The sequence below is a fragment of the Zingiber officinale genome, chromosome 2A (assembly GCF_018446385.1).
Source record: "Zingiber officinale cultivar Zhangliang chromosome 2A, Zo_v1.1, whole genome shotgun sequence".
NCBI lineage: Eukaryota > Viridiplantae > Streptophyta > Magnoliopsida > Zingiberales > Zingiberaceae > Zingiber > Zingiber officinale.
Window position 1 is genome coordinate 117,044,670 of NC_055988.1, and position 69,248 is coordinate 117,113,917.

Genomic DNA, 69,248 nt, shown 5'->3' on the forward strand with positions numbered 1-69,248 from the left:
CAACAAACATACCTTGAAACTCCTAATGTGGGACTAAAGTCTCATTCACAATAGAGTTTCATGCATCTTCCACCTCTTCTCTATTCACATATATCCAACAATCCCCCATATAAATGGAAATTGGGTGTGCGATAGCATTCACACTACAAGAAAATCTTCATTCAACAATACTCAAACGACAACAGTTTTATGCCAAATCGTTGTTGTTTTGCCTTTTGACAACGGTTTTAACAAAAACCGTTGTCTTTTAGCAGTTTTTTTGGCCTACGACAACGGTTTTTAAAAATCATTGTCAATTTATGCTTTTTTGAGACTACAACAACGGTTTTTAAAGGCTACGACAACAGTTTTTGAAAATTGTTGTCTATTTGCGCTTTTTTTGTGATTACGACAATGGTTTTTGAAAACCGTTATCTATTAAGTGATGTTGAATACTGGTGTTTTTTTTTCCTTCACCGTTTTCCCCCTTCGAGCCAATTTTTGCCGCCGCGTTTTTTCTTTCCCTCTCCCCAAAATTTTTTACCGCCGCATTCCCCCTTTACCTTCTCGATCCCTAAACATTTCCATCCCTCTTTCCTCACAATCTCTCGCTCACTGGAGCAATGCAGGAGCAGCAACAGCCAGGAAGAGCAATCGCAGGGCAACAGCGAGGGTCTAGATCATGGGAGCGTGTGCAACGGATCCGACCGCCGAGGATGACGTCGGGGAACAAGGCAACGACCTAGGATCGGCGCTAGACGAGACTCGCCAGAGATCGACCATGGCATCTTTCGCCCTGCTCCACTCCTCCCCGCCTCCTTTTTCTTCCCTCCGACGGTAGTCAGTCACTTACGGTTCTCTTACTTTCCACTACTGTCTCTTCGTGTTTTCGTTCCGACATCGTCTTCCTCTTCATCAATCAATCATGGCGTCTTCCACTGTCGTCGGATTCATGGGGCTCGACGAGCTCAGCTTAGAGATAGCTTCCTTGCTTGTCAAGTCCAGGTTTCGCCTCCAAGCATTCGAGGTTTTTCTCTCGGTTTTTATTGCTAAAATTCTATTTTGGCCTTTTCTGTTTTCTTCTTTGTGCCATGGCTCCGTTCTTTTTTTTTTAAATCTTTGTTTATTGATGTGATTTAGTTACTTCATGGTTTCAGATGGTCGAGTCGTCTCTGATGAGCAGGTTCGTGGAGTTGGGCGGAGTGAAGTGCGCAAGCGCTATGGAAGCTGCAATGGGTCAGTGAGTAATATTATTTTCTATTACTGGTTCCTCCGAGTTGTACTATGATCTAGTTGCTAGAAAATGGTTATTAGCCCTTTTCTAGTGAAGCGACTTGTGAAAAATATCAACATGCATTGCTGTTGAAGCAAGGAAAAACCTGGCCATCCAAAAATGTTTGTTAATTTGGGAGAGAGCACTTCCTCAATATAATCAGCACAATCCCACTATTCCATGTGAGATTATGGGTGTGGTGTACCTTAACTTCTATAGTTTCCCTTATGCTCATCAATGACTTAGAGTTTGGCTAACTGAGTTGGAGCAATTCCATACAAAATGGCTACTCACTTGAGATTGAAATGTAAGCGCTAAGGGGATTACTGCACTCTTCCACGTGGAACAATGGGCGAGGAGCATCAATCCCCTCATGCTCATTTAAAGGTGTATACAGGGGCACCTTCTTTTCAAGCATTCCATATTCGATACCATGCTACATAGATTTTCTTTAGTTCTATATTGCCAACTCTTAAATTTAATTGGTTCATGTTTTTTAGCTCTGAAGTTTATTATGCACTGAGATTTTTCTCTAAATGAAGCACTGATTTTGAAAACCATCATTATATGCGCTATTCTTTAACTTGTTGGACAATAGTTCACTTTTAAATCCATTGGTATAGCATTCTAACTAAATTGAAAATGGAAGATCTATTTTTTTATGAGGTGTTACAACATGGTAGCGATATAAGCTTCCACCTGTCTTCACTTGCATTCATTTGATTAAGTTTAACACAGAAAAGTGAGTTGAATCTGGTTTCATCTTGCCTCACATTGATAAGTCAGCTTCATGATCATGACTAAAAACCAACTTTTTTTATAGAAGCAAAGTTAGTTTTTAATCAATAACAACAAAAACTACATGTCTGAAAGATGGAAATCATACTTCATGTGGTTGGGTATGTGATCATGAATCAAGCGTATGATGATATATCTTGGATATCTCTAGCTAGAAAATTTAGACTGTTGTTTCTTTTATCAACTTTGTGTTAGTAGCTCAACGTGTAATATTGTCTAACTTATCTTCCCTAATAAAAAAGATTGCATGAGGCACTAAATATTAGGACACAAGGTGCAAGTTTCAATGATGGAAACCATGACCTATTGCAAAACTTGACCATGTCTCAAAACCCTAAACATAGTTGCCTAACCTACGTTCATGGGCACTTTTGTGCTGTCTTAGAACAAGGTCTCAATATAGATGTGTGCAACTTGCCCCCTAATGCATACCTAGAAGACTAGCAAGATCTTTGACCATCTGTCGAGGATTGTTAAATTGTGGTGTAGAGTCATCCCAGTATTTGCGGTTGTATACTATGTGGATCCAGGTTGGTAAGCACAGCCTTGTGTTGACTTTAGAGATTGAAAATTGATGTAATTAGCATGTTTTTCTGGTGCTATAATTCAATGATATAATTTATTCTTCCAATGCGAGTAAACATTGTCAGATTCCTTTATACTCCTTTATGTATTAGATTTCTTATGATTATTTCTGATTGCCTTCTCATTTTTCTAGTCGTAGAGATCGAGCGGATCGAATAAATACTTGCAATGCCGAATGGAAAGGTTAGTTTGCATCTAGTTTAGTTTTTTCCCTCTTAATGGAACATTCTTAAGATAGAAATGAGTGCAAAATAAGTATGTTAATATCTTAGTTGTCTCGGAAGAAGTCTATTGTGTCACTTGTGCTGGGTTACTGTATAATTTTAATACTTAATTCTATATTTTTCCCTCTGCTTGACGTTATAATTGTTCCTCTTTGAAAGTGCCCTTAATCTTAGTCCTTCATCTCCTATTGACTTTATTCACAGATTATTAGTCTTGATGAAACTCATACTTCTTGGGCGCTTGACAAATAAGTAGATTAGAAATCTTTGTTTTCTTAAACACACTAATGGTTTTATTTTGTTTCCAGAAACTTGATGGTGAAACAAGACCTATCAGAGCTTAGTTTATGCAATGCTACAACAGATTTATCCGAGAATCCCTTGATCCCTCCTTTGAGATAATAATTGTTGATTAAGAATCACCCACTAGTGGGAATTACATGAAGCCCTTGATCAAGTTGTATTCACTATTGCTTGAATAAGTTGATTAAAGTTGCAAGTTGAGCCTGCACTTTCACTAAGACTAGAAATTTTATCCTTTAATCAAGTAGTAGCTTCTTGATGGAGTTTATTTAGCATATGAAACTCATTTAAGATTTATGTCTGTTGTTCAATGCTTTTTTGACCTCATACTTGTTATAATTTTTGGTTTATAATGCATTAGACCTTATTTAACATTGTTTAAATTTTAAAGTGTGTATTTAAATAGATATATAACAAGTAGCTTTATTGAAGAAACTATAGTGCTAAAGAGGGACATTATTGCAGTCATTCAAAGGTTCAATATCCAAGTTAGCAATTTGACTCAAGTAAGTTTTACAATAGCTTCTTTATATAACTATACTTACATGTTAGATTTCCCCTTGAATTGTTGTCAATCAATAGAATAATGATGCAGTATTTTTGTCAATATAAACAAAAATACGTATTTTTGTTCGTACTGAGTTTTTAGGTTGAAACTATATATGCGATTGTCAAAAAGAATATTTTTTTTATTACATGTCAGAGATGATGATCTTTATTACTGATCTTTCGTTGTTCATTCCTTTTTACCATCTTGTGAAGAACTAACTTTTCCACCATTTTTAGAAGAAGTGTGTCAATTTCAACACTGCTCCATTTTTTTCAGGATTGCCTTGGAAAGTCTAGTTCAACTGTTTATGCCATTGCATTATTAGCCTCTGGACAGAGCTCTGCAATAACTGGTACATACGTTGGGCAATACATCATGCAGGTGGTAATTTGATAGGAAACACAAAGATTGAACTAATGTATGATATTCGTAATCTGTCTTTACCCAATTCCCAATTCCCTTGCAGGATTTTCTAAACATGAAGATGAAAAAATGGCTGAGGAATCTCATGACTCAATAAATCGCAATCACTCCAAGTCTCATCGTGTCCATCATCAGTGGTTCCTCAGGAGCCGGACGGCTCATCATAATCTCATCGGTACTATTGATATTCCTTTTCCAAATTTCATAATCTTAGTATTCAGAAGCAATATAAGTGCGAGAATAGGATTTTTGACACAACATTTCTCAAGTATCAAAATTCTCATTTATGTAATGCAGATGGTACTATCATTTGAGTTGCCATTTGCACTCTTACCTCTTCTCAAATTCAACAGCAGTCAAACAAAAATGGGACCTCATAAAAGCTCAATATATGTAAGTTTACTCAGATAATTTATATTTGCAAGTGATAATTAATAGAGTAAATGACTATATATATTTGCTGTGTAGATCATTGTGGTGTCATGGATTATTGGTTTGCTTCTGGTAACAATCAACATCTACTTCTTAAGCACCAGCTTTGTCAGTTGGCTCATTGATAGCAGCCTACCAACAGTTGATAACGTTCTCATCAGCATCATTGTTTTCCCTCTCATGGCAGTGTACATTCTTGCTGTGATCTACTCAACCTTCAAGGAGACTAAAGTAACATTTGTCGACCCATTCAATTCTTCACATGTTAACATAGAGAGTGGTGGTTCATTTCAAGTTGATGGAATGAGTAGATCTGAAGTTGCACCCGTCAGAGAGGATCGTGCAGATATTCCCCTCCCTGATTAGATAATTAAGGTTCCAGTTACTCAGATGTTGGTACTGATTCCTTCATAAGTTAGTTCTTCTTCGGCACCAACTTCATATTGTTCATTAGTTGTAAATAGAATTTATTTGTATTGGGATAAATTTTATTTGAACATGAGATATGTTTCCTCTTTTGTAATTGTAATTCTTGTATAACTAACATTTTGAATAATATTGATGTGGGGAATATTGTTTCTTGATTATGATTCTTTATTATATATTAAAATTGAAATATGATATATTGGTATTAAAAGATAATAATTTAAAAGACAACGGCTTAAAATCATTATTGTTGTCTATCATCCTCAAAGACGACGGTTAAAAACCATTGTCGTAGCCCTAAAAATAGTTGTAATTGGCATAAAAATGCTCTAAAAAACAGCGGTTTTAAACCGTTGTCTTTTCATTCAAGGACAACGGTTTAAAACCGTTGCAAAACCATTGTCTTTTCATTCAAAGAAAACGGTTTAAAACTGTTGTCGTAGCCCCCCACTTTTAACAACATTGCCAATTACAACAGTTTTAAAGGGCCTATGACAACGGTTTTTAACCGTTGTCTTTTAATGTTTTTGTTGTAGTGTCAGCAGTTGAGTCCAGTATAGGACAGGCATGTCTTACCGTTTAAACCTTCCCTTGTGAAGATCTATTTGCGTACTGGCTGACAATAGACAAGATATCCTTGAACTATTCTACCGTTTATGCAAGCATTGACATCTCTCACCCAAAACTCTCCCTAATACAACTCAGTTCTCAAGAGTGTGTTCATTCTTGGCCATGAACACTCTTGGTTCTATGAGAAGTTCTAAGAATTGTGTCTCAAATTCTCTTCGAAGCAGTCCCACTTCTTTCTCACATAGGTGATCTCTTAAGAGTATTTCTCATTACTCTACTTGGATTATTAAAAGTCGTATGCTTACTGATCCATTAGGTTTTTCTCCCACAGTGAGCAACTTTGTCGGTATAATTAGGTTGTCCCTTTGAACCTTGATCTTGGGATCTCTAGTCTATATAGGTTAGGTTTCCTTTACATCAACATTTCTCATCGGCATCAAATCTATCCCTCACGATGAACTTGCAACTAACTATTTGTTTAACCCCTTAGTTGATGGATCTGCTAGGTTATCCTTTGATTTCACATAGTTAACAACGATAACTCCTGTTGAGAGTAGTTAATAATGGTATTATGTCTATGACGTATATGTCTAGATTTACCATTATACAAATGGCTCTATTGCTGATCGATTGTTGATCAATGTATGTAAATTACCGACACTGATTTCGGCTATCACAAAATATCTTCTAGGAATTGTCGTAGTCATTTAGTCTCTTCAACACATTTATTAAGAGCCACAAACTCAGATTCCATTGTGGATCTGGTTATTACCGTTTGCTTAGAAGATTTTCAGGAAATAGCTGCACCTCCCAGAGTACATACATATCCACTCATAGACTTAAAGTCTTTTATGTCAGATATCCAACTCGCATCGTTGTATCCTTCGATGACAGTAGGATATCTCGTATAGTGTAATCTATATTCACAAGTATACCTCAAGTATCTCAATACTCTTATTATCCCTTTCCAGTGCTCAATACCGGGATTACTTGTGTATCTACTCAGTTTACTTATTGTGTAGGCCAAGTCTAGTTGTGTACAACTCATCAAGTACATTATACTTCTAATCACTTGAGAGTACTTTATCTGAGAGATATTTTCACCTTGATTTTTTAATAGATGTTGACTCGTATCTATCAATATTCGTGCTAACACAATATCACCCTTGGTGAATTTCTCAAGAATCTTGTCCACATAATGAGACCGACTAAGAACAAGTCCTTCTGTTGTTCTAAGAATTTTGATTCCTAGAATTATATCACCTAGGCCCATGTCTTTCATGTCAAATCTTAAGTTCAACATGTCCTTAGTGGATTTGATTATCTTATTATTACTTTCAATGATAAGTATGTCATATACATATAGACACAAGATGACATAGTCACTTTATGTGGCTTTCATGTAGACACATTTATCACACTCATTGATTTTGAATCCACATTCCTTCATGGCATTATCAAATTTTTCATGTCACTGCTTTAGTTCTTGTTTCAAGCTATATAATGACTTCACCAATCTACAAATCTTATTTTTCTGACCTGACACATAAAACCCCTTAGGTTGCTTCATGTAGACTTCTTCTTCTAAATCCTTGTTTAAAAAGGCTATCTTTACATCTATCTAATGTATTTTGAGATTCATTGTGATTTAGTATAGACAAATACATCAAGAGCAAGCCAAAACTAGGACTTTAGGTCAAGGTTCAATTGAATCATTTAGATAGTTTTGGGTTTTGTGTCAATCTTGGGATTTGTAATAAATATATTTTAAATATATTTTTCCCAAATAAACAATGGTAAAACAGACTTCTCCACAAAATTTAGAAAATTTTGGAGGTTTGTGAAATTTTTAGTGCATTTCTAAAATTAGATTTAGAAATATATTTTGGGTTGAAATAGGGTGTCAGTCTATTGCAACAGAGGTCAGTCGACTGGTAACACTGTTAATTGAATATAGAATAGTTCTATAAGATTGATTCGATGAGGGCAGTCAACTGGGTTTAGGGCAGTCGACTGATACAGTCTGATACTATTTTTCAACAACAAGTAGTGACCAAAAAGTTGATATACATGTATGATATACATACATGTAATCTTATGAGGTATTAATACATGATAACTATAGACATTAGAGGTTAAAGAGTCCAATAATTGGGATATTCTTTGAGCTCTTTTTGATGTGTGGCAAAGGGGAAGAAGTTTAGGCTTAAGTAGGAAATCTAAATACTTTTCCAAGAAATCATAACTCAAGGGGGAGCTTAGGTGAAGGGGGACCCTAGGATTATGTTCCATTGCTTATGCATAAGGTGAATGCATATTTTGTTTGCATGTTTATTGTATTATATGTTTCCCTAACTTAAATAGGTTGTCAAACATCAAAAAAGTAGAGATTATTGGAACAATCAGTGTGACCCTAGATTTTGATGTTTGGGCAAAGGTTTAAGTTAGATTTATTATTGTATTTGATATGCGCTTGTGAGTGTGCAGAATGGAGGTACAAAATGGTGAAGTTTAAATGTGTAGCTTTAGCGGTGTAAGTCCAAGTGTGTAGCCTTAGTGGTGTAAGTCTAATTGTGTAGTCTTGGTAACGTAAGTCTAAGTGTGACTTGGTATGGTGAAGATCCGACAACAAGGACAAAGCGTGAAGGATGGGAAAGCATCCGAGGGATACAAGGCTGATGGAGGAGGTTAGAAGACAAGATCAAGGTTGTGCTAGTAAAGGAAATCCGGATAACAAGGACAAGACCGAAGGAAGCATCTTAAAGGCAAAACATGAAGAATGGGGAAACATCCGAGGGACGCAAAGACTGATGGAAGATGGCTAGAAGGCAAGGTCGAGGTTGTGCGGACCAGAATGAGTGCATGAAAGATTGTACTCAGGGTAAAACCCTAGGCTTAGGATTTACCAGTCGCCAGTTGACTGGTGACTTTACTAGTCGACTGGTGGGAGCAAACAGAGGGCTCTATTCACTCAGCTGATGTGAACCAGTCGACTGGTCCAAGGATCAGTCGACTAATATTGAACCGTTGGATTGTAACAGTAGAATTTCCACAGAAGTTAGTCATCTAGTATACTTACCAATCGACTGGTAGGCGGAGTTTCCAAACTCATGGCCTATATAATGAAGCCTTTAGAGCTTGGTTATGGTTGACGAAACAGGAGTGAAAAATCTCTATTAGCAGTCTACCTTGAGCTACGATAGAAGTGTGGTGTCTTGATTAAGGTTATGCGAGGTTTACTCCACCAAGAAGGAGTTCGTACTAACCGGATGTTGCCGGGGCTTAATCCACTGAAGGATCACAGGGATCGTCTACCTTACAGATAGCCGTGGGACAAAAGTTTTATCTTCAAACCACGTTAAACGAACGTGTTATGATTTACTTGCTATTCTTATTTTTAGATTAGCTTTCTACTTGTTGTTTTGTTTTTTCATTGCATTAACATTGTAGGAAGGTAACAATTTAGAGTAATCGTCTATTCAACCCCCTTCGAGCTGGGCCACTATCTTCAACAATCTATCCTTCAGATTTAATGATCTCATTTCTTCAAATAGCTGGTTATAACCTCCATCTCCACTTTTGTACATGATTGAGTTGTTCTTGGAGGAAATATGATTACTTATTTACGTAAATTAAGCTTCCTAATGGTTTGTGCTTGCGGAACAAACGATCACCAATTATATAGTTAAATTGCATATCACAGAATAAAGGTTCAAGGAAAGTTTCTTGGTTTTCGTCACAGTTTTCATCAAATTCTAGAGTCGTTTTGCAATAAAAAATGTTTTCATCACACTGCTCTACAGATAGACATGACCGAAAGCCAAGTACTGAGTCTTGAATTCATCTTCACTATTAGATAGACTATCGGTTAACTGATCCAAATATGTTGATACTGAGATTCGAATCCAGATCTCTTAAATTAGAATTAGTATCTTAACCAACTAGACTATAATAATTAGTATTTTTATTTATTAATTAATTATTTAATAATCAATAATTTTTTTTATTATATTGTTATTCTTAATAACTGATAGAAGAGTATAAGAGATATTTATTTATTTATTTATTTATTTATAAATAATAAATTATTCCATATGTTACTTAATTATTTAATAACTAATTAATAGTTTTTTTACTATATATTTATTCTTAATACGTCCAATAACATATGATTCTAAATGATTTTGATTACCTATGTAAATATAATATTAGGATTATATGTGGAAAGAATTTAGGTTAATTTTAAGTCTTTACTTGATATTAGAGGCTAATAAATAAGACAAAAAAGTTAAAAGAAAAAAATAATAAAGTTAATATGTTTTAAAAATAATGATTCTCTAAAACTAATAATGATATTTATTAATATTATGATCATAAATAATCTAATATTTTTTTAGTTTAAAATAAATAATTTTTAATAGATATCATTCTAAAATATTTATAATAATATTTTTAAAAAATATTTATTAAAAATATCGACAACATATTCTAGTAGTGCGGAGTAGAGGATAAATAGAATCAAATAAAAAAACAGAAAAATAATATTTTTCTTAGTGAAATATAGGATTTTGGAGTTAAATAAAGGAAGAGAAAAAGTTTTGGTGTGAGATTTAAGTTCCGAATTGAATAGAAAAAAGGAAAGATTTCTAATGTGAGATTTAGGCTTTCGGTAATGGATAGAAGAAGACAAAGGTATGAAGGTTGTGTGCGAAGCCTAGAACGAAAGTTATATATTTAGAGGAAAACATTCAAGAAAAAAAAACTTTTAAAAATAAATATAAGAAAAGAATGAGAATTAATATAAATAAAATTAAGAATTTTTTTTAACAAAAATAAAAATGAGAAAAGAATAAAAATTTATATAAATAAAATTAAGACTTATAATTTATTTAAAGAATAATTTATTTGACTAATAAATATTTTAAATTAATTAAATAAAGATAAATTTGACCGGTATAAAATTAAATTAAGTAAACGGTATGTTTTAATTATTATTTTTTTAAAAAAATATTGATTAATTTTAACTTCGATAAGTTGTCGACTAAATTTATTGAGTCAAAATATTTAATTAATAATTAATTCTTTTTTAAGCATCAATTGAATGACAAAAAACATCATGTTAGTACAAAACTCACGTGGAATAACTGTTATATGATGAAAAGTAGCATCATGTCTCTGGTGGTGGAGATCTAGGTCCAGAAGTGCCGATGTAGCTGTTGTTTTGAAAATTATTATTAGAAGTTAGAGCAATAGAAATTGTTAGTAGTAATATTTGACACAAAATCACTGTTAAAAATATCTAATATCTATATTTTCAAAATTAGTTTTAATAGTTAATGTGTTAAAAGTATCTAATATCTACATTTTTAAGATTGGTTTTAGTAGTTTTATCATTAAAAGTATTCAATAGGAAATGTTTGGTAATTGTTCTTAGAAGAGTTTTGATATAGAACCGTTGCTAAAAGTATATAATATCAATAGTTTCAAATTTCTTTTAATAATGGAATCATTAAAAGTGATTTATAGTAGTGTTTTATTCAAATCGATGCTAAATCTATTTAACAAAGACGGTTACAAAATCGTTCGAAAAATATAAGACAATAGAAATAATTTAGTTTAAATCGCTCCTAATAAATTTATCCTATATGAATATTTTTTTTTCGTGCTTCTAAGATATTGATCTTGAGCCGTTGTCCAGTGGTGAACTCTATGGCTTCATGCAACACCATCTCTCCCTCAATTGCATAATAATCAAGAAGCCTCATGTAACTTCAGCATTCCTTCTGTATATATGGTTCTCACCACCATCACTAAACACGCCTTTCTTGTCTCTAAACTTTTTGAACATATCTAAACTCATTCGTAAACTAACAAAGTATTCAATTACTGATACATTAATTGCAGATATTAATTAATGCATTAGCTAATCACGAACCTTCAGAAATGGAGAAGCCATTTTCTCTGAGAAGCCTAAAGAGAAGGGCAGTGGCAATGTGGCATAAAGGTTTTCATTAAATTTCAAACTTAAATCTTCTAAAGATGCATGGAGACGAGTTAAGCAATCTTTAATGCTATTTTGAAATGATAAGCCATGCACTCCTAATTGTTGCAGGTGGTCGATTAGCTCGAGCTGCTCCGCCATTTCCTCCTCCTCAACTATCACATATCTAATTTTCTCCCAGAGTAACTCTATTCTAAGTCTGGTCCTTTAAGATCTCCTTGACCTTTGTTGATATTCGACTAGTAAATGACCAATACTAAAATGCAAAAAGAAGAGGTTGAGTTTAGAGTAAAATGTTACTGTTGTCTCCTGTTTAAATCTTAACTCGGTCAAGTATATTATAATAATTATAAAATCATAGCTATTAAAATATTGTATTTACTATACTACATATTTAATTTATTCAACATTAATAGGAATTTATATTTTAACATTTACAAAATTATAACTATTACAATAGACTTACTCATATAATAATTATTTATATTATAGCAGCTAAAATTTTATAATTATTACAATATACTCAACCAATAAGATAAGTGAATTAGATGGAAAATAATCCTACTAAAGGGCAATTGGATAATTATATATGGTAGACCCATAGGTAGGTAGGGCATCCTTTTCATTAAAAAAACATAGGTCTCATTTGATTATTCGGGGGAAAAAATGTGTTCTTGATTTTTGCCTAAAAGAAAAAAATAAAAAGCTCACGTGGTGCGACAAAAACTTTTTAAAAAAAATGGGCAAAAATGATAAACACACCTCTATGTTCAGAATTTTTTTATATAAAAAATTCTGTGTTTATTCAAATCTACGGCGGTTTTGAAATATCAGCTGGCATTTTCATTTATTTCACGCGTCTCAAAAACTATTATTAGTAAATATCTAGAGAAAAGGGAGTAGTACCATTTATATCGGTTTAGGGTTCAAATTTCAAATCCATTGGACGCTGAAATTCCGCTTTTCTTTCTCTCTCTCCGCCAACGTGCGATTGGAAGACTGAAGAGAGATCGAGAGAGGGAGAGCGGCGGCGATGAGCAGTCCAGCGACGGCGATGAGCAGTCCAGCGACGGCGTCGTCTGGGACACAGTCGGCGGTCTCCTCCACTCGATATCGCTGGGATGCCCGCAGCCTTGGCGACAGCAGCTATTTCCCCGGCTGCCGGAAGGACGCCAACTGCCACTGCGAGATCTGCCTCGCCAGCATCCACGCAACCCGCGATCTCCTCCCCTCCGCCGCTTCCTGCCTCCACCAGTCCTCCCTCACCAGACTGTCCGCCGTACGGCCTAAGAAGGCGGCTCCGGCGCCTGTGCCTTTCGGCGACGAAAGCCCTCCCGCCACTCCCGAGTCGCCCGATTCCACCGTGACCCCTCCTCCCACGCCGCCAATCCAATATCCGGTTAAATCAAGATCAGTGAAGGAGAAATCCGTCAAGAAGCAGCGATATTGGCCACTTTTCCTTTCCCTGGTTAGGATTCTTGTCTGGCTGCTCTTGCTGTTGGCGGCGGACTCAGGCTTTTCAGCAGTGCTGTCGAAAGTCTTCGGCCCTAAATTGACGCCGGAAGTGATTTCCAGACTCGGCGAGGAATCTCGACTACTCGGAGACGATCTGGAGGGGATGTTGAAGCTGTTGCAGCAAAGGCTGGGAGATTTGCTCGATAGAAAGGTTGCAAATTGCAGTTCAATTGATTCCAACTGGGAAATGAATCAGGTTTTCCTCTCCTTCCTGGACGAATTTCTTACATCTCACTCCAAAACTATACTCCACCGCGGATCATTTTTGTTGCAGGACGACCAATTCTTGTTCCAGTGGAGGTGCGTTCTGCACAAATCAATAGCAGAGAGAGTGGTCATTTGGGGAAGTCCCCTGAAGACGACAGGTCTGCTCGCCACTGGTTCTCCTCCCCCATGGATGATGCTTTTATCCGGCAAGATCAAAGAGGTCATACATCTCAACCTTCAAAATATCCTCTGTGTTTTCCCCCTCTTCAATAACTACTAATTCTCAATCTCTAATCTCAGTGGTCAGATGTGAATCTGCAATCCACAACCAGAACTAGCAATGGCAGTTCATGGACGTACGAGAGGTGGAGCTCCGCCGCGTTGCATCTTGACGGCGAGACTTGGGTGTTGGAGTACAAACAAAGTGCTCTGTTTCAAGGGCGAGGATTTATTCCGGTCGTGTGGGAGGCACTGAGGCTGAAGACAACACTGAAATGGCGTGTCTTCCTGAGGCGATGCTGCGTTCGCCAAGAACAACAAGTAGCATTTCCGACGTAATTGAGAAACCAAATGCTGCGATGCTGTCTGTCTTCATCAACTTCGTAGTTAGTGACTTTAATTGATATGTCAAATGTAGCTCTGACGGTAGCCTGATTAGCAAATATTTGAATTTTTATGGTGTGTTTCGAAGCAACTGCAACAATTTAAGGGGTCATTTTAAAAATATTCGGTAATTTACCAAATGACACGTATAAAAATTTGAATTTATCAAAAAGCGCACGTTACTTTAACATTTATCAAAATACACACTTTTTTAAGTACATTTCCTATTTTACCTTTATGATAATTTAACTTTTTCTATCGTTTTTCTCCACTATTTTTTTTCTCTCTCTTCTCTCTCTTCGCTTTTTTTTATCGACATGCAAAAAAAAAATATGAATAACAATAGTCCCGGAATATTTTAATAACATTTTAATATATTTGAAGAAGTCAAAAAAATAATGGACACCATATTTGAAATCCTTGAAACATCAGAAATCCGTAGAAATTAAAATGGATTCAATCGAAGCTCTCTAGGTCCATCAGTGAGTTACGGTCAAAACCCACTGATGGACCTAGAGAGCTCCGATTGGATCAATTTCAGTTCCTATGGATTTCTGATGTTGCAAGGATTTCAAATATGGTGTCCATTATTTTTTTTTGACTTTTCATAGATGTTAATATATAAAATCAAAGAATCGGTAAAAAAAGACCACTTTGGGCCTGATATGGACTCATATCAGTCTCACGTTGGGCTTGATATGGAATGAGCTAACTCTGCTCAATCCACACTAGGACCCCCAGGCACAGTCAACCTTGCAGAGTTCTGCACATACAAATGGATTCAACATCTCGACAATGCTCATGGCAATAGTTAGGAGAGTCCATAATTGAGTTTGTAGTACAATTCTATACCTGTGGAAAGAACTTTTCAAAGATAATTCTGTAGTAGTAGGCTTCTTTTGTGGTTGGTATGTTGTGTAGATATATGTTCTTTGCATTTTGCATCATTTTCTTAGACACCTGAAGTAATTTTCCAACAATTAGCTCATTCCATATCAGACCCACGTTGGGCCTAATATGGAATCATATCAGGCCCAACGTGGGCCTGATATGAGTCCATATCAGGCCTAAAGTGGCTTTTTTTGCTGATTCTTTGATTTTATATATTAACATATATGAAAAGTCAAAAAAAAAAATAATGGACACCATATTTGAAATCCTTGCAACATCAGAAATCCATAAGAACTGAAATGGGTCCAATCAGAGCCCATTTCAGTTCCTATGGATTTCTGATGTTGCAAGGATTTCAAATATGGTGTCTATTATTTTTGACTTTTCATAGATGTTAATATATAAAATCAAAGAATCGATAAAAAAAGACCACTTTGGGCCTGATATGGACTCATATCAGGCCCACGTTGGGCCTGATATGATTTCATATCAGGCCCAACATGGGCCTGATATGGAATGAGCTAACTCTGCTCAATCCACACTAGGAACCCCAGGCACAGTCAACCTTGCAGAGTTCTGCACATATAAATGGATTCAACATCTCGACAATGCTCATGACAATACTTAGGAGAGTCCATAATTGGATTTGTAGTACAATTCTATACCTGTGGGAAGAACCTTTCAAAGATAATTCTGTAATAGTAGACTTCTTTTGTGGTTGGTGTGTTATGTGGATATATATTCTTTGCATTTTACATTATTTTCTTAGACACCTGAAGTAATTTTCTAACAATTAGCTCATTCCATATCAGGTCCACGTTGGGCCTGATATGGAATCATATCAGGCCCAACGTGGACCTGATATGGACTCATATCAGGCCCAACGTGGGCTTGATATACTTCCATATCAGGCCCAAAGTGGTATTTTTTTGTCGATTTTTTGATTTTATATATTAACATATATGAAAAGTCAAAAAAAATAATGGACACCATATTTGAAATCCTTGCAACATCAGAAATCCATAGGAACTGAAATGGGTCCAATCGAAGCTCTCTAGGTCCATCAGTAGATGGTGTCCATTATTTTTTTTTTGACTTTCATAGATGTTAATATATAAAATCAAAGAATCGATAAAAAAGACCACTTTGGGCCTGATATGGACTCATATCAGGCCCACGTTGGGCCTGATATGATTCCATATCAGGCCCAACGTGGGCCTGATTTGGAATGAGCTAACTCTGCTCAATCCACACTAGGACCCCCAGGCACAGTCAACCTTGTAGAGTTCTGCACATACAAATGGATTTAACATCTCGACAATGCTCATGGCAATAGTTAGGAGAGTCCATAATTGGGTTTGCAGTGCAATTCTATACCTGTGGGAAGAACCTTTCAAAGATCATTCTGTAGTAGTAGGCTTCTTTTGTGGTTGGTGTGTTGTGTGGATATATGTTCTTTGCATTTTACATTATTTTTTTAGACACCTGAAGTAATTTTCCAACAATTAGCTCATTCCATATCAGGTCCACGTTGGGCCTGATATGGAATCATATCAGGCTCAACGTGGGGCTGATATGGACCAACGTGAACCTGATATGAGTCCATATTAGGCCCAAAGTGGTATTTTTTTGCCGATTCTTTGATTTTATATATTAACATATATGAAAAGTCAAAAAAAAAAATAATAGACACCATATTTGAAATTCTTGCAACATCATAAATCCATAAGAACTGAAATGGATCCAATCGGAGCTCTCTAGGTCCATTAGTGAGTTTCGACCGAAACCCACTGATGGACCTAGAGAGCTCCGATTGGATCCATTTCAGTTCCTACGGATTTTTGATGTTGTAAGGATTTCAAATATGGTGTCCATTATTTTTTTTTTGACTTTTCATAGATGTTAATATATAAAATCAAAGAATCGATAAAAAATGTCACTTTGGGCCTGATATGGACTCATATCAGGCCCACGTTGGGCCTGATATGATTCCATATCAGGCCTAACGTGGGCCTGATATGGAATGAGCTAACTCTGCTCAATCCACACTAGGACCCCCAGACACAGTCAACCTTGCAGAGTTCTGCACATACAAATGGATTCAACATCTTGACAATACTCATGGCAATAGTTAGGAGAGTCCATAATTGGGTTTGCAATGCAATTCTATACCTGTGGGAAAAACCTTTCAAAGATCATTCTGTAATAGTAGGCTTCTTTTGTGGTTGGTGTGTTGTGTGGATATATGTTCTTTGCATTTTGCATCATTTTCTTAGACAACTGAAGTAATTTTCCAACAATTAGCTCATTTCATATCAGGCTCAACGTGACATTTTTTTTTGTCGATTTTTTTATTTTATATATTAACATCTATGAAAAATCAAAAAAAAATAATGGACATCATATTTGAAATCCTTGCAACATCAGAAATCCATAGGAACTGAAATGGATCCAATCGAAACTCTCTAAGTCCATCAGTAAATTTTGATCGAAACCCACTAATTGACCTAGAAAGCTCTGATTGAACCTACTTCAGTTCTTATGAATTTTTGATGTTCCAAGAATTTCAAATATGATGTCTATTATTTTTTTGACTTCTTCAAATGTATTAAAATGTTATTAAAAGATTCAGGGACTATTATTATTCATATTTTTTTTCTGCATACCGATACAAAAAAGCAAAGAGAGAGAAGAGAAAAAAAAATAGTGAAAAAAAACGATAGAAAAAATTAAATTATCACGAGTATAAAATAAAAAATACACTTAAAAAGGTACATGTTTTGATAAATGTTAAAATAACATGCACTTTTTAGTAAATTCAAATCTCTATGCGCCCTTTGTTAAATTACCGAAAAAAATTTGAAGTTGACAGAATAGAAACCAGTAAATTACAGAACGATTGAAACGATTCATTCATCTCATACATTCAATACATCTTACTTGATCAAGCTATTCAACGTTGCACTGTTAGTAATATTCAAATTATACACTACGAGAACTGCAAATACAAGAGATGGCAATATTAACTAAGTTATATACAAGCATTTGTTTAAAATCCAAGTGCTTTCGAAAGTTAATTAAGCCAAGCTCAGAAGCATTATCCACAACAAACTATGGACTTCAAAAGCAAATACCATTAACAGAAACATTTCTTCATCCACTATCACCAATTACTGGGCTTCCGTGTCGATCTCCGACAGGCACAGCCCTGCAACGAAAATGTACCTAGAAGATTGCCTGGAATATGAAACAAAGACAGTACTTAAAACCAATATGCAATTAAAGCCTAGTTTACCTTGGCCTGGTTGAGGAATAAGCATACTGCCACAGCTTAATCATCTAGTGACCGGAAAACATAGCTTACTAAGATGTAGGAACTGAAGATGGCACACCCAAATGCGACGAACTAGAGAGAACAGGGAACAACTACAACCTATATGCACCAAGATAGACAAACAAAGAGAGATTTATGAAGTCCATTACACCTCACACTTCTTCCTACAAAAAATATACAGGAAGAAAGGGCAAGGTTAAATCTAATTGACTTCTAAAGATCAAACTTAGTTAAAGGACTGATAGCTATGAAGAAAGGAGGAACTATCACAAACAAACAGACAAAGCAAAAGGAAGAGATGGAGATGCTTATAAATTCATAGGACCAGTTGCCAAGAGATCTTGCTCTACAGCATTTGAACAAAAGTCACATACTTGACTAAGCTCAGCTGATGATGCAGCAGTTTATTCTAAGATGGCTTCTACTTATGCATCAGAAACATTGTTGGTAATCAACACATAAGGACTTTGAACAATGAACAACAACTAAACTATTGTCACTAACCAGCTTCCTCAAATTACACCATCCGATGTTATCATGAAAAGTAGGACCTTACTTCTTCTACCTGATTGCTTTTACTAAGACTTTACCTTTTAAACAAAACACACGTATTTTCAAGCAACTACCTACATAAGTACTCTAACGAACGTGCTTAAAGAGGAACTCCCTCAACCGTCTGCAATATCCAACTGGAGAATCCGTCTCAAATTCTCCGTAGCAATGGTAGTGTTAAATAGGAAGTTACCGGCAGATGAAGGGGACTCTCTAGTTGGAGAAGATGGTGCAGATTTCGAGAGAGAGTGAAGCACAACATCAGATTTCGGAATTTGAAGTTCCAGAGAAACACTACGCTTTTGGCGAAGGGAAAATGTAGGGATAGGTAAAGAACTGGGAGGAGGTGAATTTGAGTAGGCAGGACCTGCCCACCGTTCAGAGTAAAATGTCTTTTCACTAAAGGCGTCTCCTTTTGGAGAAGGCGGGGTGTTCAGTGAAATGGTTTTCCTCTTCCTTCTTTGTTTTTGCTGTTGGTCCGTGTAATAGCTGGGAGATTTTGGCTCAACGTGGTCATAGCAATAGCTCAATCGAGAGCAGGATGAGGGCATAACTCTAGCAGCAGACTCAAATGTGCGGCAGCTAAACCCTCCAAAGTCTCTCGAAGGCTGTGATTTGCCTCTGCTGTAATATTTACTCCGATGCGGTCCGACCACAAATACAGTTTCCATCCCCAAAGGTCGAATTTTATCGTCGAAACTGCGCACCTTCTGATTCATAGTAAAACATTCGAATATCAGAAGATTTGCAGAACTGCGAGGATATAGGTAAATCGTCCCAGAATGAAAAGGTCGAAAGCCCTGAATTTGATCCATACCTGAAAAAGATCGAGTCTTCTACGCCAAAAGTAACCACTTGCGCATTCGACAAACAAGTCGATTTGACTTCGGCAGATCCAAATGCAACTCAAATCGGAAACCAGGAACTCCAAAGGAAGTCTTTCCGCACCCTAATCAACCGACCACAGAAAAAGGCAAATCCCTAACCCCAGACGGAAGCACAGAAAAGACATCGAAGAAGCACGAGACACAGTACACAACTCACCGATTTATCCTGATAAGCAGACGGCCCTTCACATATCGAAATCCGTAGAAAGACACGAATCGGACAGGACCGCCGGAGGGGTATCGTATATCCAGCACAGATCTTAGCGGGAGCGTCCTAAGTGATCAAAAAACCCACTGGAACGAGCAGAACGGTGAGCCGAAGAGGTCCAGGAAGCACAAAGAGGAACTCACAATCACAGATCAGAGATCTGGATCAGCTGAGCTCGGAGTTCGAATTCGCTTCGCTTCCGTCGGAAAGCTTTCACGGACGTGAAACTAGACACAAAGCTGGATTTAAAATCTCAGCAAGTCCAGGCGAAGTCGCACGGATTCATGCATTTGGAACCCAGAAAGCAATAACAGATTGCGCGTCCAGAAGGCACGCATAGGAAGTTTTACGCGATCAACAATCGTGACAGTTCACGAGTTAGGCCCCCTCATCATCCACCGGACACGAGTAAAGCAGTTGCTTTATTCGGACATAAAGTAGAAAAATAAAAAGTACAGAAAAGTAAGTAAATCATTACACTCCAAATATTCCATATATATTGTGAAAAAGTGGCTTTTAAGCGGGGCCCATTCCATTGACGTGGAACCAACGCACCAGACCTTTGTCTGTGATTACTTGGGAGGAGAGAATTGAGACGAAGGAAAGAGGAGGAGGAGAGGGTGGAAAGATTGAACGGAAAGTCAAAGGATTATGAATCACCATTTTTGGATTCGGATTTTATACGTTTTTACGTGTTGATAGATTTACGATCCGAATTGTCACCGTTGCTTTAACGCCTTTTCCGCTTTGTATTCTTCCACAATTCTCATCTGAAACCCTAATCCTATCCTTCCCCTTCTCCCCGTCTACCGCCAACCGATTCCAGGCGACATATCCACCCGCCGCGTTCGGTTCTTTATCGGATTCGCCTCTCGAAGGATCAATTTAGAGCTTCGTTGCCGATCGATTTGGGGATTCGCGATCGATCTCTTTCTCGGGATTTTGGCTCGATCCGATCCAGGAAGCCTCCTGCTGTGCCGAGATTTTGGATTGTTGGTGCTGGGCAAGCGATGGGGCTACACCTTCGCGTAGCTTGTGGACTTGCTGCGACAAGTGGAAGTTGCATCTTCCAAGTAGTGGTCTAGGAGATTTTCTGCGGATAGTTGTTTTTTCTGTTTACTCCGTCCTGCTCATCCGATTGAAGAAAAAAAGAGATATTTGGGGGCATATTTCGCACCGTTGTCAGTTTAAGTTGATATTATTTCAAATACAGATCGTCGTCCGTAGAGAGTCGTTACAAAGGAAGCAAATCGACTGTCTTACTGTACACAAGTTTATGATTAGTTTGCGATTCTTTTTTCTGCAATTTTTTTTTTTTGTTTTTTTAGCCTTATTGAGATTCGACTAGAGAAAAGAACAGAGAGAGAGAGAGCAAAAAAATAATGGCTGTGTATTATAAGTTCAAAAGTGCGAAAGCTTTTGACTCAATTCCTATCGAAGGGCAATTTATATCTGTTGCCAATTTGAAAGAAAGAATTTTTGAAACCAAACTGTATGGAAAGGGCAACGATTTTGACCTCATGATCTCCAATGCGCAGAGTAATGAAGGTTGGTTTTTTTCCCTGGAGTAGATATCAAATCCAATTTCCTAATTAGAAGACAGTAGTTTAGAAATGGCCATCTTTCTTGGTTTTGGGAACAATGTAGTTTAGGCGATGAGGGTGACTGGTATCAGCCCAGTTATGCTCAACATGCATGATAAATTTCTTAGATTGTTTTTTATAGGTATGCTATGCGGAAGTTGAGATCTTTCCTTTAGAACTTATGCAGTCTTTGTTGCTCTTTTTTTTGGTTTCAGAATACATAGATGAAGGAGCAATGATACCCAAAAATACGTCAGTTTTGATTCGTCGGGTCCCAGGCCGACCACGGAAGTCTATTGTTACTGAAAGAGTCGAGTACTATTTTGGACCTTAAATTCTCAAATCTATTTCTCTTAGTAATATCAGTTAGCTATGTAGATTTCCTGGTTAACAATTGTGAGATGACAGTAGTTACTTTGAAATTTCAAGTTTTCTATATATCAAGGTTTTCGACGATAATCTTTTATGTATAATTGATTTATCATAAGTATATATTAATCTGCAGGCTGAATGTTGTGGAGAGTAAGATTGAAGAGCTTCCACCACCAGCCAGCTTGCTAGTTGGGGATTCATCTATTAACAAATATGTAAGCATAATATTTCCTTGATGGACATGGCACCCCTAACTTAGTGAACCAATTGCACTCATTCAGCATGACATGGATGACAATAGATTGGAGTTTTGCAGCCTGAAGAATATGAATGGGATGAGTTTGGGAATGATCTTTATGCGATTCCTGAAACAAATCATTCACAAACGAGTAATTTTGTGGTTAATGTTCCTCCTGGAAACAAAGTTGATGAGGAAAGCAAGATTAAGGCTTTGATTGATACACCTGCTCTTGACTGGAATCAGTGAGTTATATTTGTATGGATCTTTCATTTGTCTTTTTTCTCTTGTAGCTAAAGTTTGTAGCTAAAGTTTTAGACATAGAATAGTAAGGTTTGTTTGTCATTATCAGTCAATTTGTTTTCATAACTTGTATTCTAATTGAGTGAGTACTTTTGTTTAGTCAGACCCAAGATGCCTATGGTGCTGGAAGAGGTTATGGAAGAGGCAGGGGGATGGGTGGCCGTGGTTTTGGTAGTTATTGCTTGTCATTTCCTCTTGTATCAAAAGATAGTTTAGTGCGATGTTCATAATTGCATTTAAACTCAAATTGAGATTCCTCTTCTCCTGCATAGACACTGTTTTGCAATAGAGAGGATCTTCAATTTGTCATGTTGTATTCTAAATAATGGATTTAAATATCAAATGACTTCTGTGATGAAATCTTTTTTGTTTGAAAAATGAAGGACGTGGTATGCTTGAACGGAGGACACCCCCAGCAGGGTATGTGTGTCATAGATGCAAAGTGCCTGGTACAACACTTTTTTTTTAAAACTTTGATATTACATGAAAATTAACCAAATTGAAATTAAATCGGTGGCATTTATGTGTAGGGCATTTTATTCAGCATTGTCCTACGAATGGAGACCCTAACTATGATATTAAAAGAGCGAAACCTCCAACTGGAATTCCAAAATCAATGTTGATGGCAACTTCTGATGGATCCTATGCTTTGCCAAGTGGTGCAGTTGCTGTTTTAAAGCCAAATGAGTAAGCTAGTTTTAGTCCACATTATCTTGCGCACTATTTGTAGTTTGACTGAATTCATTGTAAAACTCATGATCTTCTTTATCATATAGAGCTGCATTTGAGAAAGAAATTGAGGGCTTACCGACTACTCGTCCTGTTTGTGATCTTCCTCCTCAGTTGCATTGTCCACTGTGCAAAGAGGTTATGAAAGATGCAGTGTTAACTAGCAAGTGTTGTTTTACCAGTTTCTGCGATAAATGTAAGTCACATGGTTCCTTCATGTTTATTTTCTTGTGTGCTACCTTTCTGTATATTCATGTATCACAGTATCAGTAAGTTTATTTGCTTTTACTATCAGGCATTAGAGACTATATTATGTCAAAATTGATGTGCTTCTGTGGAGCTACTGATATACTAGCAGATGATCTCCTTCCTAATAAAACATTTAGAGAAGCTATTAGTAGGATAATGGAATCAACAACCGCTAGCACAGAGAATGCTGGAAGCATTGGTCAGGTCCCAGGTATTAAGGATTAACAAGTTTGGTCACACACTAATTTGTTCTTTGGTCAAGAGTAACTTAACAACAATTGCATTCCCAGGCACGGAATTAGCTCATCCAGTTCATCCAAAAGCTTCATCTTATACTCTTTCTGCTGCTTCCAAAGACATGCCCAAGCATTCTGCTACAAACCAATCTGACAACATGATCAATGGGGAAGTTGCTAGTGAAATAAAAACAGGGAACAGCGAGTTGAATCCTGCAGATAAACAAGCTGCTGTGAATGTGAATGTGAATGTATCTGAAGCAGCACCCGAATCTCTTAGCAAGGGGCCAAGATCACCTGAATGTGCTTCAGTGGTGCGTGATATTGTCCAAGAAAAGCAGATTGCCGGAGAACAAGGTCAGAAGATGTGTACATTCTACTCTTTTTCCTCCTTTCAGTTTTTTAAACTTATCCTTTCTGCAGGAAAGAAAAAGAAAAAGAAGAAACCTGGAATTCCTATCACTGGTTCGTTCCCATCAATTTTGTCAGATGTTTTATGTTCCATTCACTTACTAATTGCAATTACTTTATGAGGGAATGACTTGAATATAGTGCAGTTTTGAAAAATAGATAACTTTTTCGTATTTGTTTAACTAGCAACGCCCTACTTATTTTTTGATACGTATGGTTGCCTTTTTTCCCCTGGATTGCAGCTGCAGATATGCAATGCCAAGACTTCGGGACTGGAAATTTTGGCATGTCTTTGGCAGCTTCAGGTTACAATCCTTACTGGGCAGGTGGGATGCCGTTAGGAGTTGATCCCTCGTACATGGCACCTTATGGTGGTCCAATGCCGTTCATGGGTTATGCACCTGGTCCCTTCGAAGTCCCATTCACAGGTGGAATGTTTCCACAAGATCCATTTGCAGCACAGCCATTCATGATGCCACCCGTTCCAAGGTGTGCCATTGATAATCAGAAACTAGATGTAATGGTTACTAACATTCATCTGCTTTGGTGCAACAAGCGATGATGGATGTTTTTTGTTTTAAATTTCAATTTACTTTTTATATGAGTGTTTTCCTGTGGTTCTATAATGGAGCTAGTTGATAGAATCAAATATTGGGTTGTCTCTAGTGTTTATTAGCAACATAGTGCTGCATGTTTTGAGAAAAGGCACCACTTTATAGGAACATATCTGAGTTAGGCATGACTAGCATGGTTGGCATGGGTCAGCGCCCTCCTCCAGGCATGCGTAGAGAAGAGACTGACACTAGGAAAGCTGATACGAGGCACAAGCGGGAAATGGACCAAATTAGCGGAAGGTAACTGCCACTTCATAAGATCTGCTATCACTAGATTGCTTTTTTATCCACATCATTCTTTTTGTTCATAGAGTTTGATTCACTCGTTTCTGATTGTGTAAGGCCCTCTCCTTCCGCCAGACGCAGGGACATGGAACATCCGAGAAATAAGGAGCTGAGCAGCAGTGTAAATCATGTTTCGTCGATCAAACCAAAGCCCGTATGTTTCTTTTTGTCAATACATATTTATGCTCAGTTATGTTGTGTTAGTTCTATCGCCATAGCTGCCTTAAACCCAAATAAAGACCGTGTTAGTTTCAGGAGCTGGACGGTGTACCGAGATTCGTATTATGTATTTGTTCGACCATTTAAATTGGGTTCGAAAACTGGATTATATTTAATAAGTGGGTTTGAGTTTGTTGTTTGGATTCCTATTCCTATAAGCAAGAAAATAAAAAGAATCACGAGCAAAGTGATTGATCAGTGAATGTGGTTAAACATCACGATCTATTTCTGTGGTCATTGGGCCACATATCAAGGTTGCTATTGGGCCTTAAAGGGCCGCAGTTTAAGCCCATTCGGTCGAGGCCCATCTGTTAGAATTGTAATTTCCTATGCTCTTTTTGTGCTGACTCGTGTGTGATTTTGATTGCAGAAACCGATGGGCGTCCCTGAACGAGACCGGTTCGAGAAGTCATCCTATGCGGACCGGTACGGCCCGGTTCGGGAGCGCGAACCCACCCCTCGGAAAAGGAAATTCTCCGACCACGACGAGGAGCCTTCGGCCGCCGAGGCGGAGAGGAAGCAGAAATCCAGCGTTTTCTCCCGCATCCGCCTCTCCAATGGCGGCGAGAAGAGGAACGGGATGAAAGAGCAGCCGGCGAGCCACAAGGTGGAGGGCGGGGGGAGGGCGAGGAGGGGGAGCAGAGGATGCGACGGCGTGTCGAGCGAGGATGACTACCACCTCAAGCGGAGGCCTGCGGCGTCGTCGTCATCGTCGAGGGGGAGGGATGATGAGGAGCACCGCCACAGGCGACCGGCGAGCAAGCGGAGAGGGGAGAAATAGTCAGCGAGAGGCGCCGGCGACCGTGCGTCTGGAATTTAGAAAGCATTCATCGTGTAGTCGGTTTGTTAGAGAAAGTGGACGTCGCAGAAAAATATATTTTCTTATCTCACAGTTAAAAACAGAAAAATAATCCACTCTCTTGGTAATAAATGAAATAAATATAAAAAAAATCCGTAATTATTTTCTAAAGAGATTGCCAACTTTTTTTCTCAAAATGAATTAAGCATTCATTCGATGCGTGATGGTCGTGGGGTCGGCGGGGCACCGACCGCCGGAGGCTAGTGGAGCACGTGGGCGTCGTCGATGAAGTGGCTGCCGAAAGCCTCGCCGGGACCCACCGCCAGCCACCGCCGGGAAGAAAAAGGATGTCGATGGTTAAAGCCGGGGGTGGGGCCAACCACCGACCACTACTTGATCCAATATGGGGCCCAGCTCCGCCGTATTATTCGACCACGCAAACTCATTTTTGAACTTTTTCAAAAATACTCTGTAAACTTTAAAAATATCAAAACGTCTTTTGCGGTTGAAATTTGTAAAGGCTGCATATTTTTTAGGGGGAGGGGGTGAAATCCATTTCGTATGAATAGAGGACTGGATATCCGACACATCACCCAGCCGACAGTGACAGGCTGACTTGGATCAAGGCCCCAGTGCTCTGCCACGTCATCTGCTGACTTGGATCTGCTGACAGTGACAGGCTGGCTTTTCCACCGTCTCGGGCCGACTTTTTTTTTTTTTTTTTTTCTTTCTTTCTTTCCCTTCTCTTTCGGAGCTCCTCCAACCACATCACTGCCCCACCACCTTCTTCATTCCCTCTCCCGTCGCCTTTACATTTCTTTAATCTTTTTCCTCTCCAATCTCTTCTTTTCTTCCTTGCCTTTCCTTTGCTTCGCCTTCTCTCGGGTTTCTTCCTCGATTGAATGACCGATCGTCGGCGGCGACTCAAGGCAGAAACAGAGCATCATGGTGAGTTCTGTCTGATCATTATTTATCACGCGTCTTCCTGGATTCACTTGCCGAATTAATCTTTGATTCCGGGGGCGCAGGGGACGCCGGTGAACATCATCGTGGGGTCGCACGTGTGGGTGGAGGATCCCGAGGCGGCGTGGATCGACGGCCAAGTCACGGCCATCAAAGGCGGCGCCGCCACTATACTCACCACCATCGGCAAGACCGTATGTCATACTCACTGCCAGCAGCTTACTTTCCTGTTTATTTTTTTTTTCTGAATAAAAACACCAACGGATTGATTAATTTGTGCCATGAAATCCAAACAATTTTGAATTATAGATGAACTCGAAAGCAGAATTCACGCCCAAATTGTTGGAACTGAGTTCTGTTACTGAAGAAGAATCCAACAAAAAACTAGTATGGAGCTTAGTATCTTTCAAGATCTCACAAAGCTCTTCAAAATTTGATGTTTCTCGAATCTCATAATTAACCATAACAAGAAACTTTTACTGTTCCTCCGTTACTAGCTCAAAAGTAGACTACTTAGTCGATACCATGCAGGTTGTGGCGAATCTGTCGAGTATATACCCCAAAGACACAGAAGCTCCTGCAGCTGGGGTGGATGACATGACCAAATTGGCATATCTCCATGAGCCAGGAGTTCTACAGAACCTTTCTTCCCGATATGCACTAAATGAGATTTATGTACGTTCCATCCTACAAAATCCATCTGAAAACAACATTCTCAGAAGCTTAAACAGAGGATAACTTCATTTGACAGACCTACACTGGGAATATATTGATCGCTGTGAATCCATTTCAAAGGCTTCCGCATTTGTATGATGTGCATATGATGGAACAGTACAAGGGGGCTGCTTTTGGCGAGCTGAATCCTCATCTTTTCGCAGTGGCGGATGATTGCTACAGGTAGGCTGCATAAAATTCAGATGTTAGTTCGATGATTCGATGGAAATGTCGCAATAAAAACAAAATGGCTGCTAAATTTGGGATTGTAAGCGTAACAGGGCAATTATAAATGACCATGGAAGCCAGTCAATCTTGGTTAGTGGCGAGAGTGGAGCTGGTAAAACTGAGACGACGAAGATGCTCATGAGATATCTAGCTTTCATGGGAGGCAGATCAGGCACCGAGGGAAGAACAGTAGAGCAACAGGTCTTGGAGGTACAAAATGCTTACCTCTAGCATTTATAATAGAGATTATTATGAGCTTAATCCCTACTTGAAGAGGATAATGCACTACCGTTTGCAGTCCAATCCGGTGCTCGAAGCATTTGGCAATTCAAAAACTGTGAAAAATAACAACTCAAGGTGATCAGTAAACAGATGCTTTAAATATTCCCTATTTACAAACAAGTAGTTGTGTTAGCATAGCTCTAAATCTAATATCAAGAAATATCTTACATATCCAGTCGTTTTGGAAAGTTTGTGGAAATCCAATTTGACAAATACGGGAAGATCTCAGGAGCTGCAGTTCGCACATACCTTCTTGAACGCTCACGGGTATGCCAAGTATCTGATCCAGAAAGAAACTACCATTGTTTCTATATGCTCTGTTCTGCACCCCCAGAGGTACTTCGCCAACTCCAATCTTTTAACAGAGAAATTCTTACACAAAAGGTTTATCATTTGATAAGAATATTGTTACTCATTCTTGTTTCAGGAAGCTAAGAAGTTTAAGGTTGCAGATCCAAGAACATTCCATTATCTAAACCAAACAAATTGTTTCGAAGTAGCAAACATGGACGATGCCAGGGAATACTTAGAAACTAGAAAAGCCATGGATATTGTCGGAATCAATCAGGAAGATCAGGTTTTAACATCTCGCATGCGTATTTGGACTTAGAAAAAAGTATATATATGGCATCTGAATCAACAGGGAATGGTATTTCATGTGCAGGATGCAATATTTCGAGTAGTAGCTGCAATTCTTCACTTGGGGAACATAAATTTTGCCAAAGGGACTGAAATTGATTCCTCAAAGTTGAGAGATGAGAAATCACTCTACCATCTTAAAACAGCTGCAGAATTACTAATGTGCGAAACAAGAATCTTGTGCACGATAATCACCTAAGTTATGCTCTCATTGTTTAAATTTCTACATGCTAAAAACTCCCGTGCTCACAGGGCTGATGAAAAAGCACTCCAAGATTCCCTTTGCCAGCGTGTGATTGTTACACCAGATGGCAAAATCACAAAGCTTCTTGATCCAGAGTCTGCTGCACTAAGTCGTGACGCTTTAGCTAAAACAGTATACTCAAGATTGTTTGACTGGTAAGATTATTTGAGCATGATTGATCTCAGTTATCTAACTTGGTATATTTGATGAACAATCTTGTCAATCTTCAGCAGACATGTTTATCCAATCTTAAACAAAATCCTTCAATCCTTGGTAGTTTCAGATAGTTAATGTTGATGCATATTTTGTGAAAGCATTTTCAAAATATCATGGCAGGATAGTAGACACAATCAACACCTCAATTGGACAGGATCCAGATGCAAAAGAAATTATTGGCGTACTCGATATATATGGATTTGAGAGCTTCAAGATAAACAGGTATACATTTTGGAAAATGCAAGCACATTTCTAGGATTTTACTGACAAAAAGTTCAATGCTGGCAGTTTTGAGCAATTGTGTATCAACTTAACTAATGAGAAATTGCAACAACATTTCAATCAAGTATGTATATAAATAATCATCTTTATCATACTTGCACTAAATGAAACAGCATCTTTATTAATGCTAATTTTTTGGGGAAAACAGCATGTATTCAAGATGGAGCAAGAAGAGTACACCAAAGAAGAAATCGACTGGAGTTATGTGGAGTTCGTAGATAATCAAGACGTACTGGATCTTATAGAAAAGGTAAAAATGAGCATTACATCCATCGTGATTATCATTGATGAAAAAAAATAAGCTGGGCACTAATTCTTATTGTTTCGATGCAGAAACCTGGGGGAATAATTGCACTGCTTGATGAAGCATGGTAAGCCTTTTCCCTTCCTTTTTGGTTGGAACAGTAGCCGACAAACAATTGTAGCTACTATTATGATGGACATTAATCCAACTAATTTTGATATTGCAGCATGTTTCCAAAGTCTACACATGAAACTTTTGCTCAGAAGATGTACCAAACATACAAGAATCACAAGCGTTTTAGCAAGCCAAAACTTGCTCGAACTGCCTTTAACATCAACCATTATGCTGGAGATGTAAGGAAAACAAGATAAGACAAGTGATAGATGTACCAAATGTGATTTATCTTCTATATGGAACTAAGTCACTAAGTTTAATCAACAGGTTACTTACCAAGCTGATCTATTCCTCGATAAGAACAAAGACTACGTTGTTGCAGAACATCAAGCTCTATTAAATGCTTCAAAGTGTCCTTTCGTGGCAAATCTAATTCCACCATTACCTGAGGAAGCTTCAAAACAGTCAAAGTTCTCATCAATAGGTACTCGCTTTAAGGTAAGGAGCAAAAGATTTTACATCCATGAGTTAAAATCTTCTTTAAATTCCTAATGATTCTTTAGGGGAAATTTGCAGCAACAACTCCAATCACTTATGGAAACTTTGAGCACCACAGAACCGCATTACATCAGATGTATAAAGCCCAATACAGTCTTAAAACCAGGAATCTTTGAAAATTTCAATGTCTTGAACCAATTGAGATGTGGGGTCAGTGAGCGTGCATCGAACTGGAATTATCTTATCATCCTCTATCCAGCAAGATCTGAAATACTGTGTATCTCATTTCTCACTTTCTCTCCTACTTAGGGTGTGTTGGAAGCAATCAGGATAAGTTGCGCTGGCTATCCAACAAAAAGAACCTTTGAGGAATTTGTTGATCGTTTTGGAATTCTTGCAGTAGATCTTGTTGATAGGTAACAAGTTCTACTAAGAAACTACAATCTGCTTTCCAAAGATTTTATGAAATTTAAAGATGGAATACATATCAAATCTTGCAGCTCGGATGAAAAAGCAGCATGTGCAGCTATATTGGAAAGAATGGGCTTGAAAGGCTATCAGGTGCATCCTGTTTACTGTCAAAAAAATCCAAAACAGAGACAGAGTCTATCTTGATATATTATTTATGCATTCTAAAAATTAGCGCAATGTTTTGCTTTCAGATAGGAAAAACGAAAGTATTCCTCAGAGCTGGTCAGATGGCTGAACTAGATACTCGCCGCATGGAAGTTTTGTCTAATGCTGCAAGGACCATCCAGAGGCAAATACATACACATCTTGCTCGGAAGGAATTCCTAACTTTGCGCAAAGCCTCAATTCAACTGCAAAAGCTTTGGAGAGGTTCCTGTTCTATCATTTCTTTTGTAGGATAGCAAACATTTCTACATATTGCTGACATGTTTATTACTGGTGCAGCACGTCTTGCAAGAAAGCTATATGAAAGCATGAGAAGAGAGGATGCATCGATACGCATCCAGAAATATGCACGTTCTCATGTGGCTAGAAAATCTTATTCACAACTGCGGTCATCTGCAATTGTCATTCAAACAGGACTAAAAGCAATGGCAGCACGTAATGAATACAGACATAAAAGGAGAACCAAGGCTGCTATAATAATACAAGTATGTGGATTTACAAAGGAATTAGATATTGAATACCTTGTGATAAAGACCATAAAACCATTTAGAATTCATACCTTTTTATTATGACCTACAGACTCAATGGCGTCTATATCAAGCTCGTTCAGCTTATAAACATCAAAAGAAAGCAACTTTGATACTTCAATGCCTGTGGAGAGGGCGTATTGGAAGAAAGGAACTTCGGAAGTTAAGAATGGTAAGTTGTTCTTAGCTATCAAATAGGTACCTTGCCTTCATATGTTTTTTATTTTTTGGATTATGGCTAGAAATTGTAATGTCCATGCTGCTGAATTTCACTACTGACAAATTGGGTATATAGGCTGCAAGGGAAACAGGAGCACTTAAGGAAGCAAAGGACAAGCTCGAAAAGAAGGTTGAAGAGCTAACTTGGAGATTAGATGTTGAAAAGCATATGAGGGTATGCTATCATTTAAAAATAGAGTGGATGCATATATTCATTACAGTCTAACTATAATGGAGTGTTTATGTAGATTGACATCGAAGAGGCTAAAGGGAAAGAAATTACAAAGCTACAAAGTGCAATACAAGAAATGCATGTGAAACTTGACGAAGCCCAAGAAGCAATTATCAGAGAAAAAGAAGCAGCTAGGATTGCTATTGAACAAGCACCACCAGTCATTAAAGAGGTCCCAGTGGTCGACAATGCCAAACTAGATTCGTTAGCCAACCGCAATAATGAGCTAGAGGTTCCATTACTCTGTCAAAAATCTATAATATGCATGCATAGGAATATCTATAAGGATGAATTTGAATTTGAAGAACTAGAACAAACAAATCTTTGGTCATCCAAGTTGAAGAATGTGATATGTGCATATAAACATATGAAACAACATGATTTAACGTTGACGAAGGGTCTGATTCTTTACAGGCTGAGCTAAGTATATTCAGGTCCAAGGCCGAGGAATTTGAAGGAAGATATAATGAGGTTCAAAATCGAGTTGAAGAATTACTAAGAGACACAGAAGAATACAACTCAAAAATCAGCCAAATGCAAGAGATGATAGAGAGGTACCATATACAAAAGTAGTCTAATTTCCCTCCTTTTGTTATGTAAAACATAAAAGCATCAAAAACATTTCGAACTTCAAGGAATGCAAATAACTATCCACTTAACCATGCAGTCTTGAAACAAATTTGTCTGGTCTAGAGTCTGAGAATAAAGTTCTGAGGCAGCAAGCATTAGTTGCTTCCTCAAATGAAGATTTATCTGATCAAATCAAAAGGTATCAAATAGCATGCCTTAAATAAAGAATTTCTTTTTTGTCTGAAAGAATGTCCAATAGAACTGATATAGTCTTCGCAATTGCTTTCTAGTCTTGAAAGCAAGATCAGCACATTGGAGTCAGAGAACCAGTTGCTCTGCAATCGGCCTGCTCCAGTTTATCACCCAAATGCTGATTCCAAAACTACTGAACCACCACCAGTAATCAAGGTATACAAATTAGCAACTTCCTAAATGATTCAAAACTGAAAATAAGTAATGGTCTCGTGATGCTAATGAACACACAAGTACCAAATAGGAACTCACTTAGAACTTCTTTTTAATGAACAAAATTTCAAATTGCAGGAGCCAGCCACAGCACCTCATGCACCAGCTCTAAGTAAACAGAAATCACTAACTGATCGGCAACAGGTATGTAAGAAAATAATTATTCTAGTGATGGCAGTAAAACTGCCAGCAGCAAGAACAACAACGTAGATCATCAATGATTATTCTGGTGTTTCTGCATTGAATAGTTTCTTTGATATTTCTGATTATCTGTTAATCAAATGTACATGCTCAAGTACTTTATGCATGCAGGAAAATCATGATGCACTTATCAAATGTCTCTCAGAATATAGGAGATTTGAGAACAAAAGACCTTCCACTGCATGTATTGTGTATAAATCACTGCTTCAATGGCACTCATTTCAAGCAGAGAAGACAAACATATTTGACCGGATAATACAAACAATCAGATCTTTTACTGAGGTAGTCAGACTAACTATAGGATATAGGACCAACAAAATTCTTTTACCTTAAAAAAATATTTCTTAATGCCAGTGACTTCTTTTGTTCCTTTGCACAGAACCAGGAGAATGTCGGTGAACTTGCTTATTGGATTTCAACGACCTCTACACTTCTACTGCTCTTGCAAAAAAACCTCAAAGCAAGCAGTACATCAACTACAGGCTTGCACAGAAGTCGAACAACTACAGTCCCCTTATTTAGTAGAATGGCAAGAGTATGAAACTTGATCCATCATATAAGTGTTTTATAAGAGTAAATTAGACAAACTGCAAACTCTATAGTTTCACTTTTGACTGTCGTTATTATCCAGCAATAAAAGAAAATGATTTTTTGCTTCTTAGTAATTTCTCTTGATAGAGATGGAATAATCCTATTAATTTTCTAAGACTCGAGAGTAGCTAAGGGAGATTGATTATGGCCAAAATACTTCTTTTTTGCAATTTCTCTTCTGTATCCATGTACATAATCTTGGACTACCTATTTTTCAGAACACACGCTTATCTTCAACTGGAGTGGGGATTTCCAATGGATGCAGTGGTATGGTAAGCAAGACCGATGACCAAACAAAGATAGAAGCAAAGTATCCAGCGTTACTTTTCAAGCAACAACTAACAGCATATGTTGAGAAGATCTATGGGATTATCAGAGACAGCCTAAAAAAAGAGATTGGACCATTCTTAACTATGTGCATACAGGTCCGTGCCAAGGTTATGTGTATAATTGAAGCGACTAAGATCGAGTACTAAATACTAGTTAAAGTGGAAATTTGTCTACAGGCACCAAGATCTTTCAGGCCTAGATCAATACGGCCATCCGCTAAGAGCATTCATTCCAATTTAGTAGCCAAGCAAGCATCTAGTGTTCACTGGCAAAACATTGTCAAATCTTTGGATCGTACACTATCTATGCTCAGAGAAAACTATGTATGATTTCTTTGTTCTTCTTTACAAGAATTAAAAGAGTTTCTTGTTTCAAAGAAAAGAACCCAAAGACCTCAAAGACCGGATAATGTGAAAATTAAAGTTGAGAAAGAATTATTTATGAGATTTGAAAATTTTCTGTTATAAAATTAATCCTTTCATTGCAGGTGCCCATGATGATAATAAGCAAGACTTTCAGCCAAGTGTTTGCATTTATCAATGTGCAATTATTTAACAGGTACCTTATGCATTCCACATCATTGTAATATATGTTCTTTGAAAGACAAGAATGGAATGGCTTTGGCACTGGAATTTGACAAAAATGATTGAGATTTGCATCTCATATAATATTAATGCAACTTTGTACAGCTTGCTACTTCGCCGAGAATGTTGTTCATTTAGCAATGCAGAATTTTTGAAGGCTGGACTGCAGGAATTGGAGCAATGGAGCTCCAAAACAACGGAAGAGGTCAGTTGATAGTATCATGAAATGTTTGCATAATGAAGCCCGAAATGCACAAAATAAACAGATAATAACGCCAACTGACTATTTGCAGTTTGCTGGAACCTCGTGGGATGAACTCCAACACATAAGACAAGCAGTTGGGTTTCTGGTACGTGCAATATGATGTCCCAAAAACTAAAGATATTAATCGCATAAAGATTACTAAAGCATACCTTATGTGCAGGTTTTGCATCAGAAGTCCCAAAAATCCTTGGAGGAGATAACAAAGGAACTCTGCCCGGTAAGTTGGAAGCTGAACTCTATATAAATATCTAGCTTTAGGGAGTATATATAACAATCTTTGAATTGATTTCAGGCCCTGAGTGTTCCTCAAATCTATAGGATCGGTACCATGTTTTGGGATGACAAGTATGCTACTCATGGAACGCATGGATTATCTCAAGAGGTGAGGTTTTATTCATCACATTATCTTATATCCTTCTCGCAATGGCCTTCCAAATCACCTAAAGCCAAACTATAATCTATTCCACAAACTCTAGTAATTCGAAACACGACGAGTAAATCTAGTGCATTTCAGGTGATTGCAAAGATGAGAACTATGATGACTGACGACTCCTACATGACGCATAGCTCTTTCTTGTTGGACGACGATTCCAGGTAAGAGAAAGACGAATGACTTCAAATCCACACACACAAGCACGAACACAAAGAAAAGGTGTACTTTTTGGTAGTATTATGAATAAGATATCGATTGATCGATCCTAACCTCAATTTGGCAGCATTTCCTTCTCTTTGGATGAAATATCTCGATCGGTAATCGACATCAGCTTCTCCGAGGTGGAGCCGCCGCCGCTTCTACGCGAGAAGTCGGGGTTTCAATTCTTGGTGCAACCATTCCAGGATTGACAAATTTGCCCTCTTTTTTTATATATATTTTTTTTAACGAAAGAAGAAAAGGAATTTTACAAATATGATTTTTTGAGTGTAAATTGTGATATTTTTTTTTGTGATTTCCTTTTTTGGTACAGAGATTTGCGGGATGTGATTTTTTTTTATTGGGGATTGGTTTCAAAATTAAAAGTTTCTCACATTTTGTTTGAGCAAACTGTTGTAAACAATGTCAAACAATGGCCTGTATGAACTATTATATGCCAAATAAAAAAGAATGAAATGGTGTTGATTTTTTTTATTTTGATAAATAATTGTGCACAAATCAAGCCCTTGTTTTTTTTTTTGGACGCGCCCCGCCCATCGGTTCATGTGAAATGATACCATTATTCTCAAATGCAATGCTTGACATTATTATATCATATCATACATATTAATCCTAAATCGATTAGACATGTTATAATAGCTATAATTTCATGATTACTATGATTTTATAATTGTTACAATGTCAATGATAGATAATAAAATGAATTTATATTATAACAACTATGAAATTATAATTATCATAATAGGAGTATTTTTGAATATATTAAATATTACTATAACATGAATATTAGATGAATAAGTAGAATTTATGAAATTATAATTGTTATAATATAAATATTTATAAATAAATTATGTATTATAACAACTACAAAATAGGTAAGTGGAACGGGGATCATAATATTGAATAGTATAATCTAATCTAAAGTTATTTATAAGGGCCTGCAGAGTGGGGTGTTTTAAAAATAAAAAATAAAAAGGGGTGCTGTGATGATTCTAATAAAAAAAGGGCACCACCATATTATTCTAAATAATTCTCATGCTGAAGGTGATAAATGAAATTCAATCTAATTATTGGGTGTAAATTATATTTTCCCAAAGAATTAATAGCGAACTGAAAAACAGACAATAAAGTTCGGGTAAATTGAATTTTTTTTCTATATATGGGAAAAAAAAATCCAAAACATTATATATATATATATATATATATATATATATATATATATATATATATATATAAAAGACCGGTCGCGGAGGCGGAGCCGTGGAGCTATTTGAATCACCGCTTCGTTTTTGAAGCCCTAAACTCTAAAGGCTTCTCTCACTACTCACTGTCTTCGTCGTCTCCTTCTCCAATCCTGCCGTGGCGGTGGCGGTGGCGGCTCTCCATTCCATCGCCTCTTGATTCAGCTGAGTTCTTCCTTCATGGCGCCCGTCGCCCCTGCAGCAGACCGTATCCTTCCTTCTTCTCCTTGCTTGTCGCCTTGGCTTCGAGGGTTCTTGGAAGGGTTTATGCGGGGGTTCCTCGATCGATCGTGAATGATCGCTTTTGGTTCCATTTCCTTTCTCGTTTCGCGTTTCTTTCTTAGCCGGTTGAGGTTTTGGATCCCGTAGCTTTCTTCTTCTTCTTTTTTCTGTAAATGGTGCTTCTCAGATCTTTGTTAGGGTTCTTTTCAATCATAGAGAAACTTGTATCAGGTTAGTTTATGCATTTCAGTTTCGAACTTTCTCGGTCATCTCAGCTTTTAGCTTTTCTTGCCAAAAAGATCGCTTTGTCTGGTTGGTATTATCCTTAACGCTACACTGCAAAAGCTTCAAATTTATTGCAGAAGCTGTCTTTGGATCCTCAGCCGAAGTCCAAAGATGCTGTTGAAGCCACCAAGCAGGTAATAGTTTTTATTCAGTGTAGTTTTTTTCTTGCATAAGCTATCTCTGGACCTTGAACATAATTGGTGCGAGTAAATGGTTGCCTCTGAAATTTAGGTTTCTGTTGCCCATACTGGATCGAGTAATGCTGAATCATCAAACATGTGGACTCCTTCAGAGGGTTCGTCGGCACCTGTTCTGTCTGAATTTACTGATGGTGGCAATTATTATGTGCCCACTTGTTATGCATCCCCAGCCTATTTCTTTGGAGGTGGTGAATTGTAATGAAGATTGCCTGGTCACTGCACTTATCTGCAATCTTTTGTTCCTAGCTATATAAATGTCATTTCTGTTGCATTCTTCAGGTTATGATCAGGCTGTCAAAGACTGGAATGATTACTCCACGTATGTGAATCAAGATGGCATGCAGGTGCTGACTCATAAGTTGCACCAAAATATGCATAATGTCTTCTCCTTGACTGATAGTGTGTGAGAGTGTTGTAGATCAAATTAGCCTGTTCAGATTCTTTAGTTTGTGCTTCCAGTTTTGAAAATTATGTTTTTGGCTAGATTTCCTGTAATCATTGTTGGAGGCACTCCCTGTGTGACAGTTTTTTTTAAGCTATTCTATTAAGTTATTTAGGGTGCTATGATTGATTGAGAAAAATAATTCTTCTCTTTGAAGCTCTTCTATTAAGTTCTTTAGGGTGCTCTGATTGATTGAGAAAAATAAATCTTCTCGTTGAAGCTCTTCTATTAAGTTATTTAGGGTGCTATGATTGATTGAGAAAAATAATTCTTGTCATATGTTATTGCATAGAGTAATTTGGTTCTTTTGTTGCCATTATGATTTGGTAAGCAAATTATTTTATTGTATAGTTGGTGAGTTAGTTTCTCAGTATCTATCCTTGTTAAGCTCATAGTAGAATATGTCATCTTGTTGTTTATCATTAGGTTTGCCTATCAAATACATAAATAAGTAATTGCTTTCTTGTCTATGATAGGGAGTCTATGGTGACATGTATCAAGGTTATGGATATGCACCTTATAGTGCTTATCCTTCTAATGGAACAGCAGTTCCGGCAATGGGGAATGTTGGAAAAGTTTATGATCAGCAACAGTATCAGTATCCACTTCCCTTTTTCCAGACACATCAGCCAACTAGTTCAACTCACCAAGGAAACCTTTCTAGCTCTGTTGTTTCTGACCAGCCTTCAATCCCAGTGGATACACAGAAGAATTCTAATGGAATTCCAAAAAGTAATACAAGTAATGGACCAGGAACCACAAGGTCTAGCCACCAAAATTTATTACATGCTTCACAAGGGAATGGAGGTTATCAGAACTTTCGATATAGTTCCAATGGAATTTGGTCAACTAAAGTATGGTATGATTCTCCATACTTAAATGGCCAACACAGGCCAGCAAAATTTAGATCTTCCTCTTCCGGTACAGGGCATAATGCTAGCTACTCATCCGTAAGAAACCATGGTCAACTTGTTGCCCATGTCATGGTATGTAGTTTAGATGGCTATCATTGTCTATGTAATTTCAAAATTTACCTGCTTGCAACTGTTTGCTGGTCATATATTGGATTGCCTTCATATCATCATGTGCTTTCTTTTTGGAGTATTTAGATTCTTATGCTATATTTCTTTGTTGGCTAAGGTGAACAATCATATTATAGATGTTTGTATCCCACTGTGCTGACTGTTTATTCATATATTTCCCAGGGAATGAATGCCCCAAGACCAACACCTGGAATGCGTCCAACTGCACCTTTGGTTAGCAGAATGTGTGGATTTGGATATGGACATTCAAGTATGTTTATGGATGGCATTTCTCACTCCGAAGGGCAAGGAAATATATCCTTTGGCAATTATCATGAACTCAGTGAGCTAAACAGAGGACCAAGGGTGGTCCACTCAAAGAATCATAAGGTTGCTGGGCCTCCTCCAGTGATTTCTGGCAAGAGTCAGAACCTATCCTCGTCTGGGAATGAGAACACTGGAGTGTCTCTGGATTGTGAACAGTACAACCGGGAAGACTTCCCTGACAAATACTCTGATGCAAAATTCTTTATCATAAAGTCTTACAGTGAGGATGATATTCATAAAAGTATAAAGTACAATGTATGGGCCAGCACCCCTAATGGGAATAAGAAGCTGGATGCTGGATATCAGAAAGCTCATGAAAAAGCTGGAGGATGTCCTGTATTTCTGTTTTTTTCTGTGAGTATGAGGATCATATATCAGAAATTTGTTTTGCTTTTCTCAGAAAATTACCTTTGCAAATTGTGTTGTTAATGCAGGTTAACACTAGCGGACAATTTGTGGGTGTTGCGGAGATGGTTGGCCGTGTTGATTTTAACAAGACTGTTGACTATTGGCAGCAAGATAAGTGGATTGGGTGCTTCCCAGTCAAGTGGCATATTATTAAGGATGTCCCAAATAGCAATCTGAAGCATATCACGCTAGAGAGCAATGAGAACAAACCAGTTACCAACAGTCGAGACACTCAGGAGGTATGCCAGATTATGGTGTGTATTGGTACATAAAGTACTTATCTTGATTTTTTTGAATTGTACCACGCAGGTGGAGCTAGAGCAGGGCATCCAGATGCTCAAGATTTTCAAGGAACATACAAGCAACACATCTCTTTTGGATGATTTTGACTTTTACGAACATCGTCAACACTTTATGCAAGTGAAAAGAGCAAAGCAACAGCTTCAGAAGCAGGCAAGTTGCAATTTGGTTAGTTTGGACTTGGAGAGAAGAAATGTTGTGTAGCTAACTAATAGATATGTTTCAGGCCTGGGATGGAAAGACTTCCCATAAGCCTGTGGAAGGGAACCAAGTAGTTGGCAACGAGTTCAATTTACAATCTGATTCTGTTACAAACAAGGAAGCAGTAAACAGTGATCATGTTCAAAGAACACCAGTGGAAATTATTGCAACTGCTGATGCTGGTGATGCATTAAAGGTCACCAACGGTGCAGCAAGTGGTGTTGCCAGTGGCTTCTGAACTGTTACTCCGTTTTTACCTGCTGCGATGAGCCTCGATTGCTGTGGCAGCCTCTCTTGGTTATTGCTTTTGAGCTGTTGTCAGCAACTGGAATCCAGATGACAAAACTGCAGTAGATTTGGTAATGAGACATGGTTTTTTTGCTGATACAGGCCAGTCAGTATAGCTCCAGCCAACATCTGCTTTGCCATACTCGGCTAGTTTTAGCCCGTTCTGTAAACTCGAGTTAGATATGCTCTTCCTTTTTCTAGTTTTGGTATAATCCTTGGTTGCAGTAAGACTGCGAGTTCTTAGACCTCTTGGTAGTACTTTACACTCATTTTGATCTCGTTTGTTGTCTATCCCCGTGTGGAAGTGGGAAGAGACTACAGATGAATGAGTGGTGTGCGCGCTGCTATTGGAGAGCATACTACCTCTTTCGTTTACACCTACAAGCTAAGTTTGGTTTTACCATTTTCATTTCCATAAATTTTTATTCCAAGTATTGAAGTCAGCAATTAAAATTTTGTTTTGTGTTGGCTGGTGTGGTGAAATATTTCATTCCACTTGCCAACTAGCATGCAAAATAGTTTGAGATGAATAAAATCTATGGGCTGATCCAGTCAAATGCTTTTAAAAAAAAACAAAAACAAACAAACCACACGGTTTAAACCATATCTATTCACGGTCAACTCTAGACATTGGATAATTTATATCAGATTCCTAAAACAAAACACATTTAAGTAAAAAAACCATATTATCTGTGTTTAATGTTTCCCGCTCCAATTCTTAACGAAGGCAAACAAAATGATTTTGCTCTTAACTCAAATTTACCGTTTGATTGTATTTTTAGTATTAACCATTCGACCTAAGAAAATGGGTACAAGCGCTTAGCCAAAAATACAAGGGCATACAAAACTGCTTCAGAATAGTATGACAATTTTTTTATGATTCATCGATTGCTTCAGAAGATGATCTAAATGAATCCTCTGTTGCATTTGCCAATAAAATGAACAGATATAATAATGTCAATAATATGTCATGCTTCTGTTGCCTGATGGAGGGAAAGCTTGACGACGGCGTGGCTGAGATCCTCTTGATCTTCCTTCAACTTGAGCCATACCTTGTGGTGCACCTCTCTGCATTTGTCTGGAGTCTAGAGAAGTCTTTCCCTTATCTTCAATTTCGGTTTTAGGATCTTGCGTTCTGCAGTCGTCTTCAGTGTCAGCTTTATCATCTTGTCCAACCCTACCAAAATTCAAATATCCCCTTGCGGCAGAATAATCATATGGCGCAATGCTAGGAATATTTGCAGGCTTTTTAGAAGATTTAGGCTTCCGTTGGCGTTGGGAGTTCCTCCTCTCATTGATCGACAAAAAGCACTTGTCAAAGTTTAAGATAACATCGGCTGGATCATTAGTATTACATTCTGGTTTATTATCACCACCACAGCCAATGTCAGGATGATCAGAAGAACATTCCTCGTGATCCATCTCATTGTCTGTTGCTGGGTGATCGATACCAATCTGCTCATCGTCACTTTTTGTAGCCAGTGGTATGACCTCAGCGGGCAGTTTAGGGGACTCTATGTCCTCGACTTGCAGATCTGAAGGGTTCTTGTCCTCCCTAACATCCGGCTCTGATGGGGTCACTCCACCAGAAAAACTATGGAATGGAAGAGCTACACTGAATTTAATCTCCTTGACTTTATTCACATTCTTATCCTGGAGGAAGAAAGCAAAAAATAAATATATAAATATTATTCAGACAACGAAGTTTGTGTTGATATAGGAGCATAAAAATACAAACTTCACAAATGATGCTGCTTAGCAATAGACGGCAAAAACAACCATACAGGTCAGCTTAATCACTAAAAGTAACTGCATCATGAATTTGATCAGTACAACAATGTCGAAAATTTGATTAGACAAGTATTTATGATACGAATTGAAAGGTTCTTGGTTTTACCCCAACATTTGGTGAGTAAGTTTCATTGTCTTTAACAACAATGATCCTGAATCTGTAGGAAGGATAACTTCTTTTTGCATTTTTGTTTATCTGAGCCTACTACAAAAAGTATCTCATGTACCTTGTCCAGTTAGGTGAATAATCCTTGTAGTTATAGATAAATTATCTATGATACGATAGATTACTATTCACCAAACTATAACATTTTTACTGATTACAAGTAACCCCAACAATAATAGATATACCAAAGCAAAATTTGAGACTTACAATCCAATGAACATCAATCCAAAATACCTGGCTAGTAAGACCGACTTTATCAGAGGAAAGCTTTTTCCCAAAGGAAGAAGCTCCAAATAAGGCTCCAAAAGCTTGAGTAGGCTTTTTCAGTAATTGGACGGAGGCAATTCCACCCTATAAAGATGTCAATAAAAATCATTATCCGATCATCAGTAAAAAGACAGAAACAGCAGGAAAGAAACAAACTTGTTTTTGTGGAAGATGTTCAATAACTTTGTTATCCCTCGTTTCCTTATCAAAATTTTCAGTTATCTCAGGTTGCGTCAACAAGCACTGAATTCCAGACAATGGCAAAACATTATTTTCTTGCTCCATCACAATAGCTGACGTGCTTCCACTTCTTGGACTCTGGATTGATTGTTTGGGGCATTCTTCCACAACATCCATATCATGTTCAACTGTTTTAACAGTTTCAACACTTGCTTCTGTAGCAATGTTTCTACTCTGATCAACGTGTTCAGAACTTGTAGGCTCCATAAGGACATCAGAAGCTGGGACTGATCTAGTGTTGATATTAACTTCCATATTCTGCAGTGTCAGTGTATGCAGTATTTGACAAAGGTAAATATTTGGAACTAAATAATTTTGATATCTTGAGAATGCTCACGACTTACTGCTTCCAGCCGTTTCTCCTTTAGTTGTTCTGCTATCCCCTCAAAAGAAGAAGAATTGGCAATGGAACGCTTAATAATTTCAATTACAGAAAGCAGATGGCATTCAACAAAAGGGTGCTTTGATTTCAACAGTCGGCATAGTTTTCCAGAAGTAGTAGGCATCAGCCTTGCTTTTCAATCAAACAAAAAAATCATAATGAACAAGTTGTTTGACCCGAGAGCTGAAATTAAGCTCAGCAAAAGCGTTAAAACTGTACCAATCTCCAGAAGAGTTTTGTTCGGTAATATATATCCAGTACTCTCATCCTCGGCACGTGCAATACTATCTCTCCACTGACAAAGACCCTGTTTAAGATGGATGGTTTATATTAAGTCACAGAACAGAATTGGTCATGTAAAATGTAAATAATGAAGAGTGGGGCATTCTATGAAATCTTCTATAACTGCAAACTTTGATTAACAGTTCCAGAGTTCTTTTTCCACTCCATAGGACTTCATAAGAATCTTATGAAATTAATGTTTGGTTAAGCTCTCTTTAATGAGAATTCATGAGTGTAGGATTTAACCTGTGTAAAGAAGGGTAAAAAAGTCAAACCAAAAGACAAATCTTATAACTTCCCAATGGGCTTTTACTGTTATACCCTCTATATAATGAACCATTACTATAATAGGTAATATTGTGGTATAGGAATATTTATTTTTAGAATTTGCTGCAACAGGGTTGTTCTTTGATAATATGAAAATCTATTTTTCTATATTGTCATTGATCTGTATGATTTATCATAAAAAAAATATTGAATGTTTTAAATCTGTCCTGTATCTCACACTGATGCAAAGATAATGATTGCATTATTTCTTATAGTTGATATGATTAGACTTGTATATAATATAATAGGACTATTATAATAACTATAGCCTCAACTCCCATAGCTATGCAATATGATTATCCAATTATCCTCTACATAATATAGTTTGCCACAGAATCCTAGAGCTAATTCTCCCCATGATAACTTTTCAGAGATTTTGAGCTCGGATACCAAACAGGACAGTAAAGTTGTTGCTTTGTGACCAAAAGGTCACGTGTTCGAATCCTGGAAACAGTCTCTTGTAAAAAAACAGGATAAGACTGCGTACAATATATTCTTCCCCGGGACCCCACATGTAGGAGTTTCGTGCACCGGGCTGCCCTTTTTATACCAAACAAGATCTGAAAAAAATAACAGGTCTAATGTGTTTACTTGTGTCTCTGTCTCAATATCAAAAGGATCAATGAGCAGTTTCTAGCTCTTGAGCAGCTAAATACTTGATAAAAGCTATTTCAACATATCATTTCTCTAAGAACTTGAATGATAAGATATAAAGAATAAATAGATGTAAATCAGACTTTTCTGACAAAAATATTCCAAAAATGTTGTTAATGTCAAAAGCACACCACGAAGACCCATCATGCTTGACCTCACGATTATTTCAATTAGAAATCAGATAAGTGGTATATAGGTAAAATGATAAATATACTTACAGCAGCAACAGCAAGTTGTTCTGCATTTAAATCAATGTATGCTAACCTGTTCATGATGACAAAAAAAAAGTAGAGGTGAATATTAAAAAGGATATTGTAGCAAATTAATGAAGACAAAAGGATAGAAATTCATTAGAATAGGAAACAGAGAAAAAAAGGTCAATTACATCATTTGAGCAGGAATTACTAATTAAAGAATGGTAGGAATGACAAACCCGTAGATGTTTAGAAATGATGTCTCCGTATAAAGTTCTTTCTCATAAAGTTGCATGCAGATTTCACCACTGCGCTTATAGACCTGAAAATTGTCACAGTCAATAGAAGCCTGTTACATAAAGAGCAATAAACAACAACTGTTTTACATAGAACCAAAAAAAAATAGTGATGAATAAATATTCAGTTTAGGCTTAGACTAAGTTGCAGCTTTCAATTTATAAATTACATCACAAACGAATCACCTCCAATAGGAGATCATTTCCATCTGATGATTCTGCTAGCAACCTTCTCTTCATCTGATCATATATAAAAAATAGGTAATGTGTATCTTCTCTGGCATACCTATAAGAAGCAATCATAGTCAGAATCTTATAGTGGTGGGGTTAAATGCAATAAAATGAAGTATTCAAGCTAAAGTAAATGAAGCAAATATATATGTATATGTATATGTATATGTATATGGAGAGATAAAGACTTTGCACTCTACTTGAGCATTTCAGCTGGAATAGGGCGCAATCTCCAATCTGCATTCTGGTACCTGCTTGAATTGAAACTTATTAGCTCAATAAAAAGTTTCAAACATGATAAGAGACTATTTAATATTAGTATGATAAAGTTTGAAAAGCTACTCTTTGTTAGCATTTACTCCGCAGAAGTGATTCAGAAGATACTCCAGACTGTTCCTTTCCATTTGCAATACCCTTGATGCCTGTATAAAGAAAAATAGATAGTATCAAGTTTTTGAGAACAAGAATTCAATGCATGTAAACATAAGCATATCAAAACTGCAAATAAGAAAAATCAAGAAAAAGAGCTGCAAAACCCCAGTTATTTTACTACATACTGTAGTATCAATGTGTCACATCCTTAGAGACTTTGAATCCTAAATACACCATCATATCACCTTAATGAGTAACCTTGAACTGACTAGAGTGATTAAATCTTCAAGTGAAATGGATAAACAAAAATATTTGGAAGAAAGTATTATATATTTCTAAAATTAATATGTTAGCAATTCTTCCAAAAAAAAAAAGCCATGGTATGTTTCATGTATTGCAAAGTCTGCAAAAGTTACACCCATAAAGAAATTGGTGGAAATGTCTACCTGACCAGTGTCGAAAAGGTTGCACACATATATGCCAAAATCCCGTTGTAACCATATGATATCACGATCAGCGCCATGCATTATCTAGAGTAGAAGGTAAACATAATGAATAATTAAGTTGTAAATTTTAATCAGTATTCAAAGAAAACATAACCTACCTTTCTCTTTGAAGGATCTTTAAAAACTTCTCTCAGGTGTGGTCCAATATGTATTCGTAACTTGAGGGTGTCAATCACAAAGTCTTCAGCTCTTGTAGATATTTGCATCAAGCAGGTTAGCCCCTGGAATGACCGGTACTGGTTGTGTTCCAAATCAACCTGGAATGGAAAAGTTCAACCATCAAAACACATTCAAAACCAATACGAAATTTCAGTTATTAAAGGGTTATATTTTCCAATCCTACAACACAATATTTTGTCTTAACGATAAGAGATGAGATGATAATGCCAAAAAACTTGCATTCAAAGGAAAAGCGAGAAACAATTATTACATTTTATACACTGGCAACTAAGAAATCCAAGAATGTATTACTTTATCCATCATGGACAGGAGAATGCAGTTCTGCATTATCAGCCTATAAATTTTTATTTAGTATCATTGAATATTTTCACAATTTTTGAAAACATTAGGGTACTGGAAATAATAACAAATTTTTATGTAGGGTGGTCTCCTAAACAATTAGTCAAGGACTAACCAGACAGTTAGTTTGAACTAATTTTTTTCTCAGAAGATAATATTCCTCTGAAAATATTCTCACAATTAAAAAAAAAAAAAAATAGGACACAGGAAGCAAGAACAATCCACTTCGAAGCTAATATAAGTAGTCGTGTTCAACTATTCGAATAATAACTATAACCAGGGCACACTTAGTTCCTGAACAACAAGAGATAACATCCACAGTTAAATCACTGGCATGGCTAACTCAAAGCTTGGCGGATGCAATTATTTAATATCAGTTGTATACTAAGTTAATGAATAATCTGAAACAATAGTGCAGTATTTTTATTACATAAAGAGACAATTAAAGCACATGAAACCACCAAAAGAATATGTTGAAAACATATGGTGTATTCAGCATCAAAACTCTAGAAGGTACAAACCGCAAATTCATCTACACCCTGCAACTTAGCAGCTACCATTTTTAAGTCATTCACACCTTCCACCAGCTTAAATGGAGTACCCTCGAGAGGAAGAGGTTGAATAGGCTCACCATCACACTTTCTATCAACGAAGTCCACAATAGAAAATTTTTCCTGTGTTATGAAAAAAAAGAATCCATAATTCAATTGTATAAAGAAAATGAAACTCACAAACAAAATATAGTTTGTAAATAACCAAGAGAAAACATATTTATCCAAGTATTTTCTTGCAATAGGTATAACAAAAAAAAATGTATCTAGGTATCAAGTTTTTATTTTTTATTTTTTGAGACACTTGAATACACCTAACACACTTAAATTATTAGTTAGCCATTTAAAGTCAATATTCATGAGAATAGAGAGAGAGGTCTGAAGATACAAAGAATGTATTTTCCAGATTATTGATACAGAGTGATCTGTTTAATTATCCAACAGCAAGATCTAAAAGGATGCCCATCTTTACAAATCTGATATGTAGGCAAGACTCAATAAATCAGAGTTGGCACAGCTGCATTGCCCAGAAAAAGCCGATCTAGAGCTAACCTATTAGCCCTCAGTGTGTACCCCCACCTTAACCAAGAGTCACTGAAAAAAATAGAAAGTTTTTTTGGAGGGTCCCATTCCCATGACTCAACAGTTCGTCAATACACCTGACTCTTTGGTTGTCTCATTCAATGCAAGGATTGGGACAAGGCAGACACAGTCACTTGTGAACTGCAGTAAATCTGCAAACTAAGTGGCATGGAAGACACCTCCAATGACAACCACTGGCCCTCCATCAATGAGCTAAGTCAGTCTACTTTGATACCCATGCAGTGGCAATCTCAGCAGAGTAAGGGTCAACCAACATCCTGAAGATCCAATATATTGAGGAAAGGATATAGATGGTATAAGTGTCGTTAACGGTGAAACCAAGAAAGTAAAATGAAGAATGAGAAGCTTCCTTGTGGAGATTGGAACTCAAGAAAACAACAAAAGATTTGGAGAAAGAATGAGCCAGACTAACTTACTAAACTTACCAAGCAGAAAGGTAGAAAGGAATTGAATGACATACTTGGATGCTTGAATGACCTAGGAATGATATGAGCATGAGGTATTGATGCGATTTGCATTATCAATTCCATACTTGTCTAATGTACAACTTATATTTGTCTCATACAAGTCATATGCATCCATTTTTCTAATTGTGATTACCCCATAATGTTATATGGGTACTCAAAGGTGGTGTAGGGAGGGTGCAATGGTGGTGCAAAGGCACAGGGTGCACAGATGAGAGTGAAGGCAGGCAATGGCGAAACTCGACAGCACCTGCAGTGCAAGTGAGACAAGGGTAAATTCATCATTGTATATTCATCCTATCCCTTTACCTCATCCTCTTCCCCTTACCCAACCAAAGTACTCAACTTTGTCCTATCTCTTCACTTCCTCGCTTCCCCTTACCGGCCCAAAGTACTCAACTTTTGTCCCTTCTCTCCTCACTTCCTCTTCCTCTTCGCCATTTTTCCTGTCAAACAAAGAGGAGACCTGAACTCCAAAAAAAACTCAACTTGACTCTAGCATACAACAAAGGAAAGTAAGAGACTGGGGTCATAAGAAACTATCCGTAGAAAATCAATTAAGTTTATTCTGTAGATGATACTCAAGCCTTTAAATTCAAACTTGTTTCATATTTGTCAACAATATCTATACTTAAGCCAAATGTCCCAAAACCGTTTGCCAGCCATAAATAAGATGCAAAAAAAGACACCCTAATCTTGATTTATCCCTAAGAGGTACAGTCTAGTATGGGCTAGGCCTATAACTCATTAAATACATTTCTGAAGTTCCTTGACAAGTTGTAGAGACAATGAGGAACCAAAAGGTGATGCATAAGAAGCACATTAAAAGATATGTCAACCCTGTTAGAAGGCCAATGTTATGGGATAATTTATTCACCTACTCTGTTACAAACTTGAAGAGGTACCCACCATCAAAAAATCTGCAAACTGGTGAGGACTATGCAGTATGTGATACTTCATATTATGCCCTAAGGAAGTGACTACTTAAGATAACCTTCTTTGGGGTTGACAGCGTAGCCAAAGACAGGAGATCCACATTGACCTATAACTTGAAAATTTTATGTGGAAACCATTCTTACTGATTTTGAAGCAACTTTGCGCTCGTGACTCACACTGTTGGCGCATTGCATGTGCGCACAGCTTATTGATATGTCACAATAGATTGATGATCCTTGGGGCATGTGAACACCTCCAACAAAAACTACTTGCTTGTCATCAACAAGATAGCTAAGGGAACTCCCCAACAAAGAAGCAAGTATACTGTGTAGAGGCCTTTTCACCATTTTCCTTTTAATATCTTACATTCCATTAAGACCTCATGAAAGATTGACTTTAGCATCAAATGTATTACCACAAGAACCCCCACTCCAGGTATCATTACATACTGCAGCATGTGGAACGCTTAGCTGAATATCTGCCCATGTGTAACTTTATTTTTGGGGCAAAGAGGATAGATGGCTTATTTTGATAGACTGAAACAAATAAAACAAAAAGTACCATCTGATGTCAATCTAGATAATTACACTTCCAAAAAGTACCATAGCTAACAAATAAAACAAAGTGAAGAAGGTACTAGTTGATGAATAAATGTTAGCCATAAAGCATGAGGGGGGAAAATTAACATGGAACGTACAAAAAATTTTAGAAACTGACCAACGGATGAATGAACCGACTTCCATCCGAGCTCGTCTCCAACCATACATGATCAAATGGTTGGTTCTTGTTATTCACTATTATTTTATATTCATATTGCGGTCGGGGAATGGTCCGAATGTGAAATGGAACCTTCGAACGCCCTGCTGTTGTCCTCTTGTCCTTCATTGCTACATTAACCACTGTCGAAGAGCCAGATGCAGAAAAGGTCTCATCTTTCTCCGTATTGAGTGAACCCCCAATCTTTTTCTTCTTCTTCCCGTAAACTAACTCAAACCCGGCCTCTTCCAGCTCCATTGGCGTAGGCTTCCCACCTGCCTCTTCCGCCTCTCTCAATCTCTTAAATTCATCCATAGAGATTGCAAGACGATCGAGTAATTCATCGTTGAGGCCAACAAGCCAGTCACATGCCTCGTCGAGATCGTTGGGCAGCTTCGGCGGCTTATTGCTCCCCCAAAGATTATCCGAAGCAGCGATGATACTCAAGGAGGACTCAGATTTCTCCTTAATCTTCTTTACAGGAGCTTTGAATTCATTGAAGTTGAAGAAGAAATGAAAATCCTTACCGGCTGGAATATTCCTGGATCGGGCTGAGGCTTTAGCTGCAGCGGCAGCGAGGGGACCGGAGATCAGGGCGTGGAGGCTGTCCGCCTTGTCCTTTAGTGGCGAATCGGAGGCCGGATGTTCTTCGTCCATGAATCAAGCTAACGGGAAGTGCCTGCCGTCCGGTAATATGGGTTACAGGGGATTAGGGTTTGCGGACAGTTTTTTAAAGCGAAGCGGACGTTTACCTTGTCTTTTTTCCAATTTACTCCAAAGATAATCAAAGATGTAGCAATTTTGCAAAATTATCGGTCGGTTTAGGGGCCGAATAGATCACCACATGTTCGGTGATCTCTGTTTGTGCTTTTTTTTTTTAAAGGGCATCTACAGTGTATATATTAATGGGGTATTACAATATCCCTTGATATTAAAAACATCATTCTTTTCATTTAAACATGTCTAATACTTTGAACGTGATCTGGGTGGACTAGCCAGGAGTTGGCTCATCCCATATGTTTATTTATTTTTTATTTTTTTAATTTTATTTATTAAAAAATATAAATTTTAAAATTAAAAATTACATATGCATTTGGTAGCCCACAAATATTTATTTTATTTAATAAATATATTTTAAAATTTTAATATTATTTTTTAAAAATAGTAAAATTATTTTTTAAATGTAAGATTATTATTAAAAATAATGATAATAATTTAAATATTTTAAAATATATTTATTTAATATGATATAATTTTAATATGATAAAATGAGTATGTGATAGTAAATTTTGTATTTTTGATGATGAGATGATGGATATTATAATGGTAATATATTGTGAATGTTTTAAGGAATAAAATTCTAGATATTTAGGGATTCAAAATATTTTATTTGGGTTGGTATATTTATATACAAATTTGTTACAAAATCTACAATAAAAGGATGAATTGATTTGACTGCATGAATCGGTAGCTTACTATCATTAAGTAATAGCGAAAAATATTAGATTATGATCCTCTATTTAGATAGGTTAAGTAAAGGTTCATTAATAGAAAGAAAAGGAGGAAAAATAAAATATTTATATTTTCTTTATTTAAGAGGGTGGGAAGGTTTATTGAAGTAACATGTATTATTATATTTGGGAAGAAAGGGAGGATAATGAAAATTAAATATATAAAATTATAAAATTATCATCACTTTTATTAAAAACTTACGCATTCAAGAAATTAGTACATCTTACATACATTTATTGGTTAAGACTTACGCATTCAAACATTTACAACTCATTTGTTAAAGTCAACGTCGGTGTCAAAGTAGGCATCGGCATCCGCATCGACATCGAAGTCGACATTAAAGTCAGCATCGAAGTCGACATTGAAGTCAACATCGAAGTCGGCGTCGAAGTCAGCATTTGCATCAAAGTCGAAATCGGCGTCGACGGAGTGCAAGTGTCGAGCTGTGTGAGTCGAGTGGTGCGGGTGTTTTTCGTAACGACACAAAAAATATCTAAAACAATAATTTTTAGACTTAATATAATAAAACAAGGATAAAATTAGAACACAAAAAATTTTAATTCTCCTTACCCTTCCTTACACCTCAAATCGGGGTGTAAGAAATTCTTTCATTTCATGGGTAAGAAAGGTTAGAGCTTATCCTTGCTTATCTTTCCTTTCCGTAACTCACTTCCTCCCAAATAGGATTTTAAAATTCCCTTCCCCTTCTTTACCCTTCCCTCTCCTTCCCTCACCTCCTCCCAAAAAATGAGTAAAGGTTAGGGGATTCAAAAATGAATATAATCTTATGATTCGATCTAAGTCGACCTTGTAGGATCGAACGAGTGCGATAAAGGGGAGGAGGTGAATATCGCGCTTTAAAAACTTTTCTTTTACTCGTTGAAAACAAAGTCGTGCAGCGGAAAAGTAGAGAAAAAGTTTGGTTACTTGGTTCGGAGCCTAAGTTGACTCCTACTCCAAGGCCTGCGATCCTTGATCGTACCAATGGGCAAATTACTAAAACTCTTCTTTCAAAAAACCTCGGAAAGAAATAGTGCGTACAAGAAAATGAGTAAGATAGTAACAACCTACTATCTTACTTGAGTTAAGTACAATACAAGCAATAATAAAAATATACCAACAGTATATTAAAGTTGAAGCTCTGTCGACACTTGAATGATGTAGTTGCTTGCGAGTTGTAGTAGCAGTAACACGAGTAGCTTTCACAGAGATGATCTTCGAGTCAACCAGAATCAGTTGCCCAACCTCAGACCTTAAGCTCTCTTTTATAAGAATCGTCGATGTTCAGTCGACCGATCCCTAGGTTCGGTCGACCGAACCAGCTCCCTTCCATCTTCGTTGAGATCTGATTCTGATTCGATCTTCGGCATTTACTGTCATTGAAGTGTTCGGTCGACTGATCATCTTTTTCGATTGATCGAACAAATAATTTCCTTGTTCGCCGAGATTCGCTCTTAATGTTGCATTGATGAAATATCGTTCGGTCGACCGATCTGTTGGTTCGGTCGATCGATCAGCTTAGCTTCCTTCTCTGCTTCTAACTGAGCTGATATGTGTCACATCATCAGGGTTCGGTCGACCGATCCTTTGGTTTGGTTGACCGATCAAGCTTTGATCGGATTCGCTCTGGTTTGGTCTGAACTTGTGTTTGTTTTGAGTTAGTCTGCTTTGGTCGATCGATCCTCCTGTTCGGTCGACCGATCAGGTTGGACCTACAAAATAGTGTTAAACAGTATTTTACTGCAAAACAGAGATTAGCATAGTAATATAAAATGCATGAGTAATGATAATTAACAGTTCTACTGTCTTGATCTCAACTTGGAAACCTTTTCAGTTTCTTCAGTTGGATCAGCGACCTTAGGTTGTTCCCTTCAGGAACACGACTTCACTGTCGCTCCTCCAGTTGTTTTACCTCAACCTACCTGCCAAACTTTGATCCTCCATATCTGTTTAGACTTTTCACTTAGCCTTGATCGGCTTGCCAGAACTTTTCTCTCGATCTTCGGTCCTCCAGACCTCTCGATCTCACTGCCAAGTGTCGGGTCCTCTCGACCCACTTGATCTTTCCACCTGAGTTCCACAATCTGCTAAGACTTTTCCTGCCTAGCCTCCAACTATTGGAGTGTATAGTAAAAGCCTAGATTTTGTAAACATTTATTTTGAAATAAAAGAATCACATTGGTCAATATCTACATTTATTTGTTAAATGTAATTGTTCAATTAATTTATATAGTAGACAACATGATGTGTGGTATCACACACAGAAAATCATGTTGACGGTTCTTTATAAATTATAAACAGTTGCTCACGACTAAGATGGAAAGGAACAAACCATCGGAATAGTCGTAGTGTAATTAAGTATTAGTTTATCTTGATTAATAAATTACACTAGTACACTCTAAGTGTATTGAGTAGGACCATTTAGGTAAGTTCTTTTTGTACTGACTTAGTAAAAGAACTAGACCTTAGTTATTATGAAAGTATGTGCTCTTAATCCTAATATAATAACAAGCACATATATTTAATATTTATTTCTTTGACTTATCAAAGGGTGAGGTTTAGCTCGATAAATCAATATGCCGATAAGTTGAGAAATGATATTACTTATAGTGTGTATTGTTTATTATAGAAGGAATCTGTGTCCTAGTTATCTAGGTTGAGAATGTCCCCAAGAGGAGCTTATAAGGATTGTCATGTTAAACCCTGCAGGTGGACTTAGTCCGACATGACAATGAAGTTGAGTGGTACTACTCTTGGAGCTAGATATTAATTAAGTGAGTTGTCAGTAACTTACTTAATTAGTGGGCATTTGTCATCTTAAACAGAGGGAGACTAACACACTCATGATAAAAAGTAGCTCATAATATAATTTGGGATTGGTGCAGTAGTGCGATAATAACTCTCTAGTGGAATAAGTTGTTATCGATGAACTTGAGTTGTATGTTCGGGGTGAACATGTGATACTCAAGCTCATCGGAAGACCAAAACCAATTTCTCCTCTAGGTCCCTGTCATAGCCTCATTAAAGCCTCAAGTCCATCCAAAGAAAGGCTCATCTTGGTGTCCAAGAAGGGGGCTGGCCCAATTCTTGGTGACCAAGCAAGGGCCGGCCACATCCTCTTTTATAGGGGCCGGCCCTATTGCTTGGTGACCAAGCATGTGGGGGCCGACCAAGATTAATTCAAATAGGAGGGGTGTTTTGAATTTTTAAAATCTTCTCTTTGAAGAAAACTATAAGTTTTAAAAGAGAGATTTTAAATTTAAAAATTTTCCTTATTTGAATTAGGCCACATGTTTTAAAAGAGAATTTAAAAGTTTTTAAAACTTTCCTTTTTTAACCGTCTTCATGGTTGAGAAAAAAAGAATGAGAAGTTTTAAAATTTAAATTTTTTATCATCATGATAAAAAAGGAAATTTTATAAGAGAAGTTTTAAATTTTAAAACATGATTTTAATTTTTAGAAACTTTCCTTTTTTAAATCCCGCTTTAGGAAATTAGGAGAGAACTTGTAAAATTTTATAATGGCTTATAAAATTTTATTAAAAAAATTATTTTTCCTTTTTTCTCTTGATGAGGTGGCTGGCCACCTTGCTTGGTGCCCAAGCAAGGGGCCGACCATAATTAAAATAAAAAAATCATCACAAAATTAATGTTGGTGATTGATTCAATCAAGAGAAAAAAAAAGGAAAAATAAAAAGACAAAAGGAAAAACTAGAGGATGATTTTATTTTTTGTTAAAAGTTTTTCCTTATTTGCCTTAGGCAAATAATATAAAAGAAGGGGTGAGGAGGCCTCATGAGATACAATTCTTATTCTCTTGCTTTGAGAACCTCAAGTGGTCGGCCCTCCCTCTCCCTTCTCTTTTCCCTTTTGCTCTCTTCTCCTTGGTGGTGGTGGTGGCCGGATTTCAGAAGAAGAGGAAGAAGCTTTTGGGTGGTGTTCATCTTGGAGGATCGTCGCCCACACGACGTCCAAGGTGAGGCGAGGAATATGGCAGAAGATCTCGATGTCATTAGTATACAAAGAGAAGGTATAACTAGTAGTTTTCTTCCGCATCATACTAGTTATTTTCTTTGTAAGAATTCTAAATACAAGAGGCAATTAGATCTAGTTTATCGAATTTATTTTTCGAGTTTGTGTTTTCTTTTTTTTCGAATTTGTGATTCGATTGTTCTTTTTGGTTAACCTAGAGTTATTTAAGCAAATTAAATATTAGCTTTCCTTAAAAGGTTTTGTCTAGGCGGTGGTAGTTGCTCCCATATCCAAGAAAGTCATGTGCCTCGTCATGTAGTCCTGGAAGTCAATTTTGGAAATTAATATTTAATGGAATTAATAACATAGGTAGATTTGAATCAATAGTGTTAAGTTCCGCTTGCAATTCAAATCTAAACCATTAAGAATAGATAAGTTAAATTTGGAATCAATGATGTTAAGTTCCGTATGTGATTCCTAATTTAACTTCTAAAGAACACAATAGGTTATTTAAGGAAAGGTTCGACACTTGTACAAAAATTTTTGTATAGCGGAACCGGTACGTTTTCCTAGGACTAACCAACAATTGGTATCAGAGCCAGAGTTTACCTCTGTGTGTTTAGAATTCAAATAGGTTATGCACATGTCATACATAATTTAGACAAGATAATAGTAGGATGTGTTAACTCTTTGGTTGCAGGCTCCAACTATTATGACTTTTAGATATTATGTGTGATTGGACCCTTGGACATGTCAAGGGCATTATTTTGTGTGCATGATTGTATGTATCAAATACAGCAGGAGCTGTATTATTTTTAGAATTTTATTTTTGTTCGATCTAGAATACATGTACATTCCTTTATGGAATATAGGATCGATATTTGTAAAATTCTATTTTTGTCGCGGATCGTATCTTTGCAAGGCATGGTGCTATTAGAGGACCAGAGGCAGAGTGGAATAAGAAGCAAGATAGATGCGACAACTCGACCCGATGGCGGTGGCTAAAGATGGCAGCAGCTAGGGTTGGAGCATACTGAAGACAGTGATGAAAAAGGTCATAATAGTTGGAAAATTAATTTCTAAATTTATTGTTTTTATTTTCTGTGATGTTTATGTGCATGTGATGTATTCTAGCATAGGTTAAAATCCTCATTTTAAATAACTAAGTGGGAGAGAGATTTTAATAAATCCCATGGTCTCCATTACTGGTTTGTAAGTGATGCAACAAGCTTGCGTGTTGGCTCTGAGTGCCTCCCTCCACAATGGATGTGTTTGTTGTGGATCACTAGATCAAACTTCCTTTATGGATGGTTATAGGAAATTATTTAGAAGCGTGTGATCTTCTCCAACTGAAGGGGCACAATCATATTTAATGGACTTAGTATCAAGTAATGGTATACACTTAGACGCATTCAATAATATCCTTCCCAACAGAGTCACTGCTATTGTTTTGTGTGACCAAAGTGAAACCAACTATTAATTTTATTTGTCATAAAGTTAGGATGACAAGATAATAAAATTAATGGGTTACACCCTCCTCTTACAAATGATGAATTTGTATACGTCCACACTAACGTGGCATGCAATATTCACGATGATTTGAGGTGTTGGTTAATTTAAAATAGTATTGTTTGAGGAATCAATATTATTTTAAATTTAGAGTCTTGACTAAATTTTATTTTTGTGATTCTTATGATGACTTTCAACCCACTGGCTATTATACTGAAAGAGAACAAACTTACTGGTCTCAACTATATTGATTGGAAAAGAAACCTGGACATTGTTCTTACTGCTGAAAGCTATAAGTTTGTACTGACTGAGGCTTGCCTTGATGCACCTAATGGTGACTCTACCCCAGAGGAGATTGAGTATCATAAGAAATGGGTAAAAGCTGATGAGATGGCGCGGTGTTACATTTTGGCATCAACATCAAATGTATTGCAACATCAGCATCAAGATTTACCAACAGCTTATGATATAATGAACAATCTCAAAGAATTCTTTGGGCACCAGAGTCGGACTGTTAGGAAAGAGGCAATGAGAAAGCTAATGACAGCCACCATGTCTGAGGGGACACCCGTAAGGGATCGTATCCTTAAAATGATGGCCTATCTAAACGAAATACAAGTTCTTAGAGGAGAAATCGATGGGGAAACTTAGGTCGATATAATTATCTAAACGCTACTCAGAAGTTTTGAGCAGTTCCGCCTAAACTATAACATGAACAAAAGAGAGTATACGTTGGCGGAACTTTTGACAGAACTACAGGCAGCAGAAGGTATATTTCGTCAAAGTTTTCAGATTCACTATGCTGAAAATGGTTCTAATCCTAAGCCGAAAGGCAAGAAGAAGAAGAAACAGGTCTTTTCAGCAAATAGAGTGAATAAACCTCAGGGACAAAAAACTAGAATAAAGAAGTCGAAGGGCAAGTGCTTCATCTGCAAGCAGTCAGGACATTGGAAGGCGGACTGTCCTCGTTGAAATTAGGACAATAAAGGTATATCTCATGCTCTAGTAGTTGAAACATGTTTAGCGGTGTTATCTACCAGCACCTGGTGTGTAGATACGGGTGTTAGAGTGTATACTGAAAGCCTAAGCTTTTGTAAACATTTGTTTTGAATAAAGAATCACATTTGGTCAAATTATCTACATTTGTTTGTAGTTGTTCAATTAATTTATATTGTAGATAACATAGTATGTGGTGTCACATGCAGAAGATAATGTTATCAGTACCTTATAAATTATAAACAGTAGCTCACGACCAAAATGGAAAGGAACAAACCATTAGAAGGTCGTAGTGTAATTAGGTATTCACTACAACAAAAATGGCTTTTCGCAGCACGCAAATTCACTTTTCGCAGCGCGCATTGCGCGCTGCACAGTTAAAAGCTGTTGAAAGTCATAAATTATTCGCGGCGTGCTTTTGCGCGCTGCGGATAGTATTTTTCGCAGCTAGGAAAGCACGCCGCGAATAATAGTATCCGCGGCGTGCGTTGCGTGCTGCGAAAAATACTATCGACAGCGCGCAAACGTATGTTGTTAATGGTCTTAACTATATTAAAAAAAATTGACAAAAATAATAAATTAAAATTTTACAACAAATTTAGTACAAATCAAATCCATACAGAATTAATAAAAGTCATAGCTTTTCATTATACCACAAAAACTCAAAACATCTAAAACAATATATGAAATCTCTAACAAACTAGCAATTACATAACAACAATTCAACTTACAATCCAAACAAATTAGTATAATATGTATCAATCACACAATACTATAAATTTAGATAATCATGCGACCGTGCTTCCTATTGCATCATCGAGAAACTGCATTTCATCATTTGGTCGAATTAGGTCCACCTGAAATTGAACACATGTACCAACTCACAAGTAAAAAACAGCTTGAACACATGTACAAGGAGGTACAGAAAAAACATTTTAGGCTGTATAAATAGAGATCTTAAGTATAAATTCTTATGAAAAACAAGATCAGTGAAATAAAATACTAAAGGAATCTAAAATGAGTGGACATGCTTACTATTTTCTCTCCAATAGCTTGAGTACTAGGCTCCCCATTTTTTTTCTTGTGACCTTCAATCCAAACTTGCAATCTTGTAATTTTTGTATCTACCGGACTTGTCTTTTCCTTAAATATAGAAATATATACAAAATCATTACGACACAATTCAAAAGATACATACATCATTACTTATTACTTAAATTATAAAAAATTAAAAATAATTACCATAATGTGAGTCAAACGAGCATAACCTACCTGAATGGAGAAGTCTCAAATCCTGTTAAGGCACTACCACAACAAATCTATTGATATTTTGAGCTGGAAAATCCAAATTGGATACGCTTCAGCTGTTACCGATAAGAATTAAATCCACGTAATTATTTAACAAAGAACATACAAGAAACTAAGACGGAAAAGTGAAACTATTCGACCAAAAGGAACAACAATTACATAATATCTTTCCGATCTTGTAGCAGCAAATCAAACTCGGAAAAGCAAGTAGCATGGAAGTTCCATCTCAGATATGCTTGTTGAGAAGAACTACCTTAGCACAAATCATGGAGCTTTCTAGATATGTAGCAAGCCAACAGAGACCAAGTCAACACTCAGACGCCATCACAATGCAAGACCAAACACTACTGTGCGGAAAAGAATTAGTGCTATCAATTCAACAGTACATTAAAGACATGAATCTAGTGGCAGACTTATATATAACATGCTTGCGAATATAAGTAAATACCTCTTCGTTCAAAACACAATTTGAAGATTATCTAGGTCTATGTATGTCATCTTAGGGTCCTCTGCCATTTCAGTATCAAATAGAGGAGTAGCCAGCTTGGGAGGGTTCTAAACAAAGGTGAATCACTCATTAAGACAAAAAATCTCCAAAACAATCAAACATGCAAGTTAACTTTTTGATTACCAAGAAAGAAAATCACATATAAAAAATTGATTCCTACATCATTATATTTTAAACAAATAAATATCATGTATTATTCACACAAGTTTTACAAAACTTGTAATTACAAAACTTGAAAAAAACCTATCATTATATTTTAATAGGTAGAGGTAACTGACAAAGTTTTTCCTTGGTATTATGTCCTTCCATCATGTAATTGCCACAAAGTTATTTTTTTTTATGGATAACAGTATATAAATATGATCATTCTTTGGCCTGTGCCAAACAGATTTGCTATTGTTATAAGAGAGATAGTTCAATAAACTAGATTGCAAATGAATCATAGAGATTACAGGAACCTAAGTTGAAAGAAGACGTTTAATATGTCATCAAGATAATATACATACTAAACCTAGAACTCTATCATAGAACAAAACAAAAAAGATATTAAAAAAAAAAAGAAAATAAAGTATGGGAAACCTAGAACTCTATCATAGAACTCTTATCCTAATTGTTAGAAAAAGAGGTAGAAACATAGGAGAATTAGGATATACACAAACCTAAGAGGAGATGAACTCGTATCCATTAGATTAATTCTAAACTAAATAAATCTACACACAATCAACAACTAATTACAACATGTATCAACTAATGATATACCAATCATACTAACTGATCTAGTAATCCAATTAACCCTAATTCCTACACCTTACCTCAAATCACAGCTACTGTTGATGCTGGAACAAGTAGAGCAGAACCAAGAACACCTACAGTACACAGAACCTCACCTCACAGTCGTGCTTGTTGATCCACAGCACTCAACCTCATTGGAATCAATCGGATCACAACAGGAGGTCAAGCAGGGAGATCACTGATCAATTAACCATCCTTCTAGCCTCTTCCCGGCAGCTCAAGAACACCTCCCTGATACCAACATCTCCAAATCTGTAACCTAATTCAACCAAAAAGAAGAAGAGGATCGGTAACAGAGAAGAAGACCTAAGCTTACCTCAATCGGTTGTCTCCAGAAGGTATCGCCCAATCTGATCCACTTTGAGGAGCCACGGATCGTTATGTGAACAACTCAAGAAGGAGGAAACGAAGGGTCAATCGGTCGGAAACAACCAAAACCAAGCCCTCCACCGTGCCCTAGCCACCTAGCCATCGTCGCTCACGCGTAAGAACCGACCGAGGAAGGGATCGCTCCATCGGAAGAGCTTGGACAGTGTCAGCACCTTCAAGAATCCGGCGACGGTCATCAGGCGACGCGAAGAGGCCCAAATCGTCGGAAAGCAGTTGCCCTCTGTCGGCGTCGGGTGCGTCAGATCTTCCGCGTGAGAGAAGAGAGAGATCAGACTGTGAAGGAGAAGGGCTTCGGCTGGATCTGAGCTTAAGGGTCGATTCCGGCAGAGAAAAGATCGCCGGAGCTGAAGCCTTGCTCCGTCGGCGTCGATCGTCCGCGAGAGAGAACAGAGAAGAGAGGGAAGTTGGGTCGCGAGGGGTTGGGGAAGAAAGGTTCGGCGTTTGGGAAAGAAAATAAGGAAAAAGGATTATATAAATAAAACATTTTCTCACTTAAATGGTATCCCAAATAAGCTTTATCCGCACCGTCAATTTGCCCCCTTAAAATCCGTCGTACGAGCTCCGAAAAATTTCCAGAAAATTTCTAAAATTTCCGGAAAAATTTTATAAGGCTATTTCCCAAATAACCTTATTATTTAAATTTTCTGATATCTTACAGCGTGCAGCGTGAGAAGTTTTTCGGCGCCGTAGGGAAAAGTGCGGAGGGTGTGACAAGTGCGGACGAGGGTTTGGATTTTTGCTAAGGCTAATTATTAATAGATTAAACTAATTATTAATGGATTAATAATGACATTTATTAGAAATGTCAAGATAAAGGATCCAACATAATATTTTATTTTTGTATTATTTTTAAATAAATGTCATTATAAGGTATTTATTATGACACTTAGAAATAAGTGGCATTAAGATAATATCACAATAGATCAATTTTCCTGTAGTGGGAGAGGAAGCGGCGATGGTTTCGGCGGCTTTGATCCGGTTTATGTTTTTAACCTAGCATTTTTTTTTTATTTTAATTGTGTTTTTTTACTTATTACATTTTTATTTAATTACTTACTTTAAGTTTTTCTTTACTTATTTTTTTTAACCATGTTTATTATTGATCGGCTTTTGGGGTTGGATGTATTTTTTTTATTATTTACATATTTTTGTTTAATTTATTTTTTTAAAGATAACTATTTTTTAAACTATAATTTAAAAAAAAAATTAAAGTTGGTCAAAACATGCTGGGTCAAAACACATTCCTTTTAATCATGGTCGTAAATAATAATTTTTTATTATTATTATTTTTTTAACCAATCGCAGCATGCTGCATGCCGTTAATAATTTTAAAAAGTATTCGCAGCATGCTTATTTTTGCATGCCATTATTGTTATTAAATATTTATAGTATTAACGGCATACTTTTAATGTGCGCTGTTAATATCTAGACGTAATTTTTTTCCTTCTTTAAGTTTATACTATTAACAGCGTGCATCAATATGCACGCCGTTAATAATACTATTAATGGCGTGCTTTTAATGTGCACTGTTAATAGCAAGCTGCGAAAAACTATTTTTGTTGTAGTGATTAGTTTATCTTGACTATATAATTACACTAGTATACTCAGAGTGTATTGAGTAGGACCATTTGAGGTCATTTCTTTTATACTGACTTTATAAAGGAACAAAGACCTCAGTTATTATGGAAGTGTGTGCTCTTAATCCTAATATAATAACAAGCACATATATTTGATATTTATTTTTTTAATTTATCAATGGGTGAGATTTAGTTCGATGAATCAATAAGCCCGATAAGTTGGGAAATGATATCACTTATAGTGTGTGTTGTTGATTATAGAAGGAAACTGTGTCCTAGAGATACTAGGTTGATAATGTCCCCAAGAGGAGCTCATAAGGATTGTCATGTTAAACCCTGCAGGTGGACTTAGTCCAACATGACGATAAGGTTGAGTGGTACTACTCTTGGACTAAGATATTAATTAAATGAGTTGTCAGTAACTCACTTAATTAGTGGACATTCGATATCTTAAACACATGGAGACTAACACACTCATAATAAGAAGGAGCCCAAAAATGTAATTTGGGATTAGTGCGGTACTTCAATAATAGTTCTCTAGTGAAATGAATTATTATTGATAAAATTAAGTTGTGTGTTCGGGGCGAACACGGGATGCTTAATTTTATCAGGAGACCAAAACCAATTCCTCCTCTCAGTCCCTATCGTAGCCTCTTATTTATAGAGTACTATACCCACCTATACCCACCTTCTATACCCACCTAAAGGGGGCCGGCCAAGCTAGCTTGGAATCAAGCTAGGGCCGACCTAAGCATGGTTTAGGGTGGCCAGCCCTAGCTTGAACCCAAGCTAGAGGGGGCCGACCATAATTAAATTAAAAAAGAATTTTAATTTTAATTTTTATTATGTGGAAGATATAATTTATTAAAGAGAATTAAAATTAAAATATCTCTCTTAAAAGGATCTACAAAAGATTAAAGAAAGAGATTAGATCTCTTTCCTTATTTGTAGATTGGAAAGATATTTTATTTTCTCTTTAAAAATTATTCACATGTTGAAAAATTAAAATTATAAAAATTTCTTTTTATCAACCATGAAGGGATTTTTGAAGAGAAATTTTATTTTTAAAATTTCTGAAAACAAATTAGGAAGTTTTAATTTGTTGATTGAAACTTGTCTAATTTGCCTCTCTATGATGTGGCCGGCCATTAAGAGTTTAATTGGGAAATTTTATTTTATTTTTCTCAATTAAATCATGTCAAGGAAATTAAGAAAATTTTATTGTAATTAAATTTCCTAATTTACCAAGGCTAAGGAATATAAGAGAAGGGGTGGGGGTGCCTTCATGGAGTACAACCTCTATTATTTTTCCTTCCTCTCTTATTCCTTAGTGTGGTCGGCCAACATCCTCTCCCTCTCTTCCTCTTTGTGGTGGCCGAAACATCCCTCTTGCTTGGAGCTCTTGTGGTGGCCGGATACTACTTGGAGAAGAAGAAGAAGAAGGAGAGAAAGTTTGCATCCCTTGGAGCTTGGTTGGTGTTTTTCTTCTTCCTTGGTGAAGCTCTCTTGTGTTGGCCGAACCTAGCTAGGAGGAGAAGAAGGTTCATTGGTGGTTTCTCATCTCGGAAGATCGTTGCCCACACAACGTCCGAGGTTAGAAGAGGAATATGGTAGAAGATCAAGAGGTTTTTCTAAAAGGTATAACTAGTAATTTTACTTTCCGCATCATACTAGTTATTTTTGGAAATAATACCAAATACAAGAGGCTTACGATTCTAGTATTTCGAATATGTTTTTCGATGTTGTGTTCTTTTGATTTATTTTTCCTTGTGATTTGATTGTTCCTTTCGGTTAACCTAAAGTTATTTTAGGAAATTAAATATTAGCTTTCCATAAAAGGTTTTGTCTAGTCGGTGGTGGTTGGTCCCATATCCAAGAAGGTCATGTGCCTCGCCACGTCAGTACTGGGAACCAATTATGGAAATTAATATTTAATGGAATTAATAACTTAAGGTGATTTGGATCGAACGTGTTAAGTTTCGCAGGAGATCCAAGTCTAAACCTAAAAGAACAAATAGATTAAGTTTTGGATCAAATGTGTTAAGTTACGCAGGCGATCCAAAATTTAATTTAAAAGAACACATGGTAGCTAGGAAAAGGTTCAGACTTTTGTACAAAATTTTTGTACAGTGGAACCTCTAGGTTTTCCGAGTAGCAACCAACAACGGGAGTCACTGATCATGTCTGCAATTCTTTGCAGGGGTTCCAGGAAACCCGACGACTATTTGAAGAAGAGATAACCGTCTACATGGGCAATGCTACTAAGGTGGCGGCTGTTGCAGTGGGAGACATCTACTTATCTTTTGATAGGAATAGAAATTTAATTATAAGAAATTGTCTTTATGTACCCAATTTTAGAAAGAATTTAATTTCAGTTTCTAAACTGTATTTGGATGGATATTCTGTTTCCTTTAGTAACAATGTCGTTATAAAGAGAAATAAGGTGATTATCTGTTCTGGTGCATTGGTTGGCAATTTATATACTTTAAATCTAATTTCTCCCACAAAGGAAAATATGAAAATTAATAATACATCTTCTAACTCTAATAAGAGAAAAGAACCTTCGGAAATGAACCAAACGTATCTTTGACATCTAAGGCTTGGTCATATTAACTTAAGTAGGATTCAAAGGCTTGTAGCCGATGGACTCTTGGGTTCATTAGAGTTGAAAAACTTTTCAACATGTGAATCCTGCTTGGAAGGCAAAATGACCAAGAGACCTTTTAAGGCCAAGGGGTATAGAGCCAAAGATACGTTAGAACTGGTTCATTCTGATTTGTGTGGTCCTATGTCTATCCAGGCAAGAGGTGGTTATGAATACTTCATCTCCTTTATAGACGATTATTCAAGATACGGATACATTTACCTGATGCGCCGCAAGTCTGAATGCTTTGACAAGTTCAAAGAATATAGGGCTGATGTGGAGAAACGTCTTGATAAAAGTATCAAGACATTACAATCTGACCGTGGTGGCAAATACCTCTTTGGAGTGTTTAGGAATTACTTATCAGAAGTCGGGATTCAATCCCAATTGTCTGCATCTGGTACACCCCAACAGAATGGTGTGGCAGAACGAAGGAATAGGACTCTTATAGAAATGGTTAGATCGATGATGAGTTATTCAGAATTACCAAATTCGTTTTGGGGATATGCTCTGGAAATAGTACTAGTAGTGTACATTCTGAATATGGTACCTTCTAAAACAGTTCCTTCTACTCCCATGGAATTATGGAATGAGCGTAAGCCTACTATGAATCATATCTGGATATAGGGTAGTCCAGCACATGTGCTGAAGGGAGATACTGACAAGTTGGAATCACGTACAGAAGTTTGTTTGTTTGTGGGATATCCTAAAGGAACGAAAGGTGGTTTATTTTATAATCCTAAAAATCAGAAGATCATTGTTAGCACCAATGCTCGATTTTTAGAAGAAGATTATGTAATGAATCATAAGCCCATGAGTAAAATAGTTCTAGAAGAAATAAGAGAGGACACATCTACTTTAATACCAAGAGTACAAGATGAAGTACCACAAGAAATTGCAACACGGTGCCTCATCGTAGTGGGAGGGTTGTGAGGCGACCTGAGAGATTCATGTTTTTAGGAGAGTCTTCGGACTTGATTCCAGGTAAACATGAACCTGATCCCCGAACATATGACGAAGCACTCCAAGATGTAGATGCAGTATCTTGGCAAAAGGCAATGAATTCCGAAATAGAATCTATGTATTCTAATAAGGTCTGGGAGCTTGTAGAAGCACCTGATGGTGTAAAAGTCATTGGATGCAAGTGGATCTACAAAAGGAGAAGAGGAGCATATGGGAAGGTAGAAACCTTCAAAGCAAGGCTTGTTGCGAAAGGGTATACTCAGAAAGAGAGAATTGACTATAAGGAGACTTTTTCGTCAGTAGTCATGCTTAAGTCTATCCGGATACTCTTATCCATTGCCGCTCATATGGATTATGAGATTTGGCAAATGGATGTCAAGACAGCATTCCTTAACGGAAGTCTTGAAGATGTAACACCCCACCCTCTTCGCTACTAGTCTGCGAGGGCGGAGCGTTACTGGACTACTACCTTTACTAAACTATCCTTGTTCACATATTGATAGTAATTCCTAAAACTCTCAGAGAACTCAAAACTTACAATTAAATAGCAGCGGAAGACTAAATGACTCATCTAATACATTCTACTCAACTCTTTGTTAATAAATTCTTATGCTAAATCCCAAGGCTTCTATAGTCCTGGCATCACACATCCTTCGAACACCTCCTTGTCGCCTTCCTTTCTATATCTTTTCTTTTCCTGTATCTGCAGTAAGAGGAAGTGTAGTCTATAAGCAAAATTTGCTTAGTAAGCGCTATCTAACTCACAAAATCTCGGTATGCATGAGGATATATTGAAATCTAAAACTGAATGCTCAAAAGGAAATATACTCATGCTCATCTACTAGTGAAAGAAACATACTGAAAGGTTAAACATGTAGAGTAAATCTATACAATCATGCTAGCATAAAGAACTGAGCTTACTGAATTCTAAACACCTTCTGAATCTTATTTCACTTGTTTAAAGACTTATTCTTTAAATACTTTATACTTATGTAAAACTTGCTTTACTTGTTCAAAAACTTATACTTATAATACTTCAAAATAATAATCATCTTCTTCTTGGGCCCGGCAACTGTGCTTTTTCTTTTGTAACGACCCGACCCATTCGGCGGCCCATTTGGCGACCCTATGGACAACTGAGAGTCCTGCATTACTAGGTTATCTAAACCTAGGGACGACTATGGGAGCCCAACCCAAGGACAACTGAGAGTCCAGCACAGTGCCACTGATAAAAGTAAAATACTTGTTATCTTTTAATACTTCTATATAATGTCTCGGCATTTTCTTTAGCACCTTGTGTGCCAAAATCCCTAAAGTCTTGACTTTGGGATCTACTTAAGGCCTTGGCCTTTTTCTTTCTTTTCTTTATCTTGCTTATACTTGTCAATACTTCTAATAAAAGAATGCTTCTTTAATAACTGAAATGTTTAAATAATTTCTAACATTGTAATGCTTAAACAAAATCTGCATACAAGTTTAAATAGAAATATGCATATTAAGCTTAACTAAAATCTGCCTATTAAGCTTATCTAAAATCTGCATACTAAGCTTATCTAAAATCTTCATACTAAGCTTATCTAAAATCTGCATACTATGCTAGTCAAAATTCTGCATACTATACTAATCAAGATTCTACATTCTATGCTACACTATTTCTACATACTATGCAAACATAAATTCTGCACTATAATACTTAACCAAACTGCACTATAATCTTTTTCTTTAAAAACTGTACTATAAGTTCCACCAAAAATCTATACTACAAGTTCCACCAAAAATCTGCATTATAAATTCCACCAAAAATCTGCACTACAAGCTCTAAAGAAATCTGCATTTTAAGCTCTAAGAAATCTGCACTATAAGCCTACATAAAAAATCTGCACTATAAGCTTAATTAAAATCTGCACCATAGGCTTAATTAAAAATTTGCACTACAAGCTTAATTAAAATCTGCATTATAAGCTTAATTAAAAATCTGCACTATAGGCTTAATTAAAATCTGCACTATAAGCCTAATTAAAAATCTGCACTATAAGCTTAATTAAAATCTGCAGTATAGGCATAATTAAAATCTGCACTATAAGCTTAATTAAAAATCTGCACTATAGGTTTAATTAAAAATCTGCACTATAAGTGCTTAATTAAAATCTGCACTATAGGCTTAATTAAAAATCTGCACTATAAGCGCTTCTTATGCTTCGAATTCAAGAAGAACAAAGGTCCGAAACTACTCCTACTGCAGGTGAGAAGCACTTACCTTGATTCTTGGACTCACAACCGAACAAAAAGGGCATCTAGGACCTTGGCCGCTCGCCGGAGATGATACCCTAACTCCCTTTCATTTTCTGCCCGAGCTCCGCCATCGTACGCAGAAGAGAAGGAGAGAATGGTTTAAGCCACGGGAAAACAGAGCATCAACTTATCCCCTTTTATAATCTAATATTCTGTTAATTATCTTAGATAAATTTGTAACTTTTTCTAAACAAACAAATCCAACATCAACTTATCACTTTTATAATCCAATGTTCTGTTAATTATCTTAAATAAATTTACTACTTTTTCTAAACAAACAAATCCAACATCAACTTATCCCTTTTATAATATTCTGTTAACTATCTTAAATAAATTCGCTACCTTTCCTAAACAAACAAATCCAATATCAACTTATCCCTTTTATAATCCAATATTCTGTTAACTATCTTAAATAAATTCGCTACCTTTTCTAAACAGAAAAATCTGTTTGCCCACCTGGTCAGTCGTGTTTTGACCGAGTCAAAGGTTGCGGGTTCTATTCTCGGCTTGGACATTTTTTTGTCGAAACTTCCTTCGTTTAATAAAAATACCAAACGACCTCCAAAAATTACATAAAAATACTCTAAAAATTTCTAAAAATCCCTAGAATATTTCTATAGCATTTTTAAATATTTTAAAATTACTTTTAGGACTCTAATTGAGGAAATTTGGGGCGTTATAGAAGAAAACATCCATATGAAGCAACCAGAGGGATTTATTGAAAATGGCAAAGAGCATCTAGTGTGCAAGCTTAATCGGTCCATTTATGGATTGAAGCAAACTTCAAGATCTTGGAACATCCGGTTTAATGAAGTAAT

General features: G+C 36.8%; 7 protein-coding genes and 1 long non-coding RNA gene across 12 annotated transcripts; 5 read left to right on the forward strand and 3 right to left on the reverse strand.

The window, feature by feature from the left end:
- Positions 1–904: 904 nt before the first annotated feature.
- LOC122043928 (metal transporter Nramp5-like) lies at positions 905–4,933 on the forward strand. Its single transcript, XM_042604489.1, has 7 exons — positions 905–984; positions 1,120–1,215; positions 3,569–3,668; positions 3,989–4,064; positions 4,179–4,348; positions 4,433–4,528; positions 4,604–4,933. Exons 1-7 carry the CDS (start codon positions 905–907, stop codon positions 4,931–4,933), a joined length of 948 nt encoding a protein of 315 aa, XP_042460423.1.
- A 7,545-nt stretch (positions 4,934–12,478) lies between these two features.
- Positions 12,479–14,029, forward strand: LOC122039925. 2 transcript variants are annotated; one of them, XM_042599338.1, is made up of 3 exons: positions 12,481–13,275; positions 13,354–13,506; positions 13,587–14,029. In XM_042599338.1, exons 1-3 carry the CDS (start codon positions 12,598–12,600, stop codon positions 13,842–13,844), a joined length of 1,089 nt encoding a protein of 362 aa, XP_042455272.1. In that variant the 5' UTR covers positions 12,481–12,597; the 3' UTR covers positions 13,845–14,029. The 2 variants fall into 2 exon arrangements, with proteins under 2 accessions (XP_042455271.1, XP_042455272.1); XM_042599337.1 differs by having other exon boundaries at positions 12,479–13,506.
- A 3,639-nt stretch (positions 14,030–17,668) lies between these two features.
- LOC122042022 lies at positions 17,669–19,819 on the reverse strand. The gene is made up of 5 exons (XM_042601937.1): positions 19,711–19,819; positions 19,484–19,615; positions 18,860–19,376; positions 18,076–18,213; positions 17,669–17,988 (listed from the first exon to the last, which is right to left on the reverse strand). Exons 3-4 carry the CDS (start codon positions 19,335–19,337, stop codon positions 18,116–18,118), a joined length of 576 nt encoding a protein of 191 aa, XP_042457871.1. The 5' UTR covers positions 19,338–19,376; positions 19,484–19,615; positions 19,711–19,819; the 3' UTR covers positions 17,669–17,988; positions 18,076–18,115.
- Positions 19,820–20,480: 661 nt separating this feature from the next.
- On the forward strand, positions 20,481–25,902 carry LOC122042021 (E3 ubiquitin ligase PQT3-like). Of its 3 annotated transcripts, none has more exons than XM_042601936.1 (15): positions 20,481–21,309; positions 21,560–21,659; positions 21,850–21,931; positions 22,018–22,199; positions 22,358–22,428; positions 22,641–22,706; positions 22,788–22,944; positions 23,034–23,182; positions 23,282–23,446; positions 23,526–23,828; positions 23,895–23,936; positions 24,125–24,371; positions 24,602–24,736; positions 24,857–24,935; positions 25,371–25,902. In XM_042601936.1, the coding sequence occupies exons 1-15, from the start codon at positions 21,144–21,146 to the stop codon at positions 25,779–25,781; spliced, it is 2,355 nt and encodes a 784-aa protein (XP_042457870.1). In that variant the 5' UTR covers positions 20,481–21,143; the 3' UTR covers positions 25,782–25,902. The 3 variants fall into 3 exon arrangements, with proteins under 3 accessions (XP_042457870.1, XP_042457868.1, XP_042457869.1); XM_042601934.1 differs by having other exon boundaries at positions 20,482–21,309; positions 24,839–24,935; XM_042601935.1 differs by having other exon boundaries at positions 20,484–21,309; positions 22,033–22,199; positions 24,839–24,935.
- Positions 25,903–26,576: 674 nt separating this feature from the next.
- Positions 26,577–35,967, forward strand: LOC122042023 (myosin-12-like). Its single transcript, XM_042601938.1, has 39 exons — positions 26,577–26,747; positions 26,828–26,956; positions 27,294–27,437; positions 27,514–27,659; positions 27,758–27,914; positions 28,003–28,061; positions 28,163–28,322; positions 28,414–28,563; positions 28,651–28,787; positions 28,878–29,024; positions 29,206–29,307; positions 29,374–29,431; positions 29,516–29,617; positions 29,701–29,738; positions 29,838–29,964; positions 30,053–30,223; positions 30,302–30,433; positions 30,533–30,639; positions 30,724–30,784; positions 30,886–31,063; positions 31,139–31,344; positions 31,439–31,558; positions 31,682–31,780; positions 31,854–32,069; positions 32,252–32,391; positions 32,505–32,606; positions 32,698–32,815; positions 32,951–33,016; positions 33,185–33,355; positions 33,453–33,608; positions 33,883–34,089; positions 34,171–34,317; positions 34,482–34,552; positions 34,684–34,783; positions 34,872–34,928; positions 35,004–35,060; positions 35,136–35,225; positions 35,358–35,437; positions 35,560–35,967. The coding sequence occupies exons 1-39, from the start codon at positions 26,745–26,747 to the stop codon at positions 35,684–35,686; spliced, it is 4,638 nt and encodes a 1,545-aa protein (XP_042457872.1). The 5' UTR covers positions 26,577–26,744; the 3' UTR covers positions 35,687–35,967.
- Positions 35,968–36,752: 785 nt separating this feature from the next.
- On the forward strand, positions 36,753–40,966 carry LOC122042024 (YTH domain-containing protein ECT4-like). 2 transcript variants are annotated; one of them, XM_042601939.1, is made up of 9 exons: positions 36,753–36,944; positions 37,304–37,377; positions 37,475–37,628; positions 37,723–37,787; positions 38,362–38,871; positions 39,091–39,588; positions 39,669–39,881; positions 39,952–40,095; positions 40,169–40,966. In XM_042601939.1, the coding sequence occupies exons 1-9, from the start codon at positions 36,917–36,919 to the stop codon at positions 40,379–40,381; spliced, it is 1,899 nt and encodes a 632-aa protein (XP_042457873.1). In that variant the 5' UTR covers positions 36,753–36,916; the 3' UTR covers positions 40,382–40,966. The 2 variants fall into 2 exon arrangements, with proteins under 2 accessions (XP_042457873.1, XP_042457874.1); XM_042601940.1 differs by lacking the exon at positions 38,362–38,871.
- Positions 40,967–41,149: 183 nt separating this feature from the next.
- LOC122042026 (protein RRP6-like 1) lies at positions 41,150–50,690 on the reverse strand. Its single transcript, XM_042601941.1, has 14 exons — positions 49,930–50,690; positions 47,180–47,332; positions 46,238–46,396; positions 46,080–46,163; positions 45,604–45,683; positions 45,462–45,512; positions 45,217–45,316; positions 44,974–45,056; positions 44,759–44,804; positions 43,497–43,584; positions 43,240–43,409; positions 42,812–43,153; positions 42,623–42,739; positions 41,150–42,084 (listed from the first exon to the last, which is right to left on the reverse strand). Exons 1-14 carry the CDS (start codon positions 50,623–50,625, stop codon positions 41,389–41,391), a joined length of 2,865 nt encoding a protein of 954 aa, XP_042457875.1. The 5' UTR covers positions 50,626–50,690; the 3' UTR covers positions 41,150–41,388.
- Positions 50,691–58,996: 8,306 nt separating this feature from the next.
- Positions 58,997–60,132, reverse strand: LOC122039926. The gene is made up of 4 exons (XR_006128442.1): positions 59,713–60,132; positions 59,518–59,608; positions 59,229–59,320; positions 58,997–59,099 (listed from the first exon to the last, which is right to left on the reverse strand). It is a non-coding gene; the product is annotated as an uncharacterized LOC122039926 (long non-coding RNA).
- Between the last annotated feature and the right edge of the window lie 9,116 nt (positions 60,133–69,248).

What these genes read in the sequence shown, in the direction of transcription:
- LOC122043928 (XM_042604489.1), top strand. Translation starts at nt 905, where the DNA reads ATGGCGTCTTCCACTGTCGTCGGATTCATGGGGCTCGACGAGCTCAGC. An exon ending in AAGTTAGCAATTTGACTCAA is followed by an intron (nt 3,669 to 3,988) that starts GTAAGTTTTACA and finishes CATTTTTTTCAG; the next exon opens with GATTGCCTTGGAAAGTCTAG. An exon ending in CTCATAAAAGCTCAATATAT is followed by an intron (nt 4,529 to 4,603) that starts GTAAGTTTACTC and finishes TTTGCTGTGTAG; the next exon opens with ATCATTGTGGTGTCATGGAT.
- LOC122039925 (XM_042599337.1), top strand. Translation starts at nt 12,598, where the DNA reads ATGAGCAGTCCAGCGACGGCGATGAGCAGTCCAGCGACGGCGTCGTCT. An exon ending in TATCCGGCAAGATCAAAGAG is followed by an intron (nt 13,507 to 13,586) that starts GTCATACATCTC and finishes CTCTAATCTCAG; the next exon opens with TGGTCAGATGTGAATCTGCA.
- LOC122042022 (XM_042601937.1), bottom strand. Translation starts at nt 19,337, where the DNA reads ATGGAAACTGTATTTGTGGTCGGACCGCATCGGAGTAAATATTACAGC. An exon ending in AGAGTCCCCTTCATCTGCCG is followed by an intron (nt 18,214 to 18,859) that starts GTAACTTCCTAT and finishes TGGTGCATATAG; the next exon opens with GTTGTAGTTGTTCCCTGTTC.
- LOC122042021 (XM_042601934.1), top strand. Translation starts at nt 21,144, where the DNA reads ATGGCTGTGTATTATAAGTTCAAAAGTGCGAAAGCTTTTGACTCAATT. An exon ending in GCTGTTTTAAAGCCAAATGA is followed by an intron (nt 22,945 to 23,033) that starts GTAAGCTAGTTT and finishes TTTATCATATAG; the next exon opens with AGCTGCATTTGAGAAAGAAA. An exon ending in ATGATGCCACCCGTTCCAAG is followed by an intron (nt 24,372 to 24,601) that starts GTGTGCCATTGA and finishes ACCACTTTATAG; the next exon opens with GAACATATCTGAGTTAGGCA.
- LOC122042023 (XM_042601938.1), top strand. An exon ending in TGCAACAACATTTCAATCAA is followed by an intron (nt 29,432 to 29,515) that starts GTATGTATATAA and finishes TGGGGAAAACAG; the next exon opens with CATGTATTCAAGATGGAGCA. An exon ending in ATGCAAGAGATGATAGAGAG is followed by an intron (nt 32,392 to 32,504) that starts GTACCATATACA and finishes TTAACCATGCAG; the next exon opens with TCTTGAAACAAATTTGTCTG.
- LOC122042024 (XM_042601939.1), top strand. Translation starts at nt 36,917, where the DNA reads ATGGCGCCCGTCGCCCCTGCAGCAGACC. An exon ending in CCCAGCCTATTTCTTTGGAG is followed by an intron (nt 37,629 to 37,722) that starts GTGGTGAATTGT and finishes TGCATTCTTCAG; the next exon opens with GTTATGATCAGGCTGTCAAA. An exon ending in ACAGTCGAGACACTCAGGAG is followed by an intron (nt 39,882 to 39,951) that starts GTATGCCAGATT and finishes TGTACCACGCAG; the next exon opens with GTGGAGCTAGAGCAGGGCAT.
- LOC122042026 (XM_042601941.1), bottom strand. Translation starts at nt 50,625, where the DNA reads ATGGACGAAGAACATCCGGCCTCCGATTCGCCACTAAAGGACAAGGCG. An exon ending in AGGAGAAACGGCTGGAAGCA is followed by an intron (nt 43,154 to 43,239) that starts GTAAGTCGTGAG and finishes CTGACACTGCAG; the next exon opens with AATATGGAAGTTAATATCAA. An exon ending in AACATCTTCCACAAAAACAA is followed by an intron (nt 42,740 to 42,811) that starts GTTTGTTTCTTT and finishes ACATCTTTATAG; the next exon opens with GGTGGAATTGCCTCCGTCCA.